At 38.9% G+C, this 66,254-nt stretch overlaps 4 protein-coding genes across 4 annotated transcripts; 3 read left to right on the top strand and 1 right to left on the bottom strand.

The window, feature by feature from the left end:
* The first annotated feature begins 5,750 nt into the window (after positions 1-5,750).
* LOC306855326 (kelch-like protein 26) lies at positions 5,751-11,852 on the top strand. The gene is made up of 3 exons (XM_079393934.1): positions 5,751-5,872; positions 7,853-8,038; positions 10,147-11,852. The coding sequence occupies exons 1-3, from the start codon at positions 5,823-5,825 to the stop codon at positions 11,726-11,728; spliced, it is 1,818 nt and encodes a 605-aa protein (XP_079250060.1). The 5' UTR covers positions 5,751-5,822; the 3' UTR covers positions 11,729-11,852.
* A 3,293-nt stretch (positions 11,853-15,145) lies between these two features.
* LOC306855327 (CREB-regulated transcription coactivator 1-like) lies at positions 15,146-27,579 on the top strand (the record flags this gene model as incomplete). Its single annotated transcript, XM_079393935.1, has 12 exons — positions 15,146-15,271; positions 16,573-16,689; positions 17,834-18,006; positions 18,065-18,118; positions 18,209-18,312; positions 19,473-19,554; positions 22,546-22,879; positions 24,104-24,316; positions 24,405-24,491; positions 25,437-25,523; positions 26,049-26,223; positions 27,258-27,579. The coding sequence occupies 12 exons, from the start codon at positions 15,146-15,148 to the stop codon at positions 27,455-27,457; spliced, it is 1,752 nt and encodes a 583-aa protein (XP_079250061.1). The 3' UTR covers positions 27,458-27,579.
* A 3,930-nt stretch (positions 27,580-31,509) lies between these two features.
* LOC306855346 (thrombospondin-4-like) lies at positions 31,510-40,379 on the bottom strand (the record flags this gene model as incomplete). Its single annotated transcript, XM_079393964.1, has 19 exons — positions 31,510-31,565; positions 33,176-33,315; positions 33,416-33,588; positions 33,677-33,873; positions 34,515-34,563; positions 34,661-34,839; positions 35,158-35,351; positions 35,438-35,490; positions 35,598-35,716; positions 35,799-35,958; positions 36,896-37,003; positions 37,106-37,210; positions 37,281-37,433; positions 37,736-37,810; positions 37,900-38,037; positions 38,244-38,395; positions 38,483-38,534; positions 38,728-38,801; positions 40,304-40,379. The coding sequence occupies 19 exons, from the start codon at positions 40,377-40,379 to the stop codon at positions 31,510-31,512; spliced, it is 2,253 nt and encodes a 750-aa protein (XP_079250090.1).
* A 2,524-nt stretch (positions 40,380-42,903) lies between these two features.
* On the top strand, positions 42,904-45,879 carry LOC306855329 (uncharacterized protein). Its single transcript, XM_079393937.1, has 9 exons — positions 42,904-43,238; positions 43,368-43,645; positions 43,798-43,955; positions 44,080-44,139; positions 44,247-44,450; positions 44,553-44,688; positions 44,796-45,001; positions 45,112-45,205; positions 45,303-45,879. The coding sequence occupies exons 1-9, from the start codon at positions 43,115-43,117 to the stop codon at positions 45,414-45,416; spliced, it is 1,374 nt and encodes a 457-aa protein (XP_079250063.1). The 5' UTR covers positions 42,904-43,114; the 3' UTR covers positions 45,417-45,879.
* Positions 45,880-66,254: the final 20,375 nt, after the last annotated feature.

The following is a 66,254-nucleotide window of genomic DNA, read 5'->3' as shown; positions in this document are numbered from 1 at the left end:
GGCCACATACACACAGAAAGCTGCACACAGAAAGCTGCTTTTTACTAATTTATCCATGTTTCTTTATCGCTTTGACGTATCAATAGCTCCTACTAAAAGCTCCACAGGTATATTTGCATACCACAATGATATATAAATGATGAGAGAATGCATTTTGTCCCCCTCCCCCCGGACTGTGCATACCTCTCAATCTATAGATGTGCACTCGTACACCTTTACACTTACAGGTGTACCTTAATTATGACACCAGTTTTCTTCTGCTGGTGTCCCTCACTCACGTCTGAGTGAGTCCATCGCTCTCCCCGTCCTGCACTCCCTCCCCTTACAGACAGTCCTTAACCAGAAAAAAAAAAGAACTCAAGAGGTCCTACTTTAAACTGATTAACCAACACACTTGTCTTTCTTTGCCCACATTCTCTTTACCATCACATCCTTCTGTTTAAACTTTTAAAATGATATAAACATTTATTTAAAATTAATTTAAAACACTTAAGAATAGAAAATGATTATACATAAAATACAGTGCAGTCAGTACGGACGTAGCACAGTGCTCATTCAATAAATGCACAGCTAAAAAGATGAGTTTTGAGTCTGGATTTAAATGTGGCTAATGTTTTAGCACATCTGATCTCTTCTGGAAGCTGGTTCCAACTGCGGGCAGCATAATAGCTAAAAGCAGACTCCCCTTGTTTTGTGTGAACTCTTGGTATTTCTAACTGACTCGATCCTAATGATCTGAGTGGTCTGTTCGGTTTATATTCAGTGAGCATATCAGCAATATATTTAGGTCCTGGGCCATTGAGTGATTTATAAACGAGTAAAAGCACTTTAAAATCAATCCTAAATGTAACTGGATGCCAGTGTAGGGACCTGAGGACTGGTGTGATATGCTCAGATTTTCTGGTTCCAGTCAGAATCCTGGCAGCAGCGTTCTGGATGAGCTGCAGCTGTCTAATGGTCTTCTTGGGAAGGCTGGTGAGGAGACCATTACAGTAATCCACGCTAATTCTTGCAATGTTTCTGAGATGATAATATACTGATTTAGTTACTGCTTTTACATGACTACTAAAACTAAGGTCTGTCTCCAGAATCACCCCAAGATTTTTGACTTGATTTTTAGTTGTTTGACCCCTAGAGTCAAGGTATGCATTCCCTTTGAGAACTTCATCTTTGTTTCCAAATGCAATGACTTCAGTTTTCTCCTTGTTTAACTGAAGAAAGTTCTTGCACATCCAACTGTTAATTTCATCAATGCATTGGCAAAGGGAGTCAATGGGGCTGTAGTCATTTGGAGGCTAGGTAAATCTGGGTATCATCAGCATAGCTGTGAGGCAATTTGGTTCTTCCTCATTATCTGACTTAGTGGGAGCATATACAGGTTAAACAAGAGCGGTGCAAGAATTGAGCCTTGTGGGACTCCACATGTCATGGACGTCCACTTAGACTTATGCTCTCCTATACTCACATAATAACCTCTCCCTTCTAAGTATGACCTGAATCATTTGAGTACCATCCCAGAAAGCCCGACCCTGTTTTCTAGTCTCTCTAGTAGTATGTTATGATCGACTGTGTCAAACGCAGCACTAAGATCTAGTAGTACCAGCACTGATATTTTGCCAGAATCAGAATTAAAGTGAATATCATTTATTATCTTAATGAGTGCTGTCTCTGTGCATTGATGCACTCGGAAACCAGATTGAAAATTATCAAGATATCCATTTGAGTTTAAGTAGTTGTTCAGCTGATTAAAAATTACATTATCAATAATCTTACTTATGAAAGGAAGATTTGATATTGGTCTATAGTTGCTCAATATGGTGTTATCAAGATCTGGTGGGAATCTGACTTGGGGGGTTTGTTAGTCTCTCAACAGTGGCAAAAACAGTGCGAGTGTAGTTTAACTGGCTCTTTATAAGGTTTGAGAAGAAGGTCTGTCTAGCTGTGGCTAGTTCCACATTGAAAACATGAAGGCTGTTTTTATAGATGCTATAGTGAATTTCGAGTTTCGTCTTCTGCCACATCCGCTCAGCTTTTCTGCATTGTCTTTTCATACTCTGAACTGCTGTTGATTTTCTCCAAGGTAATTTTTTCTGCCAGTCTTCTTACTGACTTTCACGGGAGCAATATCATCAATAACATTCTTAACTTTTGAGTTAAAGGAATCAAGGAGAAGATCAACAGAGTCTGCAGAAATGCTTGGTGTTGAAGATATAGCCTCCATAAATAGCACACTAGTGTTTTCGTTAATGCATCTCTTTCTGACAGAGACAGATCTATATTCAGTGGTAACCGACATCAATATATCAAAGAAAATACAGAAGTGATCAGATAGTGCTACATCCTTAATAACAATGGATGAAATGTTTAGACCTCTATTGATGAGTAAATCTAGAGTGTCCTCGATTGTGTGTGGGTCCATGCACATGCTGACTCAGGTCAAAAGTGTTTAAAGCAGTTATAATTTCTTTAGTAGTTTTGATTTCTGCATTATCTATGTGAATATTAAAATCCCCTGCAATAGCAAAACAGTCAAACTCTGAGGAAATCATTGATAACAGTTCTGTGAACTCTTCAACAAAGGCTGGAGAGTATTTTGGAGGCCTGTAAATAATGATAAACAGAATATGCGGAGCACCTTTCAGCACAATACCTAGATATTCAAAAGACAAGTACTAACCAAATGACACTTGCTTGCATTGATAGACATCTTTAAATAGAGCAGCTACACCTGATAACAGTCCTGCAGACACTTATAAAAAAGTTAGGAGGGGCTGTTTCATTGAGGACTGTTGCACTGCAGCTGTCTTCTAGCCATGTTTCGTTTAGAAACATAGGTTGTTTGTGGTCATTAAGTCATTGATCAGAAATGATTTATTTTTTAGTGAGCGAATGTTTAAAAATGCTAACTTGATGGCATTATTTTGTGTCTCAGCAATCTTAGTTTGATGCATAATAGGCCGCAGATTAGATGGATCAGCCGTACGGCTTGAGAAGGCCTTAGATTTTCTATCACGTGATAGAACAGAGATAGAGAAAGCTACAGGCACACTGGGCTACCGCTTGTTCTGTAAACATTTGTGAATGTTGCTGCTGTCCCAGTGGGGACCCGACACATATCACTGAGAGCTGTTATCAGTTGTTTTTGGTTCACCTACACCAGATGGAGGAGGGTTTGGGCCCTGGTTTTGTGGCAGTGGTCGAAGTGCTCTCACAGGAGGAGGAGGGCGAGCTGGGCCCACAGGCTTTGGTGGTTGTGGGGCCCGCCGTTTTTTAGTTAATATCTGGGGGCTTGCAGCGAAAGAGTGGGAGAGTTTAGTCACAGCATACACCAGTTCCTCCATTTTCTGTGAGAAGCTTAGAAGTGGAGATGCTGGATAGTGTGTCTGGTGAGCGGGGCTCTGGCTCTGGTGTTTCCGGTGGCTGGAATATGTTGTCCTGGCTTCCCTGGCTGTTTTCCAGTAAGTCGTCCTTGGGTGCTGAGTCTTGGAGCTGTTGTAGTACGTCACAGTCTGTCTGTGATGAGCTCTGTGGGCAGGGATCAGCTGGGATAGTTTCTATGAGCCGAGTTTGTTGTGGCTGCATGGCGTTATAAGTGTCCTTGTGGGATTCTTCAACAACATGATGACTCGAAAGCTGATATGAAGTTCTGTGGTCACTCATTCTGTCCAGGTGTGTGTGTGCCATTTAGGTTGAGGGGATTGGCACAAATCACTGAAGGATGACGGAGGGAGAAACAGATATGGTCCTTTAGCACTCTTGCAAGTTTGTCATCCAGTGTAAACAGTTGTCTATGGCCCCAGAAAAGATTGAAGTAGATGAAGTTGATTCCTTTTATACCGCAGGTTCTTTGTAACCATATATTCAGCCCAAGCAACCGTGAAAACATGTTAGTTCCCCTTGCTGGGAGTGGTCCACTGATGAGTCTTTGAAGTGTTTCAAAGAGTTCACTGAAATCCTTCTTAAGGAGTTCTGACTGCTCTTTCCGAATATCATTCTTCCCCACATGGATGATGATTTGATTTGCAGTCTTGTGCTTCATCAGAATGTTCCGAAGTTCCTTGTTCACATCAGAGACAGTTTCTGATAATAGAGTCGCCCACTATCAGTGACAGTTATAGTAGTGTAGATTTGGAGTGCAATGAGGATCTATGAAGTTAAGGAATGGGGACCAGACAAGATTAAAAATTTCAAGCTTAGATTTTATAAATGCTTTACATTTTTCCATATTGCAATGTGTTATTAGAAGATTAAACCAGAGGTTTGTCGATAGCTTTGTTCTATCTTTCCAATTAACTAAGATTGTCTTTTTGGCTGTAGTTACTGCACTGAGTAAAAAATGATCTTTATGTTTGGGTATAGTTAGTGAGGAAACATCTCCAAGTAATGCTATTAAGAATTCCTGATAGCCTGTGCATGACATCCGACCAAAAGCGCTGAACATACCTACAGTCCCAGTAGGCATGGAAATGATTATCAATGTAGGTTGGACAATGTGTACATTTATTGGTATCTGTTCATCCCAGATGTAGTTTATGGGTTGTCATGTGTGTTCTATGAAGCAGTTCATATTGAATCAGTTGAATTTTACTGTTACATGACATAGAGCCTATTGTTGCATACTGTTTACCAGTTAACATTCTCTGAACCAATGTCTATAGAAACTATAGACATGTCTATTGTCTATGTCTATAGTATAATGGGAATTGCTATTGATTTGTCAGATGTTATTAAGAATTTATATATTTGTGACAGCAGTTTCTTCGGTTTTACAAGTGAAAGGGCTTGGAAAAGAGGAGAGTGACCTTGTTTCTTGAACCAGCTTCTTTTTTTTTTTACTTCTTTTAGCTGTATGTATTGAAAGCCAGCTTGGTTTGGGATATTATATTTCAATTTAATTTGGTTTAATTTGGAGACATTCAAATGTTAACAATGTCATGTTTAAGATAACTTGTGTATTTTTGGAGTGTAGGAAATACGAACTAGAAAGAAGAAATAAGGATAAATGGAATTCAGAAATTAAACATTTAATTAAAGGTTTTAATAAAATTATCAAGTGAAACAAATAGTAAAGTCTTTGAGTTTATTGGACAGATGGGACTGATAAATCTAATAGTGCTGTCAAATGATTAATCGTGATTAATCTCATTCAAAATAAAAGTTTTTGTTTACATAATATAAGTGTGTGTACTGTGTATATTTGTTATGTATATATAAATGCACACACGTGCATGTATAGAATTAAATAAAATATGTTATGTTTATATATGAAATATATTTTTTATATAATATAGGCTATGAATATAAATATATGCATGTAAATATATACTGTATGTGTGTGTATTTATATATACATAATACAGTACACAGACTTATATTAGGAAACTTTTTGATTGTTTTTGACAGCACTACACAGAATGTAAAACTCTGCTCCACACTCAGAAGATGGCGGTAATGCACCAGTTCACGTTGGTTAGTGCCTCTGTTAAAAACCAAGAAGCAGATGTGCTCGTGAGCGCGCAGCAGCAAGCAGAGGGTGAGAGGCGCGCGCAGGTAAGCTCGAGCTGAACTCTGTCATCAGTACCTAGACTGTCCTTGACTACAGGCCGTGCAGTATTAATGAGCTACAAATCATTACTTTCCTTTCTATAGCTCTCACTGTCTCGTACCAGTCTATGCTCTCGAAACTGTAAGTGTGATGTGGGTTGTTTGTTTATTTGTCACTGCCATGTCTTGTATTTCGTATTTGATTAAGATTGAGCATGGTTAGCGGTAATTTGGGCTTCTACACATGATGACCTTCCTCATCCTCATCCTCGCTGAGCATGGCGGAGTCAGATGGTGTGGAGTTCTGTGCGAATCGAGCTCAAAGCAGGTAGGAATGCGTGTAGCATCAGATGCGTTTGATGCATGCATGCTTAGGGTTGTCCCAAAATGCAACAGGGTTAAGAAAGAAAACAAATATTTGTTTTATTCTGCAGACTTGCTGTCTATAATATTATTAAAGGTGCACACAGTAGTTTGTTAAAGTTTACCCCAATATTAGATGAAGTTTTTCATCTAATTTTTCTAGAAAATCTTGATTTGTTCTGCATTTAGAGGGTTTTCCTATCATGGCCAGCTGTGTAACAATGCCCTTTTATCTCTACCATATTATTATTATTTTTGCATTTATTGATAATGGTTGGATATATATTGTGCATACTACTTTGCCCTATATTTACGTTTAGATCTCCCTCTAACACTCATTTAAAATGAATCTTTGAAAAACTAATAATTTATTAACACTGTTTAATGTAGTATCTATTATTCATGCTGTAGTGTACAGCATAATATTGTAAGGTTGAAAATTCAGATGCAGCATTTATGTTTATTGATTTCTATTACAGGTTCTTACACAGACGAAACAGGTTTTGTATGAGGTAAAAATAAATAAATGCTAAAACAAGCAATCCCTGATGGAGCAATGCAACAAACCGTTCTACAGGTCGAGGATAAATCTAGCACAGAGCAAGAACATACAACAGTCACAGCTGCCACACTGTGAAATGCCATTGTTAGTATAAGAGTCAGATAAATGTACACAGAAACCTACTGAGTGCAATGTTTATAATAAGACTTTTTTTTGCCCTCACATTCTTTCTGGTGTCTGGTAGAATTCAGGGCCCAAAAAAAGCATACTTAACATGAGGGCTTGATGCTTGCTTTTTTCCCCAAGTAGCACATGTTCTCCTAGATTGTAAAATTAAGGGGTGCATAAACAAAACTTTAGAGGTGCAATGAGAATTAATTAAATAATGTGACATTACACTGTTTGTAAAATGTGTATGCTTTACTATTACCAGCTGCTCATTCAGAAGGATAAGGGCGATAAAATAAGCACTCTTATAACCATCTACAAACTATTACAATATAAACATAAAGTAAGCATTGCTTAGGATCTACCGATTTAATTTATGATAATCTGTTTGCATAAATGCTCTGAAACTGTGAGCCCATTGAATGCACAACAGCACTGCATTTGGACATTGCTCACATTTATTTATTTTAAGTTATATTATAAGTTTTTCCATCCCAAATTTAAGAGCTCTTTAAGAGTTTATTTAAGGGTTTTTATGACCCTAAATTTAATAAAACTGATGCTGTCATGAGAACATACAAATTTTCAATTTGACATCGTTTAAATGTTTTTAAATAAAAACGGTTCCAAATATGAAACGTGAATACACGCAGTAATTTGTGACATGCTAGAATTTTTATTATACTGTATTTATTTACAAATGTACAGTTTTTCTATGGCCAGATTGATCCAAAACAAAAAAAAATACTATAAAGGATTAGTCACATTTCTGAAAAGTACATGCCTACTTTTTATTACAAGGATGGAATATTTTTCAACTAAATTAAGGCAGATCATTTATTTGGCTATAAAATACCATTATTGGTGTATATGTAGCATTGGACCATCTAGGAACCCAAACATTCTGTCTTAACGGAACATGAGGGTTAGGATCAATGACAAATAAACTTTCTTTTGTTTAACTTGTCTTGCACTGTCATCACAAAAACCTATTTGTTGTTGGTAATTGTTTGGGTCACTTGTTGCTTGATATCTGTGAGGCTTAGGTGTTCTGTATCCAAATAGGCTCTTTATCCAATCTGTTGAATAATTTAAAAGTCGGTGCCATTACAGGGATCATGTTGATGCACCAGTATAGAAACCTAGACCTGTCGGTGAAGCGTCAGGATACAGCAGATTCATCAAGCTACTTATGAAGTTCTGTTGATTCTGTAGCCAGAGACAATGATACAGAGAGATACAGTTCCTTGTAAAGTGATTTTCTCTTTCTTCCAGCATGGCTAACAACAAGAATAGCTCGCTCCGTTGTACTTTCTCGGCCTCCAGCCACAGCAACACTCTCCTGAGGGGACTGTCTGCGTTGCGCGATCAAGGTCAGTTGCTGGATGTGGTTCTGGCCATTGACAATGAGCGGTTTGAGGTTCACAAAGCGGTTTTGGCCTCCTGCAGTGACTACTTCAGGTGAGACATTGCACTGTTTGTCTCACTGTTTGTCATTGAGCTGCATATGCAAGATAGTTACAAGGTTAATCCTTGTTCTTGTTGAAGTCCACATGACTAGTTTCCTTGGCCCTTGACTAATGCGTGTATACATAGTTCATCCAAAAATTTTAATTTTGACATTTACTCATCCTCAAGTTGTTCCAAACCTGTATGAATTTTTCTGTTGAGCATAAAAGATATTGTAAAGAATTTGGGTTCTTCACAATATCACAATTCAAAACTTTTTTTTTTTTTAGGTTCAGACTGAATCCATCCAGTTGGAGGTCACATGTTTATTTATTTTAGAACACATTGTTTTCATTTGTCGTGTCTCCTTGCAACGAGGCACAAGTTTCTTCATGAGTTTGTGTTCAGAATGACGAGTCTGGTAGTGTGTGTATGATTTAAGCAAGAGCTGCTGATACAACGGCAACAGCGTTCAGCAGAGAATAAAAAACCTTCACTGCTACTCCATAACGTTGTACTGTAAACATCTACTATGTGAGAATTTGCTTAACAGATTATCTAATGGTAGGAGGTTTGATTACAGTAAGTTATAATTTAATGCTAAACAATGCCCTTTCTAGTAGGGATGCAAAAAAATGAAAATTATGGGCCGAAACAGAAAATACCGGATGCACTTGGCCGAAAACGAAGCTGAAAATGCTTTTTATTATTATTTATTATTTTATTAAATAATATGAAAGAATTTTGTAATACTTAACTCAATTTTAATGGTACTGATTTAAAAAAAAGGCAGCGGCTATTTGCATTAAGTGCAAATAGCATATTTTCTTAGCGATAGATACTATTTACACAAAGTGAAAATAGCAGTATTTTTTTAATGATATGCTATTTACACTAAGTGCAAAAAGCTATAGATTCTGTTTACACTGTTAAATAGCAATATTTTCTGCTATTTATACTACTTATTGCAAATAGTGGCAATTATCTGCACCTCAGCATTGTAGTACATTATAAAACAGTACACAATAACATATTGAGGGTAAATTATATTTTTAATTCAAATTATTTAATGGATGCCACCTTATTGGGACAATAAAGCCCTCCCTACCCTAACTGATACTTTTATTTTCAACTTTTTGATTATTTCTTTCATTTTTATTGAAAATAAATGCTTTTCCCATGCGATATGAGATTTGATAAGGGAGAAAAAAAGTTTGGCAAATGGCAGGCTCGAACTGATGCTGCTCTAGTCTTTTTTTTTTTAGTGTTGATTAACCCAATCACACGTTGGTGTGTGGAGTTAGTGTAAATAGCCTTTGCCAACAAGGCGGGCTATTTGCACTTAGTGTAAATAGACACTCTGTTAAGAAAATACAAGCCAATAAAATAACCACACATTGAAATTAAAACGATAAAATTAGACAGAAAATATTTTAATATTAAATATAGATTATATATTATCTTTATTCAGTTCTATGCAACAATCAGATTTAACAGATTTTTTTAAATTATCCAAATAATGTATAGTCCTACAACGCTATTATTAACAGTAACAAGTATATTACATAGAAATGTCCTGTCAGTGCGCTATTTGAGTGGATTTTGCTTTTCCGGTGAAAACGGAAGGGGTGTTCGCATGGGCCATGTGAGCAACTCAACAGAACACACATTCATAGAGGGCAATATTGAGTGTCGGCAAGAAGGAAAGTGAAATCCTATTTTTCGGCATGTTTCGGCACCCTTTTCTCTGATAATTTCGGTGCATCCCTACTTTATAATGTTTTATTTATTTACTTCTGTTCCATCAGCAGCTCTTGCTTAAAGTCCCTATTTCTTAATATCTCAAGTGCATCACCAGAACAGCCAGAGATTGTACATACAAATGGATGAACGCATCTTCTGTGAACATCATCTTAGTCAAGTTTGTAATGTTGTTTTGGTTCAACACTCTTTATTAAATATTTTTTTTTTTTTAAATCCCTGTGTGAAAAATATTTCCAGAACCAAGGGTGTTAAAACAGAGCGGACACTGTTGCACATAGCTTAAAAGTATGGAGATCCCCTCTTTTTGCCACACATTTGAACAAAGGTGTGAAATCTTTTCTTCTTGATCCATACAGAGCCATGTTTACTGGAGGAATGAAGGAGTCAAACCAGAACACCATTGAGCTAAAAGGTCTTTCAGCCAGAGGACTGAAGCACATTATTGATTTTGCCTACAGTTCTGAGGTCACTCTGGACTTGGACTGCATTCAGGACGTTCTTGGTGCAGCCGTCTTCTTGCAGATGGTGCCTGTGGTGGAGCTTTGTGAGGAGTTCCTGAAATCGGCCATGAGCGTTGAGACTTGCCTAAACATTGGCCAGATGGCCACCACTTTTAGCCTCTCGTCCCTTAAGCAGTCGGTCGACACGTTCACGTTCCGTCACTTCCTGCAGATAGCTCAGGAGGACGACTTCCTTCACATTCCAAAGGAACGACTGGTTTTCTTCCTTCAAAGCAACAAGCTGAAGAACTGTAGCGAGATCGACTTATTCCATGCGGCAATCCGCTGGCTGCAGCACGACGCGTCCAGACGAGCGGCGGCCAGCGAAGTGCTCTGCCACGTGCGCTTCCCGCTAATGCGTTCGTCTGAACTTGTGGACAGCGTCCAAACTGTCGACATCATGGTGGAAGATGTGCAGTGTCGACACTTTCTCCTAGAGGCCTTCAATTATCAGATCCTTCCATTCCGACAGCACGAAATGCAATCACCGCGAACTTCCATTCGCTCAGACGTAACTTCGCTGATTACGTTCGGTGGAACGCCCTACACTGACAACGATCGGACGGTCAGTGGCAAAGTCTACTATCTGCCCGACGTCACTGTGCGACAGTTCAAAGAGTTGACCGAAATGGAGATGGGATGCAGCCATGCGTGTGTGTCGGTTCTCAACAATTTTGTGTATGTTGTGGGTGGCCAGCATTTGCAGTATCGCAGTGGAGAGGGCGCAGTCGACATCTGCTTCCGCTACGATCCCCATCTGAACCAGTGGCTTCGAATCCAGTCCATGCAGGAGAGCCGCATTCAGTTTCAGCTCAACGTATTGCATGGACAACTTTACGCTACCGGAGGACGCAACCGGTCTGGCAGCTTGTCCTCTGTAGAGTGCTATTGTTCGAGGAAAAACGAGTGGACTTATGTGGATTCCCTCAAGAGACGGATCTGGGGTCACGCCGGAGCGACGTGCGGCGAGAAACTCTACGTCTCAGGAGGTTACGGGGTGTCTGTGGAGGATAAGAAGACTCTCCATTGCTATGATCCGACCTCTGATCAGTGGGACTTCAAGTGTCCCATGAACGAGCCAAGAGTCTTGCATGCTATGATCAGTGTCAACAGCCGTATTTATGCTCTCGGTGGCAGAATGGACCATGTTGACCGCTGCTTTGATGTGCTAGCTGTAGAGTATTATGTTCCAGAGACCGATCAATGGACAACAGTCAGTCCGATGCGAGCTGGTCAGTCAGAGGCCGGCTGCTGTCTGCTGGATAAAAAGATCTATATAGTCGGAGGATACAACTGGCACCTCAATAACGTCACTAGTATTGTGCAAGTTTATAATACAGAGACCGATGAGTGGGAAAGAGATCTTCATTTTCCAGAATCTTTTGCGGGAATAACTTGTACACCTATTGTACTTCCTCAAACAACCACCCAGCGCTAAGCACATATTGCGTTTACTGTTTATTTAGGCTTAAGGTTTATCGTCCACCCGGACTGAAGTGAAAGTAATGGTATAATTGGCTTTGCCTCATTGAAAAGCCTCAATGTTATGTCTTTATTTTTGAAGCATGCACGATTGAACGATTTGAAAGCACACTTTTTGAGAATGTGAAGCATCTTTCTACACACTTCTCAAGCAGTATTGTCGTCTATGGCTCTTCTTGTAGATTGCCATGTTTCATACTAATGAGGGTTTTGTACAAGTCCCTATGGGATTTGCACTGACGGTAGACTTGAATGGACCCACAACATTGGTGCAATGTCATTAAATCTTCATCTTTGTGTATATCCTACATGAATTCACAACACATCCTAAACTTTCAGAGGTATAGTGCAAGTTTATATTGCAGAGACAGATGAGTGCAAAAGAGATCTTCATTTTCAAGAGTCTTTTGCGGGAATAGCTTATACACCTATTGTACTTCCCCAAACAACCACCCAGCGCTAAGCACATATTATCTTTATATTTGATTTTTGAGAATGTGAAGCATCTTTCTGCACACTTCTCATGCAGTAATGTTGTAGATTGCCCCGTTCCATACAAATGAGGGTTTCGTACAAGTGCCTGTGGAATTTTCATTGATGACAGGCTTGAATGGGCCAGCAACACTGGGGAAAGGTCATCATGACTTCATGAAGGATTTATGGCCTATTCTCATGGTGTGACCAAATGACACGAAAGCAAACAAAATAAAAACATTTGGATAGCTGAATGAATTGGTTGACATCTAAACAATTAAAAACAATCTTTGCCTCTGGGAAAGAGTTGGCAGAACTTTGCAGTATATTTTGAATTTTTGTCGGCCAGCTACAATTTGGACAAAATTGTCTGCTTTGCCAGCACTTAATGAAGAGGTTTAAAATATTGGACCTTAGCATGCTCTTCTCAAGATGTAAAGCTGGTTCTGGTTCTTGTAGATTACCCCCAGTGTGTGAATCTCTTGGGTGCAGATCCGATCTCTATCACAGCTTTGGCTGCAGATGGTCCCAAGCACAGCATAGGCCTGTATTCTTCTAAATTAGACATGATCTTGAGAGTTAATGCAAAACAGTAGACCTGATCTATATGTTGCACTTTTCAGGCAAATTCATGTTTGTTTTGTGATCATTTGAAAAAACACCACTATAGTGGCAGGTGTGTTAATATATTTTGTGATGCTTTATTAAGCTATTTTATTTATAGTTCCTAATATTAGTTCTCTATCATTTATATTAAATGTTGCCACCAAGAAGCCGAGCAGCAGTGGAGGTAAAATTCCCATGACTCGGTTTTCTTTTTTTTTCTTTTCTTTTTTTTTAAATCCAAACAATTTAGGGGACATTTAAAATATTTATACCTCATTGTAATAATTTTTTTGTTTTTCCCACAATCTCTTTTTTTTTTTTTTTTTTTTTTTTTTTTTTTTTTTTTTTACTGGATAAAAAATTACCTACAGTTGTTTTGTTTTGTTTTTTTTCTCACAAACTAAATGAGCACATTTCATTATGCACTTTAATATTCAACGTGGACAATCAGTGATTTGATTGCTGAACAATTGAAAAGGTGCATTGTTTTCTCTGAACATGTAATTTACACCGTATTATACAGTAGGGACTGGATTACGTACATGGAACTATGGCACAAACTTCTTGTAATGATATTGTGTTGGCATGTTTTCGGAGTATGAATATGTAAAAAAAAAAAACACTACGTACTAGAAAATACCTAGTTGTTTTTGTGTGTGTATGTGCATTTAATAGTATGATTTGTTAATGTTTTGTTTTTTTAAGATTCTTTAAGGTGTTAGAAACACTTTTTCTTTCCAGCAAACACTTACGTTTTGTGTATGTACAAGGATAGGTAATTTACCATGATTACAGCAGTAAATGACTGTCACCCTTACCTCAGGACTCATTTACATGCTGATGTAAAATGGAAACATAAATATGGACAATATCTGGTAAGACTTGAGTAAGTTAGCTGGGTCTTATGAACAAATGGCCTTTAATCTTGTACTTGTATCACAGATCAGCCTTAATCAACCTGGTAAAAGCACTTAAAGTGCTGTTTGGTTCTATGTAAACAACCATTTCCTTAAGTCTGGAATTTCAACAAGCTTTTACAATTTATTTTTTTAATTGTCAGTTTTCGATTTCAAGAAAATTATTTGTGTAAGTGCATTTATGAACATCTGAAATTTATAGCATGTGGTTACATCCCCCCCCAAATTTTTTATATATATATAATACAAATCCCGTTCTAATTTTGATGTACGAAGTTACGTGTTAAACTCTCAAGTGTGTGGTATAATTAATAACACAATGTATTTGTATTGGAAGCATTTTTTTGCATTTATCCTTTTACACATTTGTCTTCCATGTGTGAAATTACATTTGTGTTCTTGTTTTATCCGTCTGCTATGTGTCTGTTACAGCGTGTTCTAAATAAAAGACACAGTCATTCTCATGTTTTTTCATTGATGTACTATTACGAAAATTATGTTTTTCCTTGCAGCAACAGTGTCTTACTAATTATAATGGACTGTTTTTGCTGTGTGCAAACCAGAACTTTATAGATTCAAACTGTATTTTTTTACTGCAAGAAATGGTGGGATTTAAAAAAAATTGAGAGACATATCATTTACAATAGCCATGAATCTCTTGTATATAAATCTATAAACTGTCTCATATCCCATTGGCAGATTGTTCTTTTTTTTTTAATCAAAAACTAACTTCGCTTTGATCAATTTTGCAGAAAACAAGACTTCATATTCTCAAATAAATGTATTTTGACACATTTGCAATGAAATACAAGACAAAAATACTGACGAAGAGCATTGCTTTTTTGCAGTGTTATCAGAAGGTACAGCAAAAGCTGGTTTCTAGTGATTTGGAGCAGAGCTATTTAAACCTTTAGCTGTTTTCTGAATTAAAAAGCAATGGCGATTGGTTAGAAGTCGTGTTTTTAAAGCTTGAAATGTTGCTAATACATTTTCTTTTGTCTTAAAAAGGGTTCTAATAAACACTGTTCCTTAATTTGGCTTTAAAAGTCTGAAGTTTACCTTATGAAACCCTGATTAGGCAGTAGACTGTTTAGCTTTAGTTGTCCAATGGTTGTGAAATAGCCTACGATAATAAAGAAAAAACAAAGGTTTAATAAGTACATAGGCCTATTTATTTTTAATAAAGAATATTAATGTTTCCTTCACTTTCCTTGCTCCAGATATTTCATTCAGCTTGTGTGTTTGTGTGTGTGTGTGTGTGTGTTTATCAATCAGGTGGACTCCAATGCCCACAACTCTTCCCGTGATCACGCCTCCGCCGCGGCAGCGCACAACGCGTCTCACGCAACGCTCTGTGTTTTGGAGAAGAACGGAAGATGGCGACCTCTAACAATCCGCGAAAATTCAGCGAGAAAATCGCCCTGCACAACCAGAAGCAGGCGGAGGAGACGGCGGCGTTTGAGGAGGTCATGAAAGACCTGAGCATCACGCGAGCAGCGCGGGTACGTGTGTCGGAAACGTAGCGCAGCTGCTATGTAGGATGTAGCCTGTGTTTGATTTAAGAGTTCTTTTGTCGCCTGCGAGCCGTGACAAATCGGTGAAGGACGGTAATGATGCCCCGGTGGTTGAGCGTAACGCGAGATGCTGAGGATGCTGCTGGACAGATGTCATGCACATCTGCACAGAGGCCTTGAATGCATTGTGGCTGCTTCTCGCTCTTTTATTTCTCGTTCTAGTTGCGTGTATCAGAAGCTACTGTTTTAATAGCGAAATGTCATTGACCGGGGCAAGTTGTCACACGATGTGTATCCTAGTAACTATTTTAAATTTAAAACCTAAAGGTTTTGTATTTTGATAAAGTCTATCTAACTAGGATTTTCATGTTTTTGTGAAAAAACAAATGCATGCAAAAACTAAAGCCATTGAAAGCATGTAAAATATAGCCTGTATTTATATATAAAACTAGTTGCCAACACTGAAAAAATTGAGTAGAAATAGTTGTCATTAAGAAAATGCTTGTAAATTTCATAAACAATTACAAAAAACAGTAACACTGAATTATACATGGGATTTTGACATTTAAGAAAAAAACTTCGTTTTAGCATTTATTGTTTTTGCTTAATGTTTTTGCTTAGTGCTAATGTAACTAAACTTATATAAGCTAAAAATAAACATGAATTAAAAATGAAAAACTATAAAAATGACAATTATTTTAATTAAAATGAAAGTGAACAGAAAATCTAAAAATAAAGTCTAATTCAGTATATTAACACAATCTATAATTGTAGTTTTTTTTTCTACTTTTACATTATTATTTGGTTTGTTATTTATTAACTTACACGTTTTGTTGAATGTGCTATTTTACTTTCAAGAGTATTTCATACAGAAAAAAATTATTCTCAAATCAGTGTCAATAAACATATTGGTCAACATATGTTACATGAGCTGTATCTTTTCTTGTATATTCTTCCTGGGCAAAAATCAATCAATCAATAATAAAATATAGAATGATCAAGAAAAAAATATGAATTAACCCTTAAAAATATTAATTTGAGGACAATGCTTGAGCAATTTGCTCCAGTTTTCCTCTGTTTTCAACTTTTTACAACAAGGCCCCTTGGTGTTGAACGTATTATATATGTTAGTGTGTGTCACATAAGTCGATACCCATGTTTTGCTACTTTTTATTAACTCTCACAGGTCTGCTTTTCTCATTCTTCACATGATAAATCGGGTTTGCGTTTCATTCATGCATTCATTACGTCATTCACTGCTGCTTTTCACACACTGTTATTTTGCACAGCTGCAGTTACAGAAGACCCAGTATTTGCAACTAGGCCAGAATCGAGCTCAGTGCTATGGAGGGTCACTGCCCAATGTCAATCAGATTGGAAATAGCAACACTGACCTCCCTTTTCAGGTGAGACCTTAGAAACTTCATAAGTTTGAAAACTCTGTCGTACACACTATGCTGTCACTTTATGAATGAATTTCCCTTCAGATGATCTAATCTCAGTTTCATAAACATCCTAACTGGATAACGCTCATAGTGCATTCGATGGGTCATTCCTCATAATATTCCATTCATTTCAATAGGCGAAATAGTTCTCCGTGCAGATTTTGCTCATGTTCAGGTTGGTCATGCAGGCAAAAAATGGTCTATTTTCAATGTGACCACACTTTCATACAACACCTTTTCAACTGTGTAACTTAAAATTGAAAGACACTTTAACTCTAAATTTGAACTAGTTATTATAACTATATACACAATTGGCAAGAAAATGACCCATATTGTGCCTAACAGAGTGGACGTAAAAGATAAAGTTAATCATCACTTAGTGAGATATCGAGAGTTAGCTTATGAGAGGGTGTGCTTTATGTTTTTATTCGTTATATTGTCAAACGACTTCTGTAATTGGAAACAAACAGCTTTTGAAACCATTTCAATTAGAGAAAGAAAAACTATGAACAGACATCTGTAATGTTTCTTAAGAAATTGCCAGTTTATCAAGTTAAAGGGACACTAATATTAGTCCAATATTAGGACCCAAAATGTATTTGACACCTCCGCACTTAAAAATGTCTCAATGCCATTGCATTAAATATCAAATAAGTCATTCTGGATCTTTTCTTAGTTCTAAAAACATATTTTTGTGAAATGTTTTAAGAAATGTTCTTCTTGATGCTATTCAATCCAAAACCATCCACATCTTTAAGTGTGGGTTAAAGGTCCAAATTGTTTTTGCACTGTGTAGTAGGGATGGCCTGGATCAGCTTTTAAAGCAAAGTATTAACCAAAGATTCTCTTTTTTATGAATTAGTTAAATGTTACAAAGTTGATGGAAACATGCGTCATTTCCTTCTTTATCATTGCTCTTCATTTATGACACATTAGCATAAGGATGTATGGGATGGTTCTCATCGCTCTGAGCTTTCATACTGCTAGTCCATCTTCTGCGTGGAGCCTGTTTTGTGCTTTTATTTGCCCAACACTGCAGCAAAAGTCCCGATGCCTTGTGAAAACACATTTGAAGATCACATAAACAAATCAGATTCTTTTACAGACGACGGTTTTAGACACCAGCCGGACGTCCCGACATCACGGCCTGGTGGACCGCGTGTATCGTGACAGGAATCGCATCGCTTCTCCACACCGTAGACCTCTCTCTGTGGACAAGCATGGACGTCAGATATCCTTCCGCTTTATTAGACACAGCCAAGTTTTACTCAACCTACAGTATATGTATTTTCATGTGTGTTTGAGACATTGTCCTTAACCCTAATTACATCGACAGCTGTCCCTATGGCTCGGTATATCTGTCACCACCTCCCGACACCAGCTGGAGAAGGTAAAGCAGCTTTTCTCATAACCTAATCAACAAAACATGCTCAAAGCTCATAAATCATAGTGTTTTTACATGTTCCCACCTCTGCTGCAGAACCAACTCTGACTCAGCTCTACACCAGAGCGCTGTGAATCCATCTCCACAGGACACTTTTGTTGGTGGATCCCAGGAACTGCAGTCGAAAGGAGTAAAAACATGTACGAATTTGGGAGTTTTTTTTTCCATTTTTGTTAGCTGTTCATTTGAAATACATCTTCAGGCCTTTAAGGTGTAGGTGACTTTGTTTCTTCATTAAAAAGTTTTTGAGAAATTTAGCATTACACCACTTGCTCACCAATGGATCCTTTGCAGTGAATGGGTGCCGTCAGAATGAGAGTCCAAACAGCTGATAAAAACATCACAATAATCCTCAAGTAATCCACTTCACTCCAGTTCATCAAGTAAAGTCTTGTGAAGCAAAAAGCTGCATGTTTGTAAGAAACAAATCTATCAATACGTTTTTAACCAAATCGTTTCCGACTAAAATACAAGTCCTCTATCCACAATATCGCTTTCTCCTGTGAATAAGTAGTCTCACCTGAATCAGGAGAGAAATATGCCACATCATGCACAGTTTACAAGTAAAAAGTAAACGGTTATAAACAAATATGTCAGTGGATTTTGATGTTAGAGAACAACAGGGGATGGATGTTTTTCACTGGAGGAAGCATTATGGATTTTGGCCAGAAGCGACGGCTTAAAAGTTAAAAATGCCTTAATGATGAAGTTGTTTCTTATAAACACACAGCTTTTGGCTTCACAAGTCATTAATTGATGGACTGGAGTGGTGTGAATTACTTGTGATGTTTTTATCAGCTGTTTGGACTCTCATTCCGAAGGCACCCATTCACTGCAGAGGATCCACTGGTGAACAAGTGATGCAATGCTACATTTTCCAAAGCTGTTACCATGAAGAAACAAACTGGCCTGAGAATGAGAACATTCATTTTTGGTGTGAATGGTTCCTTTAACAAAAGTATGTATTTCCAAAAGTCATGATGTGATGCAACTAACACGCAGAAACATGCAAAAAAAAAAAAAAAAAAGGACCCCTGTAGATCCTCATCAAGGTCAATAAGTCTCTTAAAATATCTTATTGACAATATCTTATATAAAATATAAGAAAATAAAGTTATTTTTTACTTAGTGGTTACATTATATGACAAAAACAACATGTGTTTTAATTAAATTTTTTAAATATTATTTTTATTGTGGACACTTTATTTGTCTTTGACCTATATGCATTTGTGATATGATGTTTTTCCTCATGTACAATGACCTGGTAGGAGTTCATCTATATCTCCCTCTCTTTCTGCAGTGCTGTTGCTCACTCCTCCAGATACAGAGGACACTGAATTAGAGATGGAGAAAGACGAATCCTGTGACGTTCCTGGGATTAAGTGAGTTTATCATGACTAAAACTTTTTTCCCATGTGCTGGAAATCATGCAAAACTTAAATAGCCTTTGAATTAGCATGAGTAGAGAAAATGAAGTGTGGCTGCAACTTTAGATCCTAAATTGACACTCACCATGTGCAAAACCGGGGCAAAAATGGTCTGAATGAAAATTAAATTATAAAATATAGTTTGGGTAAATAATTGGCCAATGGAACTGCAACAGCACATGGACTTTATTTGAACTGTATGAATGAAACTCTGACTTGCTGATAGAAGTGGTATTAGAGATTCAGACATGCTGTACGGTACAAATCTCCTAAAGAAAACATCCATCACAACTTGTGTTAAAATGTTTTGTTTTAATATTGTTCAAATATGATCATATTATTGTATTTCAATTTAGTGATATTTCGGTGGGACATTATTGTGGTTTATTGTTACATATCTTAATTTCAATATAATATTAAACTTTAACCTTAACCTCTGAATGATAAATGTAAAATATATATCATTTTCTTTTTAGCTATATATATTATTGCATCCAAAATAAAGGTTTTTGTTTACATAGTATGTGTGTGTGTACATTTATTATGTATATATAAATACACACTCATGCATGTATATATTTAAGAAAAATGTTACATTTATTTTTATATAATATAAATTATATGAATATAAACATATACATGTGAATACATGTAAATATTTTCAAAATATATACTGTGTGTGTATTTATATTAGGGCTGTCAGTTTAACATGTTAACTTAATTAATTAGTTACTGGCCCCACCCCCAAACCTGTACATCATCTTACATTTCATAGAGTGGACTGTTGACAAATATGATACAGGATAACAACTCCATAAACGCAGTTATGCCCTAAAAACCAAGATATTGGGGCAAAAAATACCCCTGTATGTGTTCTGGTAAGCGATGTCACACTAGGGAGAGCAGTATCACGCGAGTGCTGTTTTTGTCACTAAGAACAAGTGCAAATGTGACTGTATATAACAGCTCAGTAAATAAGAAGTTAATGTTGCGTTATATTCTAATTACAATATTGTGTGTTTTTGTTCAATTTTACCAAGGAAAATATTACCTAAAGCCACAGCAGAACTGTTGTGAGTCTATGAGCAACACAGCGGTGTTTCAGTTCTGAATGAATCTGTGTTTTGAACGAATTGTGTGAATCAATGATTCAAAGACCCATTCATAGAGAGAGCCGTTTACTTCATTCCTGAGTGAATCAGCCGTTTGAACGAATCGACTCATAAAGACATTCACCGCCACCTTCCTTAGTTTCTTCTTTAGAGTATCATTTCATTTATTTAAAAAAACATAAATTAATAAAAATGTATGTTCACCAAAAATAAATAAATAAATACTGTCATCATTTACTCACCCTCATGTTGTTTCAAACCTGAATGACTTTCTTTTGTACAACATAAAATAAGTTATTTTGAAGAATGTTGGTAAATAAGCTGTTTTGGTGACTAGTTACTTTCATTGTATGAACAAAAAATGATCTTCTTTTATGTTCCATACTTTATGTTAGGCTGTTGTGGTCTGAACATTTAACACTATAATAGCTTTAAATTATCTCTTGGGGGTATTTTCACAGCCAAATTTAGTTTGCGATTAATTAGATTAATTAATCGCAGCACCCTCTAACTAATTAGATTTAAAAATTTAATCGACTGACAGCCTTAATTTATTTATACATAAGTATACACAGTACACACAGATATATTATGTAAATAAAAACTTATATATATATATACACTCACCGGCCACTTTATTAGGTACACCTGTTCAATTGCTTGGTAACACAAATTGCTAATCAGCCAATCACATGGCAGCAACTCAATGCATTTAGGCATCTAGATGTGGTGAAGACGACTTGCTGAAGTTCAAACCGAGCATCAGAATGGGGAAGAAAGGGGATTTAAGTGACTTTGAACGTGGAATGGTTGTTGGTGCCAGACGGGCTGGTCTGAGTATTTCAAAAACTGCTGATCTACTGGGATTTTCACGCACAACCATCTCTAGGGTTTACAGAGAACGATCCGAAAAAGAGAATATATCCAGTGAGCAGCAGTTGTGTGGACAAAAATGCCTTGTTGATGTTAGAAGTCAGAGGAGAATGGGCAGACTGGTTAGAGATGATAGAAAGGCAACAGTAACTCAAATAATCACTCGTTACCACCAAGGTATGCAGAATACCATCTCTGAACGCACAACACGTCGAACCCTGAAGCAGATGGGCTACAGCAGCAGAAGACCACACCGGGTGCCCCTCCTGTCAGCTAAGAACAGGAAACGGAGGCTACAATTCACACAGGCTCACCAAAATTGGAAAATAGAAGATTGGAAAAACGTTTCCTGGTCTGATGAGTCTCCATTTCTGCTGCGACATTCAGATGGTAGGGTCAGAATTTGGCGTAAAGAACATGAAACCTTGTCTCAACGGTTCAGGCTGTTGGTGGTGGTGTAATGGTGTGGGGGATATTTTCTTGGCACACTTTGGGCTACAGTGTACCCGTCTTCTGATGGCTACTTCCAGCAGGATAATGCACCATGTCACAAATCTCAAATCATCTTAGACTGGTTTCTTGAACATGACAATGAGTTCACTTAACTCAAATGGCCTCCACAGTCACCAGATCTCAATCCAATAGAGCATGTTTGGGATGTGGTGGAACGGGAGATTCGCATCATGGATGTGCAGCTGACAAATCTGCAGAAACTGCGTGATGCTATCATGTCAATATGGACCAAAATCTCTGAGGAATGTGTCTAACACCTTGTTGAATCAATGCAAGAATTAAGGCAGTTCTGAAGGCAAATGGGGGTCCAACCCGGTACTAGCAAGGTGTACCTAATAAAGTGGCCAGTGATTGGATATATTACTGATATTTGCTCATTTACATGTGTCTCTCTTAGAAGTGTTGCATCATATAGCATCTCACTGCATATTCTGTTTGATATTTCCAGCATATTTCCATCTCCTGATCAAGAAATGAGTATCTCTTTGATGCCAGCTGCTCACAGCACCGGCGGCTCCTTACCTGATCTGACAAACATCCAGTTCCCTCCTCCTCTCCCAACCCCGCTGGATCCAGATGACCCCATTACATTCCCTACATCCAGCTCCAGCAGTCCCAGCAACCTTACCACCAACCTGACACACCTGGGCATCAGTGCTGCCAGCCACATCCCTCCCTCCCCTCCCGCCCAGCACACTGGCACCCTCTCATCCAATATCAGCCCACAGCCGCCCACTCCCACACTGCCACCTGCCGTCTCCCCCCAGATACCCATTGCGCAGGTAAGTCTCCCCAAACAGCACAGCTTGTGTTTGAATTCAGAATATATGTGATTTAAGGGTCATCATTTAATTTCTAGCAATCTATGAAGTCCCTAGAAAGTCTGATTCTAATATTTAAATTAGGGATGTACCAATGTATTGGCCAATAATCAGTATGGCTTATAAAAGCAATTATCTGCACTATCAGCCATTGTTTAAAAACAGAAGATGATCAGGGGAAATTCTATTCTGTCCAGAACGCTGTAGCACCTCAGTTCAAGCGGCAGCGCGGAGCACAAGTCTTATAAGGTATAGCGCAAAATAAATATGAATGAACATCAGTTCACAGTTGGTTAGTTAGCAATAAAAAAACACTAAAGAGGAGCCTAATTACTGATAATTATATATGTATGTTTGAATAAATCTGTCATGAAGACAAGTAAAGAAAACCTGTACTAATACCTAATTGAATTGTACAAACATTTCAGTTTTCATTCGAGTGTGATTTATTATATCTTAAAATAAATATCAGTAGCAGTTTGGGCTCTGTTGTTCATTTTAACCTCTATGTACCAGATGAGAGGTTTCCCTGTATAGTTTACACTTTACAGCATTAGTTGGAAGAGATTGTTTTCCTTTAGAAAACCAAACTATTGGTATCTGCAGATTTCAATTCTGAATAATTAGCGGAGAAATTTAGTATGGGTGCATCCTGTTTTTGTTTTTGTTTTTAAATTACAATCAAGCAGTTGAGATTACAAAATCTAAAATGAAAATTTGAAAGCAGTTTTTTTTAATTGCCTATTATGAAGTGCTTTATAATTGTATTTTCATTACTTTTTATGATTTTTCTATTATAATCTTCTATTTTCTATTAATTTGAATTTTTATTATTTTTTTTATTTTTTCATTTGTTTTCATTTGAAAGTTTTTGTCATCTTGTTGCATGTTTTTGTCATTTTTAGTTGTTTATTTTAAGCGGTTTTCAACTTCATTTAAATTTTAGTTTTAGTTATTTTAGTATTTCAAGTTAAACTAAATGAAATTGAGAAATATTGCCTTGGCAATAAAATCTTTTAATTCCTTATTTCAGTTAATGCTTATTTTATTTCAATTAACGAAGGTTAAGGATGTGTGTTTTTTTTATGGTTTTATTTTTAGTTTTAGTGAACTATAATAACTCTGGATCATGACACTGAATGAGTATGAATATTCTGATTTGTTGACGGTCTGTTGTTGTCATAGCCGATCACGATGGACAGCCTGTCTCTGGAGCAGCAGTTGTCTCAGTACTCACTGCTGAGTTTACTGAACGACCTGCAGAAACAGCCACACAGCCTCCCTCAGAACATTCGTCTCATACGCCTCCCGCCTCTCACCGTAAGCTCCACCCCCAACACCACCCAGTCCTCTCTTTCCAGCCAATCACAGACAGCCACAAGCGGAACTGCCAGTTCGGTATGTTTTTCTTCCGCTGTACACAGTTTGCTTTAGGTTGATAAGGTCATTTCAGCAAGAATTCAAATATGTCTCTTTCTCCCAACAGTACCGCAGTCAGACCGGCTCTTCAGCCAATCAGTCACCCACATCTCCTGTGTCCAATCAGGGCTTCTCACCCGGCGGCTCACCACAAGTAAACATAACACTTCTATGGTTTCATTCTTCATTTGATGATTTTTTTGTCATTTATTGGCATCTCAGTGTGGACTTCTCTCTGCATTGCCACCTATTTCAGTACACTCACTTTGTAGTCTTTCACACAACAAGACAAATGTTTGGAAAAAAAAGATTTTCTCTTCTGCTCAGCAAGGTTTAATTTAATTGATTAAAAAAAAAACTGATTTCTACTTAAAAAAATGTTAAAATATAATGTATTTTTGTGATGCAAAGCATCATTACTCCAATCTTCAGTGTCACATGATCTTCAGATATTATTCTAATATGCTGATTTGCTGCTCAAGAAACGGATCTTATTATTTTCCTTGTTGAAATATATTTCAAAACATTTTGTGGAAATCATGATAAAGGATTGTGAATACAAAGTTAAAAAGAACAGCATTAATTTGAAATAAAAAATATTTTAACAATATAAATGTCTTTTACTTTTGAATTTAATGTCTCCTTGCTGAATAAAAGTATGAATTTTTCAAAAATCTTTAGAAAAAATCTTAAAATCTTAGACTAAACTTTTGAATAGTGTATCATGGTTTATACAAAATATTAAGCAGTGCAGCTGTTTTTAACATTGAAAATAAATGAGAAATGAGTAGCAAATCAGCATATTAGAATGATTTCTGAAGAATCATGTGACACTGAAGACTGGAGTAATGATGCTGAAAATTCAGCTTTGCGTCACATCAATTAATTACATTTTAAAATACATTCAAATATAATTTTTTTTTATTAAATTGTAATAATATTTCACTATTACTGTTTTACTGTATTTTTTATTAAATAAATTGAACCTCGGTGAGCACAAGAGACTTCTTTCAAAAACTATTCCAAACTTTTGACCAGTAGTAATCAGCATGTGGCTAATTTTCTTCAGATGTGTTGCTCATAATGTGTGTCTTCACAGCATATTCAGGTGGTTGGAAGCATCTTTGGAGATTCATTTTATGATCAGCAACTTCCTTCCAGACAGACCAATGCCCTATCCAACCAGGTACATGTGCTCCATTTCAAATCACTCTAAATGTTGTTGTTTATTTTTAAGATAAAAATACAGTTTTATTAAAAAATAATAGATCTGTTGCAGAAATTGTTACTATATGAAAATCAAGGCTGACTATACAAATGATCATGTTCAACAATACACATAACACAGCTAGACACATAATGCTGATTTAGATAATAAATGATATTATGCGGTTCATCTCATATGAGTCATTTAAAAACGTACTAATTAATCAATTAGTTAATAATTTATTATTATTGTAATGCATACTTATTCTACATAATATGTATATACAGTTATAATAATAATAAATAAAAAAAATCACTAAAAATTGCAATTAGATGTGTTTTACCAAGTTGTACTGCTGTTTTTTAATGAAATAATGTGCATACAGTTTCATGGCCTGTATGTATGAATGAATGAATAAATAAATATCTATGCATAACATGTTACAATTTTTTTGTTCATTTATTGTTCAAATGACTTTAAAACTCTCTCATGCTGATGGTGAAGCTGGAGCAGTTCAACATGAGCATGATGGAGAATCCGGGCGGCTCTAGTCACTGTTCAACGCTGAACTACACGCAGGCAGCCATGATGGGTCTAACCGGGAGCCACGGCGGGCAGCAGGACGCACAGCAGCTCGGTTACAGTAGCCATGGCAACATCCCCAACATCATTCTCACAGGTATTGTGTGTCTTTCGCACAACATCAACATCAACTTCTCTATGCAATTGTCTTTCCAAGAGATGTCAGAGAGGTACATTTATAATTGCACTGAAGGTTTTCATCTATACCTGTGCCTCTCAACCTTTTTTGGGTCTATCCATTATCCAGGTCCTTTAACACCCCCACACAATAAGCATTCTTGTTAATTATTCCAACAGGATTTCACTTAAATTTCTATTTTTAGTGAAATCAGCTTTTGCAAAGTAATGTTTTAGGGCAACCAATAGTTCCAAACACTGAATATTTCCAGCACTAAAGCCCATTTATTTCAGTGTTTCCCAAGCACTTAGTAATGTATTGAAATGACTGCTTTGTTTTTAACATTTTATCGCTTTAGCTGAGCTCTTATGCATCTATATAATAATGGTATTTTTATGTAGCCAGCTTTATTAATGTTTTTCAGTAACTGCTAGTTATATTCTAATGGCACTTAGATAGCACGAGAAACACTTCACTAGTTAGTAGCTATTAGTTAGTATTACTAGTTAGAATTATTTCACCCCAAAATTAAAATTCTGTCATCACCCTCATGTCGTTCCAAACCCGTAAGGCCTTCGTTTGTCTTTTTGATGCAATCCGAGAGCTCTCCATAGACAGCAAAGGTTACTACCACGATCAAGGTCCAGAAACTTAGCAAGGAGGACATCGGTAAAACAGTCCATGTGACATTAGCGGTTCAACCATAAGTTTATGAAGCTATGAGAATACTTTTTGTGCACAAAGAAAACAATAATAACAACTTTATTCAACAACTTTTCTCCTCCTCATCCCATCTGCAGCAGTGCGCCACCATTGTGGAGAGAGTATCATAACCCATTACATTACTTTTTTCCAGTTACATTAATAAAGTAATCGAAATACTTCCAATTCTTATTACGTTTTAAATAAGGTAACTTGTAATCTGTAGCATATTACATTTGCAAAGTAACCTTCCCAACACTGGTTCCCAGGAATAAGCATTTCAGCTGACAGTTTGGTTTGTCTCATATTAGTGACGGGAGAATCTCCGCCGAGTCTCTCCAAAGACCTCGCCAGCGTTGGTGACGTCAGCTTTGACGCGGACTCTCAGTTCCCGTTGGACGAGTTGAAGATCGACCCCTTGACACTGGATGGACTGCACATGCTCAACGACCCGGACATGGTTCTCGCCGACCCGGCCACCGAGGACACGTTCCGCATGGATCGACTGTGAAGCTGTGAATGCACTTCGAAGCCAGACACTCCGCTGCATGGCCTCTCTGTTCACTATCTGGTCAGTGGCCGTCCACGTCCCCCCAACTGCCCACGTAACAGCATGCTGCCAAACCGCTCGTGGCCAGGGGCCGGTGGAGGCGGTGGCCAGGGTTTGGGGGGGGGATGGTGGAGGTGGAAGTGCTGTATCCACACTGGATAGTTTCCAATGCGCAATACCATCCACCATCCACTCTCTTCACGTATTCATGTTTTGGTTAGTCGCCAATGCGTGGCTTCTATTTATTCCTTTTTAATTGTTTATCCTTTTGATTTCATGGATAATCCTGTGTTTCTTAGTATATTCGTATTTACGTAATAAGCGAATTGCCAAATTTCATCTATTTTTTTAACGTTTACATAACTATGCCATGTCTTTGAAGAAATATCCATCTGTGTGATGATGTGTGTGAAATCGACATTTATTTAGATTGTATTTATTATAATTATTTTTTTAATTATAGATATAAATATATATATATTATTTAATCATATTTATGTAAGGAGCACTACTCCCCCAGATTGTGTATCAAGGGTTTAAGGGAGCGTTGCTCATTGTACGCCGGAAGGCATAAAGTTTGCTTTTACAAAATGGCTTCCATGACAATTCGTTTAGCTAGCATTTTTTTGTATCATCCAAACATCTCGAGATGTCACGATCGGTGTTTCGGTTTCGTTCTTTCGGTATCAACTTTCTTGCAGGAGGACAGCAGTCTCTAAATAGAAATATGACCCATCTGTTGGTGTTTTTGTGGACTGTCACGTGACGTTCTGTATGCATACGTTATTTATTCGAATTGAAGGTCTGTTATGGCTAAAATGTACGCTTCAACGGTGGTCGGTAAATATGTGACCCTCGAGCTGCTGCAGAAACCTGCTGAACACTTCACTGTGAGAGGACCTGATTTTGCCTTACATGAACAAAATGCTGTTTTTAACTGTTAATGTGTTTTTCTAATCGTCTCCGAAGTGTTGTCCTCTCGATATTCTTGTTTTAACAATGCCATTTTGTTTAGTATTGAATGCTGTATAGTTTGTACTTGTACTGCCAAACTTAACTCAAAGTTCTGTTGTGAAGCTGTCAGTCATCTGGTTTGGGGAGAGTAATGCTCCTTATTCTGTGCTGTTTACGGGAGTTTGTGTTTGTCATTCCCATGCGTATGTTCAAGTCCTGTCGCACCTTGATCAAGTGATGTGTTTTTCCCCTCCAGTGCTACAGGAAGGAATCACTCATTTACAATTCAGTGACACAGTTATGATCGCTATATGCAGTGGGGTCCAAATAACACAGCTTTTTGGTTAAAACTTGGAGTGAAAAGTATTAAAAACAAAGAAAATGATGATGTAACGTTGATTGTGTTCATACTGTCATTGAAGCAAGGAGGACGAAAAGAAAGATATATTAGGATTCAAATGTGAATTTTGAGATTTATTTAATTTTTCGTCAAACTGGTGCATTGATAATTGTTTTCGCCATGGAATAAAAATTAAAAAGTGTTCATTTTGACAATTTTTTCATGCAATTATGAGTTTATCGCTCATAATTATTTTTTATTTAGCAATTTAGCAAAAAAAAAAAAACAGTTGGAAGATGTAAACATGATCTTGTGAGGAAAAGCCAAAATGGTGAGATAAAAAGTCGCAATTAAATTTTTTTTTATTTTGTGGAAGAAAAACGTAATTGCAAGACAAACTCAGAATTTAGAGAATAAAAGTCAGAGTTGTGAGATAAAAAGTCACAATTACCTTTTTTAATCCCATGGTGAAAACAAGCTTCCATAGAATATATATAATTTTTTATTTTTTTTTGGACCCCACTGTATCTAACTGTAGTCTAAAAACAATGTTTATAATACAGGGGATGAAGAGCAAGGTGAAGTTTTTGGCAATTGAACGAGCTGTTTCCTGCTAAAGTTTTAGTCATTTTGGTCATCTGGGTCCTTGAAGGAAATAATAACTCTATTCCTAATTCCTATGCAATCTAAAAGCATTAATCAACCAACAATCTGGAATATTTCTGGTTGAATATGAATAGTATATTTAGGGCTGAGAAATAAGGATCGGCTCAGATGGTGGATACACCGTAGTTTATTTAGACGTAACAAAAACTGCAATACTTGCTTCAGTTTTTCTTCAAACTGTGCCATTCAGAATAGTGTTTTCATATGTTTACCATGAGCGCGTTTCTCTCCTGAAAATAGTGTACATAAAGCTTATCACTGGAATATGACGACTGCATGTCAAAATGAGAAAAAACCTTTAGAACGAGGTCTTCGTTAGCTTTTTGGTATGAAGTCTTCATTAGCTTGGCTGATTCCAGTAAAAATATTCACTGCACATAAACCAATATAGACCCCCGAGACACAGTGCATGTATTAGTTAATGCTAGTGGTGTCATTTTACCACGTCTATGATCATGTTTAGAAACAGAATGTATTTATGATCGTGCATTACACCAAATGACTTGCTTGACAATGCTTGACCAAAGCACTCTTGTTTTTTCTCCTGATCTGTTACGTTGCTGTTTTTTCTGTTCGTTTTCGGTCACGGTAGCATTTTTCCACTCATCACGTTTGTAGCATGTTTGATATCTTCAGTTATCATTCTGAAGATTCCCCCGCCCTGTAGATTTGCTCGGCCCTTGCATCTTGGGTTTCCATCTGAAATCCTGTCAGAAATCTCAAAGATACGGCAGCTTTCGGTGCATTTCTTCTAAATCTTCTGGCTGCTGCTTCTGGAAACTTCAGCCGCAGCTTTGCTCATGAAACTTGGACTGTTTTACCTTCTGAGAATGCCGACTGTTTGAGCCTGTACATGTGTTTTCCCCACCCCGGTTTATCGTGAAGGTGTTCTTTGAGAACCGTTTTCTGTATTGCACTGATAAATCAGAGGGAAAACTATTCTGGAAGCGTATATATATATATATATGTGACTTCCCAATGCAAACCGAAAAAAGGGCTCAGTCTGTTTGTTCCTTTAACCTGTGAAACATTAGGAGATGTGGGCAGACTGCATGTGTTTATTGGACAAATAACCTGTTGTTGATGCAGCCAAACTGGAGCAGTTTTAGCTAACAGCACTTACGTTCATTTGTGTCCTGATTATTCATGTAAGAGCAAACCCCCTTTAGCGTAAATTCCCCTTTAAGCCTTAATAGAACTGCTGAGCAGTTAGTGACCATGATTACCATATCCGTACCATTAAGACTAATAAGGACGTAGCTGACTAGATGGGATGTATTTCTTGATAAACGTACCAATAGTGACCCATAGGATAGAGCTGAGCAGTATAACAACCCTTCCCCTTAAATCATAGCATTAGCTTAAACTAAGTGCCATCTACATGGATTTCTTTCTGTAAAGATGATATATTTTTTCTTTCATCAGCTGTCATCTCACTTAAGGCAGGTTTAATAAGTATTAAAAGACGCTCGTGAGGGTGTTAGGTTACAGAATGTGCATTGAACCTTTGTGATCTCTCATTTCGTGAGCATAAACAGTTCTCGCTCTTTATTGGCGTTAACGGTATCTTAGGACATCTAATTTGTGGTTGTCTAGAGCTTTTATTGGGTTGGATCTATCCAGATGCCCAGTTCTATAGTCGCTGTGCTGGTGTGGTCATCTTTGTCTTCTATTTGTGGTAACTGATTGTAGAAGGAACTGATTTTGTCTGTCGTTTTGCTGGTCCTTTTCCTTTCTCAGAAAAAAAAAAACAAAAAAGCTAAATATGGATGTGCATGATGTCTCAGCTACATATATCAGAGCCTTCTTGTTATATCATTTATATTTTGTAACCTGTATTTCTGTACGTGTTTTTAAAATACATATATATATATATTTAAATTTTCAGTGCTAATGCAGTGTCATCAATTTATGTCTGTCATTAGGGGGTTATAAGGAAAGCTCTACTACTGTTCACAAAGTATAAAAAATGGAGTATACAATATGGCACACATGACAGAAATATACAACTCACATTCATTAATCTTGTAAAAAAGAACTGTTGAGTTCGGGTTCAAAAAAGCTGGATTTGCTGGCTTCTGAATGTCTCAAAGTCCTCAGGGATTGTATCTGCATAAAAAAACAAACAAATACAGTACAGCTGATTTATTCATTCTCTCCTCAGATGTGACTGTGAATTTTGTATGCTCGTAATATATTTAATTTAGATAAAAGACAAAAATGAGCTGGCGCAGATGCGCAGACTTCAAGAGAAAATCTGCAGGATTCTTTATCATCTATATAAAGTTCAAAGAAAATCAACTGGAAATTGGATCGTGAAAAGCAAGACCACTGGAAGAAGATGGATTGTGAAATTATTACTTTCTGTCATGCCAAAAGACCTGGAATGTGTATCAAAAAAGCAGAATATAAATGCGATTTCCAGTAGTAGTAGACCATCTGGGAATCATACTCATTTCAACATACTACGATTTGGGCCTAATTCTAATTTCGAATACTATTAAGGACAGATAGTATGTGTATTGAGACGCAGCAATAGACTTCAATATGGAGTTGCAATGGTAACAGCATCCACTCCTCTGGGAAGGCTTTCCATAAGTTTCTGTGGGAATTTTTGCGCATTCATCCAGTAGCATGTTGGACGAGAAGGCCTGTGTTGTTCCAGTTCATCCCAAAGGTGTTCAGTGGAGTTGAATGAATGATGCATTTATATAGCGCTTTATTGTGTATTGCTGTACACCCAAAGCACTTTACAATCATGAGGGGGGGGGGGGGGTGATTGTAAAGTGCTTTGGGTGTACAGCAATACACAATAAAGTGCTATATAAACCACCACCAGTGTGCAGCATCCACTTGGATGATGCAACAGCAGCCACGGTACAACGGCACCAGTGCACTCACCACACACCAGCTACAGGTGGAGAGGAGAGAGAGTCATAGAGCCAATCAAGTGAATGGGGATTATTAGGAGGCCATGATTGATAAGGGTCAGTTGGGTCTGTGTGGGCCAGTCAAGGTCTTCCACACCAAACTCATCCAACCACATCTTTGTAGTCCTTGCTTTGTGTACAGGGGCATAGCATTGTCCGAAATGTCTTAGTATGCTACAGAATCAAGATTTCCCTTCAATCGACGTAAGAAGCCTAGTCCAAGCCCTAAAAAACAGCCACCAAACTTTACAGACAGCACAATATAGTCAGGGAGGTGACATTCACCTGGCATCGGGCAAACCCAGACTCACCCATCTGACTGCTAAACAGAGAAGTGTGATGCTTCTACTTTCCAATAATACCACTTACAGTTGACTGTGGAATATCTAGCAGGGGTGAAATTTCATAAACTGGCTTATAACAAAGGTGGCATACCAAGCTTGAATTTACAGAGCTCTTTAGAATGACCCATTTTTTTCCACAAATGTTTGTAAATACACACTGCATAGCTAGCTGATTCATTTTATACATCTGTGGAAATGGGTCTGATTGAAACACCCGAATTCAATAATTACGCGGTGTCTTCCGATACTTTTTGTCCATATGGTGTATTTTCAAATGAGCCAAAATAAATGAACACACAAGCAGCCGAGGATGTGTAGAACTTTGTGAATGTTGTGAGTTGATATCACATGAAAATTTGTAGGCCTGACACTAAGCTCTTTGAGTGAGTGTACACTTGTTTCCATTTTTAATGTATGCAAAAGGTATTTCATTAAAAGAACTGACCGTTGCATCTGTAGCGCAGGTTGGCCCAGATGATGTTCTCCTGGGAGAAGCAGAAGACTCCCAATCTGCCTCCTCTCATGGTTGTGTCGATGATAATTCCTGTGTCTGCTACCATCTTCTGACCTTCATAGAACCGAACCCTGTATGCAAGATATGCAGAGTTTTTGCCTAAACATGCATAGGACAATATTACAATGACAGGATGATTTGCAGATAAAACATCGTCCAATCTGATTCTACCTGATGTAGCCTTCTTGGGGTCTGTGCTGCAGGAACCAGCGGTAGGAGGTCTTGTCTTTCCAGCCAACATTTCTGGAATCTTTCCACAAGAGTTTCACTTGGTTTGTCGAGTCACCTGTGTGCCAGAGTGAATTCCGCAGGTTTTCTCCAGGTCCCGTGTCAGATTTCACTGCCTACCAACAAAATACAGAAACAAGTACCATATTACACAGAATAAATTAAATAAGTTGTTACTCTGTAATTAAAGAAACCAGATCACACCTTCAGCTGGATGCCAGGCTCAGCTACAGCTCGGAATGGATTGGCTTGCCAATATATCTGCTCCACTTGCTTCCACATCACCACATAGAAGCTCGAGCTGTCCTGATAGCCAAAGATGAAGCCTGCGTAGTCATCATCTGTCTCGGTATTCACATGAAACGTACCTTCAAAGTCCACACCATTGAATGCCGTGTAGCCTGTTAGAGAAACCAGAAGGAAACATTTAGTTTTTCTTGTCATAAGCTGTTTCTTTCACCCTGTTTTAATGCACATTTTGAAGTGTCACATCAAAACCTAGTGATGTAAATGCCAAATTAAAAAACAAATCCTTTAATTCGCAAAACAAAAAGTGGTTTTTGGCTTGTGCGATAAAAGGTTAATGCAAATAATGCGAGATGGAAGTGCATTTGCCGAATAAATTCCTCCATGCGCATCAAAAAAGTCATGTAACTTTGTGCTATGGGACTAGTGGACCGATTTTGTTGCACAGTCATATGAAATATTGTTATGGTCATTCTTAAATGCCTGAGCAAAGTCTGTCGTCAAAATACTTCTGTATAATTGCCTCCCAGAACTGTCTTACAGGACTGCATTCCCAAAAAGCAGGCATCCACCTCCGACAGAAATGACCACATTTTATTGTTTTGCCTGCTCACTCTAATTTATTATATATGAAAATTATTATATTCAATGTTATTATATTCTACTTTTCAGGAAGTGACGATTTTGTTCTCTTGGATGGAAACAATGCTTTATTCGCAACTGTTTTATGCAATATTTCAATTTTGCACACGTTAAATTCACAACTTTGGATGGAAACTCAGCTATAGTCTTTTACCTACAGCCAGTCCAGGATCACTGTTCATGGTCTGAACAATCTCTCTTCCCTGTTGAAAAAGATGAGCATTCCTTGGTAAAGTTTATACTTTGAGAACTTATACTCTGAGTACAAAATCTCCATGAGGCAGAAAGAAGCGAACAGACCTGATTGAGCACCACCCAGTTTGGATCGATCTGCGCATCTCCTTCTGGATCCAGAACCACAGTCTGATAGGTTCTGAAGTCGGTGAGAGTCACCTCAGCATTCTCAGGACAAACATCAATGATGTCACTAAATGTGTCATTGTCAAAGTCATTCTCACAAACGTTGCCAATCCCATCACCTGTAAACCAAAAGTCAAGAAAATGAAGCGGATTACTGATTTGACAAGTCAACAAGATCAGAAAATGACTAAAGATCCGTTTCCAAGCTGAAAAGAACAAATTAGATCTGAATGAATTTCCATGCATGTTAAGAGTTGGTCAAGCTGGTCAATCAAGTCTTCTTGGTTAAACTAGTTAAAAAGGCTGGTGGGGACACCAGAATTCCATATTCCAAATCACTGCATAAGATGTAATTTTGAACAGGATATTATTTTATTAAGACTAATGGGATTGATATAAGCACTTTGATGTTAAGTTTCCAAACATTAAAGCCTGACCATCAAAGTCCTCCTGCAGTGGGTTTGGAACCAGACGGCAGTTGTCCGGACCAGGTGGAAGGAGATCGGGAATGCCATCGTTGTCGTCATCATCATCACATTCATCTCCAATGCCATCCTTGTCCGTGTCCAGCTGGGAGCTGTTGATAACTGCAGGACAGTTGTCTCGAGAGTCCTGATGCCCATCTCCATCACTGATGATAGAAACCAATGCATTGGATTGAACGTATTCATTATGGGGTATGACCAATGAGAATCACCAATTGGAGTGATGTAATACCTATCTTTGTTGGTGTCACAAGGATCGCCAATCAAGTCATTATCCACATCCATCTGTGGCAGAAGGAAGGAGAATTATGGGTTGTGTAATGCCTCAATTTCTTAGTTTGATTCCACCTCCATCACCCTCAGAGTTATAAAGCGTCGTGTGTTAATCAGACCTGATCAGGGTTGCGGATGTAGGGACAGCTGTCACAAGCATCACCAACATTATCACCGTCTCTATCTATCTGGTCACGGTTTGGCACCTTTTTGCAATTATCTTTATCATTTTTGATTCCTGGAAAGAAAACACAAACATCTCAGTTTGACCAATGCAAATGTTCATATAACCCTAATGAAGGAAACATCTAAAGTCTTACCATCCCCATCAATGTCGTCATCACATTCATCACCCTGACCATCACTATCGGTGTCCTTCTGGTCATTGTTTTTTACCAGACGGCAATTATCACAAGCATCTCCATAATCATCCTGATCAATGTTCTTCTGATTGATGTTGGGGATGAGCACACAGTTGTCCTATCAGAGAAGTAATTGGTAAGAATATCATGAGTCAGAATACCGATAGAAATTTGTAAACCGGTAGAGATTTGGACAATCACCTCTATTGCGGTTACACGCTCATGTGACGTTGCTGTGCTACATGGTCACAAAAATGTATTGTTTGCACGCATTTTAAGCATTGCGGTTTAAAAACAATGCTCAGCATGTTGGAATGCTGAGCACTGTCAGAGAGCAGTTCATTTTGCCACTCTCAAGGCCTTGAATACACACAGTTGTATGTGTCAGAATGCCTGTCTTTGCAAGCATCCTTGTAAACACAGTAATTTAGGTCTTACGTGAAAGCAAACAGCTGAGAAAAAATGTGTAACAGTATATTGGATCCAGGCAGCTCTTAAAGTGACAGCAGTCTAATATTTCTGCTGTCTGTCATTAATGTTAACCAGATAACAAAAGACAGAAAATCTCGGACTGCTTTTGTAACTTTAATAAGAATAAACACATTTAATTTACACAGTGAAGAATATGTGTTTTTATTCATTTGATTACTTTACACAATGTATGAAGCATTTCTTAGTTATTTGTTCTACTGTAGTTTTTTTGTCCTATTGTTTGTAATTAGTTTCTTACTCTTATGTATTCACTGACTGTTTACTTGTCTTCAGTGAGTTTTTTTGTTTATAGTTTTTTTGTTATATCGCCCACCCCTAGTTCTTTATATCTTAGTGAGCTGCCTACCTAGACAGCATTGGTCATAATCCCAACATAAAGTCTATTCCAAAAGGTAGGCAGCAACCTTCAAAGATTTCCTTATAAGACCATTTTTTTTTTTATCACATATATAAAGAAGACAAGAAAAAGGAGTTGAGTCTCCTGTGCACTTTACATTCATGATTTTGATAATTTATATATAGTGATATTATAACACTGCCTTTAATTAAGGTGGTGTTGTGACCTCTGTGTTTAGTATCCCATCTCCATCTGCATCATCATCACATGCATCACCGATGTTATCCTTGTCTGCATCCTCTTGGCCAGAGTTTGGAACAGTGAGGCAGTTGTCCTAGAAAAAAAGTGTTATTGCGATCTCACCATTGAGAGAATGTTTTAGTACTTTAAGTTAATGCTTAGTGCAATACATTTTATACTTGTTTTTATGTTTTACCTTTGCACAGTTTCTTTCCACACATTCCAGTTTTTCATCAGGGAAGCCATCAATATCAGTGTCCGTTCCACATAAGTATCCATTCCCAGCCCATCCAACTCCACACTAAAAGCAGATTATATCAGTTAGACCATGTAGACCATGAGTTTCATGTGTGAAATACATACTGACTTACTGCACATTCAATCTGTCCATCACGGTGAACAATGCATTCTGCACTGGCATGGCAAGGATTGGGCTGACCATTACCACAGGCTCGCTCAGGTTTGCAGCCTTTCACCTGATCCCCAGCAAAACCAGTCTTGCAGTGGCCACAGCGAAAAGAGCCCTGCCATGGACACACAATGACTCACATAAACAAGGAGAATGGAAAGAATGATGATCCAACTGACTAATATGAATCCATTTCTCAAACGTTGTAGACCATTTTATGGTGTGTTGATCCAATATATCAATTCTGTAACCAGTATTTCATGCAGTATTGGTCCTTTTTTGTTATCTAACACAGTTATGTACACAGTTTTAAGGATAAGGGCAGAGTGTGTCAGAACAGAACCCTTTTTTTGGTTTGTGAATCAGAACAGATGGTGCTCCGGTTCTGCGACTGACAGAGCATAATGCATCACTCACTGGTGTGTTGATGCAGTTGGAGTTCTCCACGCAGCCTCCATTTGAGTTCTCACACTCATTAATGTCTTTGCACACCTGCATATAAGAATTTACATTCAATTTCAAACATTTTATCCATTGATTGCTTGTATTTGAATGAAAAGATTCCCATTTAAAAATTATACCTGTTTATTAGCAGATGCATAGGCAAGTCCCACCCCCTGCACCTGGGGGCCCATGTACCCAGCAGGACAGGGGCCACAGCGAAAACCTGGTGACGTGTTAATGCATCTCACCCCCATGTGACATGGCATTACAGCACACTGTACACAGATATATATATATCTGGATTACACTTTTTCCATAATCCACTTCTACAATAAGTACCTTTGCAACTACATGTCAATTAACTCTCATTAGACTAATAGTTACATATAGTTGCATATAGTTAGTAGAATGTTTACAGTGGATTATCAAACTAAAGTTTGAGTATGTGCTATGGGTGTCCCGTGTTCGTTACAGAACTTACCTCATCGACATCTGTACAATGAGTTCCATTTCCTTTCATGCCCTCTGGACACGGACCACACTTCACTCCAGTGGGGGTCATTATGCATTCCACACCAGGATGGCAGGGGTTGGGAACACATGACGGCTCTATTGGATCTGCTGGTCTCATGCCTACAGCAGGACATGAGAGGAAAATTATGCAACTTTTAGCAGATACATTCTCAATTATAATGCAATCATAAGCTTAGAATTCCTCACCACAGGCTTCACACTCCATAACTGTGTTCTTCAGGAAAACTATTTCCTGTATCTATAAAGCAAAGTGTTCAGTATTATGTTAAAATAGATAAGAACTCGAATGTGCTTTAGGTCATTAACAGGCTGGGATATTCTGAAAATATATTTACGTGTGAGTGGACAGCAGAGGTTTTATACAAAGTCATTTTACCCGAGAACATGCAATGACATCCTCTTTCATATCTTTCATTTTTTAGATGATTTACCTGTTGCTTCAGTAGTTCTTTGATTTCAGCAAGCTCCTGGTTTGTGCCTTTAATCTGTTTGATAATCTCTCCATCTGTAGCAACAATGTAGAATCACAAAGATGATTTATAGCAACATGCCGAGTTCCCCTCACCGTTTACTTCAAGTCAAGAATTTCAGCAATAATGCATTCAGATTCATTCTGTTTACAGCCATCTAATGGCTTAGAATACAGCATGAAGCACTTTTATGACACTTTCACAGTTATTATTATTTTTGGAAAACCTCTTTCTTTTGCAGAATAGAGATTTGGAATGACATGAGGGTGAAAAACATTATTTTTTTTCTTTTTTGGGTGAACTTTCCCTTTAAGACTGTATAAACTGCAAACTACATACAACAGGACGGTTTCATGATTAATGCATATAAACTAAGCTCAAAATATAATGACTTTTCCTGCAGGCCCTGTGGATGATTTTTCAGCGTCTAACATTATATCAGTCAGGAAATGTATTCGAGTAATTTGCCAAGAACTCTCTCACTTTGATTGTTTATGCTGGGTGTTTGTGAATAGCAAAGCCCAGTCCAAGTCTGTTGCCTTTTCTGTGTTTAGGCATGACCATAACATGTCATCTAAATATCATGCTTCATTTTGATTAATCTCATGGGTGAACATGTTGTTATGACAGCAGATAAACTGTAGCAGTTGTGATTTATGAAGCTGGATTTATGAGCCACAGGAGTAGCAACACTAGAATTATCAAATCAACCTGAGCACATTTCTTTTTTAGCTGCGGTTAGGGTCCCAGTAAGGCTCAGGTTTAGCTTTTCCCCACTAATTATTGTGGTCAAATTAAAAAAAAAAAAAAGTCTAAATGTAATAGGAGGGGCTTCTGTCAGAGGTTCCCCTCCCCAGAGGGCAATCCAGAAAAACAGAAGGGAAGTGTGCTATTTCCATTAGCGGCATCAGTGTTTTCCACATGCATTTCCAGGCTTCCATAAACTCAGTTTATCAGTTATTTATCTTGCCTGGTGGGCCACTTAAAATGTTGGTCTTTATACTGCAACTGCACAGAACGTAAATGTTCTCTTCAGAAGTGTTTTAAATCATACCAAAATCTGCCCACATGACAGGTTCTAATCTTGCTCGTCAAACAGTATCTGTTAAAAGATTCTTAGCTTAAATCTTTCTAAGAGCTTTGTAAAAATTATTCAAATAAAAATAAAATTGTGGCAAACAGGACGGTATATACAATCCAGAAAAATATAAATATGAATATTCTCTCTGGAACTATCTTGCAGTGAACTTTAGAAATTAGTTTTAGTTTTAATTGTGAGTTAGACCAATAATAATCTGTTTGAGTGTATATTGTATCCTTTCTGTAAAGCACTTTCTAGTGCAGATGCATAAACTTAATAAACAAAAGTCCTTCATTATTAAAACATTTTCTGGATATATTCAAGATATAACAAAAGCATGCATTTTATGGTGACCTCAAGAGAAGTAATAGAAGTTAATTGTGCAAAAAGTGCGCAAACCATAAATGCGTTACTCTTTCACTGACAGTGAATGCAAACGTGCAGAAGTCCACTCACCTCTGGATACTCCTTGAGCAGAAACCAGAGCGCCGTGCAGATAAAAGCTGCAGCTGAACAGGAGAGTCCACAGCATGCTGAGTGAGGGGAGGAGGACGACAGATCTGAGCTTCTGAGCGTGTCTGTGTCTCTTCTGCTTTTAAACCACGTCACTGACGTCATCTTCAGTCTGGCTCTTCACAGATCAATGTCAGTAAATAGAGCCAAACATTAAACACTGTTTCATAAGTATAACCAGAAGGGGTTCGTTAACATGATCTAAGAGTGAAAATCACTTAAACATTTCTGCATTTTGACAACGTAACATAAAATGACCATTAAAAAGACAAGAACAACATTACAATTCCAATAATACACCTTTGAAAACGGGAAGAAATTTGATTTTATAAAATGTTATAAAAGTGCCTAAAAAATAGTTTTACTATTTTAAACATTTTAGAATAATAGTGGAGTCATAAAAACAACATAATTATGTATTGAAATTTTTATTATATTTTGGCTTCTTCAAAGTAGCAACGTTTTGCGTAGATTGCAGCACAGTCCAGTCATTGTCTCAACCGGCTTCATGAGGTGCATCCTGGGATGCTTTTTAAACAACGCTGGAGTTTCCACGCATGCTGAACACTTTTTGGCTGCTTGTCCTATTCTGCCCATTTGTTTAAAGAAAAAAAGTTTCAAAAGAAATTCCTATGTGAGCACAATGTATATTTGTCTGCAAAACAGATTTAAAGCATAATCCTACAGGACACATTTTTAAGGCCACAAGAAACATAAATTCAGTCCACACTTTTGGCAGCTAGTGTATTAGTTTGATTACTGTATCCAGTTGGCCGAATACAATATTATGTTTTTTTTATTATATCAAAGTTATAGTGTTGCCAGAAAAGATTTTGCTTTGTATATTCCCCTATTAAAAATAAATCACATTTATTTAGGATAATATTACAGCACTATATAATGTTTGATCTTGCATGGCCAATTATAAAAAAATAAAATAAAATAAAAAGCTTCTTTATTCTGTTCTATTTGTATTCAGTCCAGAACTATTACATCATAGATGCACTTTTGGGTTGGTGCGTTCAATGTCTTGTTTGCCGATAATTGCATCCACAGATGTGGGTTAAATTCCAGCGTGCAGACCCCAGAGCTACATGTGGCGCACCTTGAGGTCTTGTGCTGTTCTGCTGAACTCGCCTCTCTCACCATGAGTTCTTCTGGAAAAACAAACACAGAAGTCTCAGTCTGGTGGTTTCCAGTATTTTTGGGAATGACACAGGGAAGAAAACTAAACAGCTAAACATTTTCCTCAGAAGGTCTTTTGTTTTTACATTTTTACATTTACAGGAAAATGCACGTTGATGTTCTCAGAATTAAATGGATTCTCTGGGTTTTATGGAAATTTATTTTTCATGCAAGGGTGTCCATTTAAAATGCACCTTTTATCTAAAAACCTCATGCACATGAATGAAGTGGTCATTGTTCCTGGGTCATGAGCTCTTCTATTCTAGGGTCGAGGTGAAAGGTCAGAAATGGCTCAAAGGCAAGCAAACACATGTGTGCTTACAAATCATCGGTCTTCAGTTAAAGAGGTCACTAATTACTTTAAAAGATGTTTCACATGAAATCTAATTGGCTTAAAAATTTGCATTACCAGATCTTCTTTTGATACTTGAAGAACATATCCAAATTAAAATTCCAGTGTCTTATTTTGTTTTTTTAATAGCTGCTTGGTTAAAAAAAAAAAAAAAAACAGCCTTTGTGAACAGATTCAACCCACATGGCCTTACATTTAACACATGACATTGAGGCAAGTGTCAATTGTATAGTGAAGGCAGATAACAACTGAAAAGTTTCTGATGGAAAATTTAAGACTTTTTAAAGACCAAGTAAAGTTTTTTAAGCCTAAATGTAGCTAGTCTACTGGCAGAATCCCATTGTAAAAACACACTCTTTATTGTGATAAAATGCCCCAATAGCTTTTTTAATGGATACTGCATAAAATGAACACTTTTGTTAGGTAAAGTAAAGTAGGTTTTACTTTCTGAATTTACTGCATAATGCACAATTGACTTCTTTTCGATATTATAATAATTATTTAGCATACCTCAGATGTTGCAAACACACTAGAAGAAGAAAATGTAATGTAGAAGAACATTTTCATAGTTTTAACAAATACGTAGTTCATTTTTATTCTTGTATTCTTTAGAATTATATCCTTCAAGTGTTATATTTTCCTTTTCATATAAAAACCATACTTAACTGAAGCAACATACGTGATGCTACATCAGATAGTGTGTTAACATCAAATAGCCACCAGAGGGCGCCCGGTTTGTGCTGCAGCAGTTTATAAATTGATTTGGCACTGAGAAATATCATGATGAAGGGAGATTTAACATAAATACATTATAAACTATCGTAAACCAGCGTATTTTTTGGTTGTTTCTCTTTATAAGTTCACTCTACCTGTTTAAATGACTCCTGGACCGCCTGTGGCAATCATATATACACAAGCTGTTTACATTTTTAAAACAAAACAGAAAGAATTCGGCGCTGCTGCGTGAACTCATTCTAATTGTGACATCACTGCTCTGGTGGCTTTTAGAACTTCTGGCCTGATCACAGAAACCTCATTTTGACTCGTTGCTTTAGTGTTGGTATACGATTTTTGCTTCAGTCGGCTTTTGATCAGATCTGTTCAATCAGATCTCCACAAGTAGGCTACAAAACAGTAGTAGAGTTTTCTGATCTGTGTAATATTTCAGATCATACCGTTTTACTTTTCAGATTGTTGCAGCCTTTTTAGATCTGAAAATGTACTGTAATGACTTTCGCAAGCTCAAGCCCCAAACATGTGTCAGCGCTCACCAGAACATCATCTCCAGCCAAATGCAGGCTATCAAGCTTCCCACCATCCATGGTCCTTCCCTTGCCAGAGGTGAGCTGCTCAAACAATCTGAAACCACATTGCTACAGTTGAATTCAAAACATATTGCATGAGTATGAAGTAAACACAAGTTCCTTCATGAGAGCTATACTAACATGAAATAAATGTGATGTTATGCAGGATTGCGTCCACACCCACCGCCTCAGAAGAAGGTGAACGGATCCAGCCTCAATGCTGAAGAACAATTTCTGATCTTTGGGCTCCGATGCAGGGAGGACAAAACAGGGGAAGAAGTCAGGTTGTTCATTGGAGAGGGACAACAGGGACGCCCTGCCTCAGGAACGCGTCCAACAGGGGCCCGAAGCGAAACCTGTCTCCCGCCGCTCAGTGTGCGGAGGACAGTTTTTCAACCCGTCTCAGCATACAAAGCTGAGGTTTTACAAAGTGGTCGCTGTAAAGTAAGCCAATTTTGATTATTCCTATCATCAAATGAATATTTAATTATGTATGTAATATGAAATAGCCACTGCTCTTGGAAATTGTGTGGATGGGGTTTTTCATCTGTGTGGCGTCTGTACTCTTCTAATTTCTTTCTCTGTTCCATTCTCAGCTTGATACAATACATAAACTGGAGATCCTGCATACTTGGGCCCTACGCGCTTCTATGGAGGAAAGAGAAATGTCCCAAATAGAGCTCGGAGCAAAACAACACTGGGCCAATTATGAAGCCTCTTTCCGTGACTCGAATCCCTTGAAGAACGAGCAAAAGTAATTATTTCTACATCACTGTTAAATCTTGAAGCCATGCTTTTGTTGTCATTGTAAATAATGCAGTTTCAATTTATATACTTCTGATTGCCAGGTGTTTATTATCATGTTGTCATGTTTTCAGGGCTCAGGATTCATTTTCGAAGAGGCTAAAATTAGAAGACAAGGAAAAAGCTCTTTTAAGGTAAGCACTGTCATGTCAGTATGCACAATTATAGCATTTCCATTCCTGCTAATCCCAACAGTGAAGATGCTGCTTCGGATCCTATTATTCATTACCTTCTGTTACAGAAAAATCTATCGTATTCAAGACGCAATTGAAATTGAAGAGATGCATTTAAAGGAAGACCGTGAGCGTGAAGAGCGTGAGGAAGAGGGTAGCAAACAAAGCCCAGAGGACCTTGAAAAGTTAACGTGGGAGTATGTGAATTTCATGTCCCTAAATGAGGAAAAAGACAAGGTACTCAACTACTACGAGGATGAAAAGGAAAAGCTGTAAGTTTATTGTACCCAACCATGGGATTGATTTCTTAATAGTCTCTGAGGAAACCGAAGACACAGTTTGACCCTGAGTTTTTCTTGCGTGCTTTTGTCCAGTAAAAAGAATGCAGACCGCATGGAGGAGGAGATACAGAGCATGGCTCTCTGCATTGAAGAAGAGCAGGAGAAAAAAAATAAAGTGAAAGCAGAAGTGGAGATGATAAATAATGTGAAGGACTCAAGGAGAATGAAAGTAAGTGCACAACGTGCCACACCCTCGCACGCATCTGAATGTAATAAGAGATTGTGCAGTTGATTTCTTTCACGTTTGAGCTCATCATTTTGTTTCTGTCTCACCAGATATCGACAAAGACCGTAAAGTTGTGTGAGGAGCTCGCAAAGGTCCAACAGAGCTATGGGGAGCAGGCCTACAGCCCTGCATATCCATTGATGATACTGCTCCAATTGGAGGACTGGATTTCTGACTCTCTGGATTTGATCGAAAACATGCCAGCTGAGAGGCTCTACAAAATACAAAAGCGGATTTGCAAACATTATGAAATCAGGTGAGGTATAGAAATACCTAACATGATGATCATCAGCGGTTATAGTTTTCTTAAAACTGCAGTGCTGTCAGTACAGGATTGCCTAAACTCTTGCTTTCTCTCTTTCACAGGGAGCAGGAACAGAAACGCATTAGGCGTGACACTTTATTAGAAGAACGGAGGCAGAGAAGACAGGAGAGAGCGCTTTCTCATTTAGTGAAACTGGTAAGTTGCGCACAGAACCAGCAATACATATCCAATACTTTTGTCTTGCTTATCAAATATTGTAGTGTGATGCTAAGTTATCACGTCTTTATTGCAGACTGGAAAAAAGCTGATGCCACGTAGCCAGCCCCCAAAGAAGATAAGAAAGAGAGAGGAACCAGTGGAAACTAACAAGACGAAGGAGGATTTATACGCTCACTTTGTGGAATAATTCACCCCCGAGCTCCTCCACGGCCTTCTCCAGTCCTAAAAAAAAATCTCCGTCCTCCTCCATTGAAGAAAGAAAACCCCTCGCCTCAAAGCTCCACGGCTTTCTCCAGTCCTCTGCAAACAAAAAATGGACAATCCTTAGACAACTTAGATATTAGTATGTATTATCAGATAATTGATAGTAGTAGACATCTTAGATATTATTAAGATAAGATAATAGATAGTAGTAGTAGATCTTAGATATAAGTAATGTATTAATAGATATTAGGAGATAACTGATAGTGGTAGACATCTTAGATATTAGTAGATATTAGTGCAAACAAAAAACAGACAATACTTAGATATTGGTAAGATATTAGTAGACAATTGATAGTAGTAGTATATCTGGAATAAAAATTAAATCTACAAAAATGTTAGAAATTGTTAATTATATTTATTTATTTTAAGGATGCTATAATTCAAGTAATAAATAAATGAATAAAAACATTTGTGTAGTAATTTCTTTCAATGTGTATTAAAAACCACACACATCTAAGACATTCACATGGCACGTAATGTATAACTTATAACATTTTCTTACCCCTTGAATACATGTCAGTGTATCATTATTAATAATGTTTCTGAATTTATTCGTCAAGGTTAAAAATAATTCATTTTTAAGAATCATAACATATCAATCAGTGTGATATTTGCTGTCTAGTGGATATTGCTTAATGTGATAATGATATAATGATCAGGTTCAAGTCAAAACACCTTTATTATTATAGTGCTTTTCAAATCAATGATGCAAACTTCAAAAATTAGGCAAATCCAAAAGCTGCTGTATGGAGATTAAAAGGTTGATTTGAATTGAGATTAACATTTTAACGTCCTGGGCCCATTTAGTTATGTCAATGACAGAATCATGCCGATGGATGGATGCTGATGGAGACGTCAGTGTCGTCTGAGGGCCCGAAGACCACGTGCATCCAACAAAGGTCTTCGGCCTTGTCCCTTATGCATAGCGATTTCTCCAGTTTCTCTTAATCTTTTGATGATGTTATGCACTGTAGATGATGAGATTTGTAAAGCCTTTGCAATTTAACTTTGAGGAACGTTGTTTTTAAAGTATTCCACAATCATTTTACGCACTCTTTCACAGATTGGGGAGCCTCTGGCCATCTTCTGAGAGACTCTGCCTCTCTAAGGCCTCGTTTGCACTGCAGGTCATGATGCTCAATTCCAATTTGATGCCTGTATATATCAAATTTTTTTGGCTGTCCATTTACACGTTCTTTCAATTGTGACCCATATCCGGTTCATGTGTTTACACTTGCCATACCATCCGAAACATCCCGTCATTTAGCGCCTCCACTCGTGCTTCCTGCCGAGAATAATGTGACCTGTGCTGACAAAACGAGTCGAGCAAATTTGCAAAATGAGTTTTTATTTTTATTTTCACATTCTCCATTAAAAGACCTTCAAAATTATGCATCGGACAAAAAAATGATGACTACACCCGTTTAAAGTCGATATAGAGTCAGCAAGGTTGATTATGAGAAATATTAAAGTTTTCCTCCAGTTCTTTTCTTATTAATAATTAGGCTACTATATTAATAATCACAATATAGCTGTTTTTTATCAATTATAAATTAGATTATAAATATTATAAATAAGAACAGATGCAAAAAAAACAGTAGCCTAGAAAGAAACAAATAATGCATTACCTTTATCGTTTTAAATCTAAACAAAAGTATTCATATAGCCTACGAAAAACAAATGTAAAAATCACTTCAGTGTGTTCATTACAAATAAATTGATTATTAAAACTACAAAAGCAGTTCAATGAAGTGCAGCGACTGATCCCTCTTTTCTTTTATTGATAGATAACATTGAGACAGACGGCCTACTGTAATGCACGAATCATATAAATTTACACATCAGATGTTTTCCCCCATCAGTTCAACAAGCGTTCACTTAAGACAGAACAGATTATGTTTACGGGAACACTGAAATAGCCTACACTGTAAAAACAAAATTCAGTAGTTTTTGCAAAATAGTTCTGGCAGCTGTGGTTGCCAGAATCATTTTGTAAAAAATACAGAAAAACTGTAAACACATGTACAGAACAAAACTGTAAAATTTACAGTATAAAACTGTAATTTACAAACAGAGAAATTTGAATGTAAACCACTAAATTCAACAACACACACTGCTATTAAAATCTGTTTTGTACCTTTAACATACTGACAACCACCATAATAATAATGGTGGTAAAAGAGAAAGGCACATGAAGAATCAAAGCTCATCACAGGTACCTTCACCGCAAGCAGAAGTACTAATATATAGAAGGTGCACAGAGTCATTCATGCAAACACAAAACACCATCATGGTAACACACATGATACTTAAATAATGCAATAAACTTTCATTAAACAACAGAAGATGTAACATAAAGCCCAAATGTACATAACTGATAACAAAAACTATTAAAAAACATGATTATTTAAACAAAATACTTTCAAATGTGGAGTGTCACGCAGGGAATTACCGTTTTTGACTGTAAATTATACATTGATTTGTTATTTTTACTTCTAAAAACTGTGCAATTAACAGCATTTTACTGTAAAATGACATGAAATGTCTGGTTAGATCTTTTACAATTTTTCCCTGTATATAGTACAGGAACTCAGTGTATTGTTCTGCGTATAATACTCTCCTAGTGTTAGCTGCCTTACCAAGCCATTCTGTGTTTTCTAAGTTTAAGTTTAGTTTGTTTTGTTTATATTCTGGTTTCCTGTTTCCCGCCCTTGTATCGTGGATTTAACCTTGTCTCACTGTTTCGGACTCGTCTGGATTATTGCTCAGGTTATCGGACTACCCCTCTTCTCAAGCCCTCTGGATATTGGTTGCCGATCGAGGACCCACGCATGCCCTTGGATTACTCTTGTGTCTTGTCCGTGCCATACTCGTTTGCTGGTGATTTGACCCTGCCTGTTATTTGACTATGCTTATTAATAAAAGCTTGCAAATGGATCCGCACGTCTCCGTTACACAGGCTATTCTACAAAAGCCACAGTTATTTACCTAAGCCTTTGTGTATGAAATATCTCGGGGGCCATTTATGTGATGAAACCCCACAAAATAATTTCTGAGAAAAGGTCTATATTTTGTATTCTTTTGTACATTTGAAACATGAATTGAAGAGCCTCGTCCATAATCTGTTTTATCTTCTTCATTCACATGTGTCATCCAGCTCAATACATACAAAATCAAATACACATATACATAAAAACAACATGCATTCAAATATTTAGATACATTTGCAAAAGAAAAGAAAAGAAGCAGAAGCAGCAAGATACATCTTAATATTTTCAAACACTTATTGTTATATTTGAAATGATCTTATTAAGACCATCATGCATCGTTAAAAAGTCTAATGTCCTCACGTTGTTATTCCATTAGGCCTATTTATTAAATAGAGAAACATATGTTTATTGAAACCAAAGTGTATGTTGATCTGAAGCGAAGTGTTGAAAATGTTGAACATTTGTTAGAGATTAACCATGCATAATAAATGTTCTAATCTATTCTTATTATTATTATTAGGCTAATAATAATAATAATAATAATGCACAATTATTAAAGCTGGTTGACACAAACTTTGCCTCTTTTTACAAAACTTTACACACAAATACAAGAATTGCACACACACAAAAAAACTATCTCTTGCAAAATTAAGCACTGCTTTAAAAATATCACAAACACATCTCAAAAGCAAACATTTGCATAATAATATGTGTGTGGTTCTGGTGTTAAGTATGTCAGGTTTCAGAAATTGTGTGACAAGTAAAGAAACTCAGGCAGTACAAATTGGATACTGCTAAGGAGCTGCAAGTAAAACAACATTCTGAAACAAATTCATGCATAATGAGTAAATTGACTTGAATATCATTGGGAAGCTCTTTTTTGTCTTTCTCTCCCTTAAGGAGAATGAGGCCAGACGGTTACGTGCTATACAAAAAAGAAAGGAAGAGGTAGCTCAAATCAAAGAGAAAGAAGAGAACATTAATAAACTAATGACACAGTATGAAGCCCTGCTGGCACAAAAAGAGCAACTGGAGCTGCGTAAACTAGGTTGTATTTAACCCAGCATTTTTTAGAGTGTTGGAGCTGAACTTTAATATGGAATGCACTCAATAAATCTCAGAGTCAGCCACTCAATAATTGTCTTACAGCGAATGGTAATTTAAAAAGAAAAATGTTATACAACCCAAATTCTGTTTTTTTAAATTTGAATAAAATGAAAACTAGAAGAATTTCACATCACATGAGCCAATGTTTTATTCACAATAGAGCATAGAGAGCATAACAAATGTTTACATTTTACAATTTTATGCACAAAATGAGCTCATTTCAAATTTGATGCCTGCTACAGGTCTCAAAATACACTCTTAAAAATAAAGGTGTGTCAAAAGGTTCTTCAAGTGATGCCATAGAAGAACCATTTTTGGTTCCACAAAGAACCATTCAGTCAAAGTTTATTTAAAGACCCATCTCTTCCTTACCTTTTTATAATCTGAAGAACCTTCTTTTACTACAAAGAACCTTTTGTGAAACAGAAAGGTAATTCAGATGTTAAAGGTTCTTTATGGAACCATTTAGACAAAGAGGTTCTTCTATGGCATCGTGAAGCACCTTTATTTTTAAGAGTGTAGTTGGGACAGGGGCATGTTTACCATGGTGTAGCATCTCCTCTTCTTTTCAAAACAGTTTGAAGACGTCTGGGCATCGAGGTTATGAGTTTCTGGAGTTTTGGTGTTGGAATTAGGTCCCATTCTTGCCTGACATAGGTTTCCAGCAGCTGAAGAGTTTGTGGTGGTCTTTAACGTATTTTTCGTTTAATGATGCACCAAATGTTCTCTATAGGTGTGCAGGCAGGCCAATTCAGCACCCGGACTCTTCTACTATGAAGCCATGCTGTTGTAATAGCTGCAGTATTTGGTTTTGCATTGTCCTGCTGAAATACACAAGGCCTATTATTATTGCACATATTGCAAATATGCCAAACTACACGAGCCGAGCTCGCCATATTATATCGTTCAACAACTGGTTCTTTTCATTCATGAACGGTTGTTACTGAACCAACACGCCCATCACTGACCGAGTGTCTGTTTTGAGTCTGAACGAGATTTTTTAACATATTATAAATAGAATATCTATTTGCACTTAGTGTAAGCATATCCCCAAAAATAGCCTACTGCTATTTTCACCTAGTGTAAAGAAACCATTGCAAACCTTAGTGCAAATAGCCGCTGCCTTTTATTCGATATCTTTAGTTCTTTTTTAAAAGTGTGTCTTAATACATTTCCAAAGTTCTCATCTCCAAACAGATCTGGACATAGCTTTAAAAATTTAAAGTGCTGTTTTTTAATTCACTTTAATACATCTGACCATTATCGAATCTAATGTAACTTAATGATGTATCACATGTACACACGTTAAGCTAATTAATTTTACTGTGGGGAACTTTATATTCCTAGAGGAGATAATAGAATTAGGGGCTCAGGTGGACAGTAATGAAGTACATTTACTTGAGTATTGTACTTCTACACTTTTTGAGTATCTGTACTATACTTGAGTATTATTTTTTCTGGAAACTTATGACTTTAACTTTACTACATTTGAAAGACAAATATCGTACTTTTCCATATCAAGTTCCTCGAAGTAGTACATCTTTCACAACATATTTTGCCTATATCACCATGCATCTGTAATTTTTTTTTACAAAATTGTGTGTGTTTGCTTGTTAGTTATTTTAAAAGGGCTTTGATGTCCAAACATAAGTAACACTGTAAGAGCATTACTAAATAAGTAAACCTATAATGTACATTGTTATTAAATTGTATATTCTGTAAATTATTATTTTTGTTTTCTGCATTTCACCTCTGCTATAGTTTAAATAAACCTGGCATTGTATAATAAATATTGTTGGCTCTGTGACAGATTGTTTCTGTTCCTAGATTCTTCCACGCTGATGGCTGTGCTCTAGAGTTGGAGCGTATCTCCTGTCGAAGAACATCTCTAGACATTATGAACCATATGATTAGTAAGTAATACCTCAAACATACACTGCCTAAAGTTTAAGGGTCAGATTTGTCATGTATTTGAAAGAAGTCTTTTATGCTCACCACTGCTGCATTTATTTGATTAAAATACAGTAAAACAGTAATATTGTGAAATTAAAATTTTTTTATAACTATTTTCTATTTCAGTATGTTTTAAAAAGTGATCAAAGCTGTATTTTCAGCATCATTATGCCTGTCTTCAGTGTCACATGATCCTTCAGAAATCACGCTTTGCGAAAACAAGAATAAATTACATTTTACAATATATTCACATAGAAACATTATTTTAAATGATCATAATATTTCACAACATTGCTGTTTTTATTTATGATCAAATAAATGCAGTTTTCTTGGTGAACATAAAGAGACTTATTTCAAAAACATAAATAACTGACCACAATCTTTAATAACACAAGGGATTCGAATATTCATTCATTTATTCTAATAAAATGCCAGAAGCTCTTAAAAATATTCACGTAAATAGTCATCTTTTCCTCTGGTGATTTGTATTGTATACCCAGAATGCAATGCACAATGACGTAGATTCCCATTCTCTATACCCAAGCTAGACACTCTCAAACCGTGTCTACACTGGACGCGACAAAGGGGCCGTTGAAAATCATTTGAACTTTGTGTCAGTACGTCATAAATAGAACGAGGCATCAGTTTACGGTCAGGGATTTGTTGTGTTGCACTGCGCCGCATCCAGTGTAGACATCATCATATAATTATAGGTTCTATTGTATTTTGTTGCGCCATCCGGTGTAGACATGGTGTTAGATCTCCTATTAAATATCGTTACATATGATGTATGATGCCATCCATAATTGATAGAATGTTTCTATTTCAGAGACTGAAAATCATCAATAAACCAAAAGGTTATTATAATTTATTTGAAGAATAATAATAAGAATAACAAGAATAAATAAAAATGCATCTGTGACTTAATATTGCTTCTTATTTTTCAGTGGGTTGAAAGTTCTCATTAAACACATTGCTTTCTTCTTATCTTTGCGCATTTTCAGATGTTGTGCATATTTATGAATCATAATTTTTAACTTTATTTTGTCTTTCTCTTTTTTTTAGTTTGATTTAGCTCCAACCCCAATTAAGCAGATCTGAGCAGTTGATCAAGTATCACCAGAAACTCTGCAGAATGTTGGTCCTCCATGCCCAGGACTGGACACCAGTGTTGTAAGTCATCAATCTAGAAGTCATCCTGCTTCTCTGAATTGTCATGTTAGGAGATCTCAATATTGTCTCTCAAGGTCCACTTACATGCAGAGTTTTGCTCCAACCTAGTGCAGTGCACATGAACAAACTAATCAAGTTCTTCAGGTTTACTAACTATAAAGTCACAAACAGGTGAGCGTGATCAGGTGTGGACCTAAACTCTGGGTGTGAATCACTCAGGTCCCTTGCTCAGTAGTCAGTGTTTAAGGGCTGTCTCAATCACAAAATTTAGTTTGCTCCCTAAAACAGCTGTGAAAACCAGGAAACATCGATGCTCACTATGTTCCCTTATAGGAAGTTATGAAGCTCAAAACTTAAGAGATAATTCGCTACAAAATGACACATGATAGATTTAAAAAAAAAAAAACAATATTATATTTCAGCATAAACATACATCACTAGACAGGTAATGTCTAATCTAGCAAATATTTATTTATGACTGAAATCTTGCACATACATGTTACTAAGTATTTATCATAATGTGCTGAAAATAGCATTAAAAAAAATATATCAGTTTTACTGTTGTGCATAAATGTCAGTAGTGATGTTGTACAATGAGGACGAAAATAGTCACCAGTGTGTAGTGAGTCAATTTTGTCAATTTTTTTTTTCTTACTTCATACACAAAAAAAGAGCAAACGTTTACAAAATTAGTTTTCTTGATGATTTAAAATTTTATAATAGTGATTTTATAATTTCAAAATGTAAAGTAAAAAGTAGAAATGAATGACTAATAAGCCTATAAGTGTTCCTCTGCTGCCATCTACTGGTTATAGTGGTAATTTGATGCCCCTTTTTTTTTATTTTACAAATGTGTTTGTTTACCACAAAGTATATTTTGGTCATCCCTTTAAAAATAACATTTTAATTGTATGCTTTTTAGAGTTTTAAAGTGCTGTAAATAGCTGTGTGAAATACTTAAATGTGCTTGAATTTCTCTCAAAAGTTTGTACAAACCCTGAAATGCATAATGTAATGAAACACCATGGTTATAGTTAGCGTTACTTCTGGTTATATGTCAGCACTGTTTATAACAGATTTCTGTGCAGAATTTGAATGCTTCTCACTAGAGCTCACAGCGACCTTATTCATTCTGCAGCAAATTCAAGTGCTTCTCACTGGATCTCTGAGCACTGTACAGTAACACGAAATCAACACTGCTTCCTGAGTAAACCTGTTCTGAGCTCGGAGAAGTTTGTTTGCTCTGCGCTGATCCGAGCTGATAAACGGTCCTCGCTGCACAGCTCAAACGAGTAGCGCGGTTTCACTAGCTTTTGTTTCGCTTGCTGTTTGATGTTTCTCATATGTAACAGAAATAGCAGCGCTTATGAGCTGGGGCAATGTGGTGGTCGTGCTAGTGCTCACAAAATTTACTCGCACCGGCAGAAAAATCGGTCACAAAACAGTCTGGAGCCCTGTATAGGAAGTGACAAAAAACTGCTGAAAATTCTAGAAAATTGCTCTTATCCTGTAAGTCCCCACTCTTTTGTGCCCTGAGGTAGAAATGCCCTAACAGTAGGGAAAACTCAGGTGTATGCTTTTACATTTTAGACAACCATTGTTTGTTTTTTTTATTATTATTTTTACATTTACATTTGAGTTATTGTTTTCTTTCTCACTTTAGATGCTGGTGAAAAAACCTCCAGGCTAAAGCATTCAAAGTGGAAACTTCTGTCGTGGCTCAATCCAGGATTGGGATGGTGGAAGGAGCAGAAGAACCAGAAGAACAGAGATCTGGCAGAAATCTACTGGTGCGCCTGAGGGAACCGATTTACCTAATGTCTTAGTATGTTGTTCCAAACCTTTAAGACTTTTGTTCATCTTTGAAACATAAATGTAGATCTTTTTAATAAAATCTGAGAAATTTTCAGGTAAGTTTCAGTTTAGTTTGCACCAACTCTGGGTTTTAGGTACCATGAAAGTGGTTTGGCTTTTAGCAGTGTTCATTGCCATAGTAACTTACGCTCCACAGCTAACCAGCTCCGGGGCAGGTTATGTTCTGGTTTAGAGATCTCAGACCGAAATTTGACCAATCAGCTTCAAGCAAAGTGACACATCTCTGACGCAATAAAGCCACTCCTCCAGTTTCTCTTACTCCAAATTAAAGGACGCTACATAATAAAACATTTTTAAAGATAAAATCATCAGATTTTTAGAGATCATTATTTTTTATTATTTATATAATTATTACACAAGCCATCTTAATTTAATATTAATTATTAAGCTTTTATTTTAAATGAAGATAAACATATAGATAATATGCAATATAAATACGTTTTAGAATCAATAGCTGTAAACATGACTACATATGAGTTTCAATTTTTAAGTGTTGTTATATCTATAAATATTATAAACTTTACCAATTTTACTTGCACTTATATGGTAAGATAAGTTTTCCTCTTTCATGGATCAATTGTTTCATCTTGCTGTGTAAATATGTTTAAATTCTTCATATTGTTCAATCTTTTAATCTTTGGTAGTGAATCGCACTGACTCTCACGAGAAGTGAATCACAGTTTCAAGGCATGTGATTGGCTGCTCATTACTGATGTCACACATTCATGTGCATGCGCTCCATTAACTCAGGATCAAGCCTGAGTTGACAGAGAAAGTTGTTGATCAGCTTCATGGTACCAACAAAGCCGGATTGAACTGGTTTGGTTTTGTCAACTCTAAACTAATCCTGTAACCCTGAGGTTGTTTAGCCAGCATCATGGTACAGGCCCCAGTTGTTTAACCTCAATTTATGAAGTGATGTGAATGTTTTGTGTGCACAAAAAACATTGCATTTTTATTTACAAAATAACATGTTCACGAGAGCACCATGATGCATCAGTGTTGTGTTGGCGTGAGAACTGGTCATCTCATGCTGCTTTTGTGAAAATCCGTTGGATATACATAATTTGTGAGTAAAAACATAATATTTTTGTTGTTGCATCTGTTAAAAATATCTTCATTTGGGTAAGTAATTAATGACAGAATTTACATTTTTGTGTGAAATATGTTCACATGTGGTTATAATTGGTCATTGTTCTGTTTTACAAACATTTTCAATGTTTTAAAGATTTATAATTTCGAAAAATTATGTTGATACAGTCTACTTTAAGTACTTTTGTTAATATTTATACATCTGTGATTATGGTATCTTTCCTTAATTATCCGAATTGTCTGCTAGCAAATATTATGCTATAGCATATCTGTTTACAATGATGCTGAGCACGGGACGTCCTGGATGCTTTCATTCATATTTCACTGTATATCCTATGTTTTTATTAATAATTTGGGTGTATTTTACTGTTCATATGTGTGTGTTTTTCAAAATAAATGAATTAAATTCATTTCGAGTCTGTATTCATCATTCACAGCTGTTAAAACAGCCTTTACATTAGTTTGGGCATACGAGGACATAAATTAGGTTAAACTACTGCATGTCCGCCCATAGAAAATAAATAATTATAAAAAATTACCAACTGATTACCAGCACACAACTATTGATCCGCAACGTTTCCACGATGTCACAGTTACGAACTAGCAACGTCACAAAGTTACGTCGTGGCGACGTATACGCACCTTTCAGTATTTGTGTTAGCACATTTACACACTAAAGATTTCTTTAAAATAATATTAATAATAATAACAACAAAAACAGCAACAGATATTTTATTATTATTATTATTATTTAGGTATGCACGATATTGGATTTTTGCCTATATTTTTCAACTAATTTTGGCCGATACCAATACATTTCCTTTTGTTTGGAAATAAGTCTCTCCTGTGCAGAAATGATGATAAGCACAACATTTTTAATTTTGGTAAGTTTTTAACGAGAACTTATTTGCATACAAACATAAATATCACATATCTTCCAGAGAGAGGCGATATAGTAACAATAATTTGACATGACATACAGTTACATTAACAAAGTGCAACGCCACAAATGCCATTACTGAAAATATTTATATATATATATATATATATATTATATATATATATATATATATATATATTTTATTATTTTTTTTTTTTATTAAAAAGGTTACTAACTTGAAAGTGAGACAATGTCATTATCTGGAGTTGACAAGAGTGAAACGATTGTATTATTATTGCATTTTTAATCATATTATTCATCTCTAAATCCATCTTTGGAGATACAAACGCAAAAGTCTGGGTCTCGCTGTATTACTCAGGCTGCACTGCAGTGTCTATTCTCAGGTGCGACCCCACTACTGATCGGCACGGGGGATTTGACCTGCTCCGTCTCCGACCTGGGCCGGTTCACCCCTCCTTAGACGACCTGGTGGTCCCGAGCTCCCCCAGGAGCACCATATCGATACAGTACTTAGTGCGGACACCCGATCGACATAGTCCACTGCAGCCCAGAAGCCCTGAGCTCAAGCGATCCGCCAGCCTCAGCCTCCCAGTAGCTTGGATTACAGGCGCCGCCACTGAACCCGGCGAGAGCCGAGAGAATCAGCGCTGCTGCTCAACCTGCTGCTCACTGCGACCTCTAGTGCAGATAAACACAACACTACACTCACATTAACTGCGGAGCAGTCAACCTCATAGTTCCCTTCCAGGAACTTCGAGCTACGTCCGAAGACGCTATGGGAACGCCATCAGCGTAACCGGCGCTCTGAATATTTTATACAACAGTCTAATGGATGGGCGAGGCGTCACGGGCGGGGTGACGTCACGACCAGGAAGTTATATAAGCACGTGCGGCGGAGCCGGCATCAGCTTTCTGTCATTCAGCAAGCGCTCTGTGTATTGTCAGTCTGATTTGTGTCTTGTGAGTCTTATTTGGTGTTGTCTGTCTTAGAAACCCAAGAGATTATGCCTAAAGCCAAGGCAAAGACTAGGGGCGATCCCAGATCGCGTTTCAGGTTGTGTGTTAGTCCCTGCCCTCGTTACATCACGAGTGGGGACACACACAACCTGTGCGTGGTCTGTTTGGGTGCGGAGCATGCGGCGTTGGCTCTCGAGGGGGCCGATTGCCCGCACTGTGAGCGGCTCCCGCTGCGCACACTCCGCACCCGGAAGGCTCTCTTTGAGAAGGGAGCCTTCGCGAGCCTCCCACGCGGTGCTGGCCCCGCTGCTGCCGAGGCAGAGCGGCTGCTACACTCGTGGGGCTCGCAGGCTGATCTGGCTGGCGGGAGTGAGACGGGCATGTCTCTATCTCCTCCCGTGTCCGCCAGATCTGGTGTCCCGTCTCTCGGGGAAGCGGTTACTTCCCCCAGAGATGAGGACTCAGCGCTTCGTCTATCTTCCTCCGAGGAGGTTGATGTGACGAGCGTTGAAGGGGTTGCGCCGCCTCTCTCGCCCCAATACGAGGAGCTTTTAGAGGTGGTAACTCGGGCAGCGGCCAAGCTTGACATCAGTTGGCCCCCCGAGAAAACAGCTGTGCCGCAGTCCAGCCTCCTGGACGAGCGTTTCCTGCGCTCGCGGCCGCCACCTCTACGCAGGAGCCTTCCTTTTTTCCCCGATCTCCACACCGAGGTGTCGAGATCCTGGGCGAAACCGTATACATCCCGCCCTTTCGTTCCCGCGTCGGATTACTACGGTAATGTGCGGGAATTGGATGGGCGTGGATACAGGGCGATGCCCCGGATTGAGCAGACGCTTGCGGGCTATCTGTCTCCTTCCACGGCGTCGTCCTTGAAGGCTCCTACCCTGCCCACTAGGCCTCTGCGCACCACATCATCCCTAGTGGGCAAGGGGTATGCGGCAGCAGGGCAGGCTGGTGCGTGTCTGCACACGATGGCTGTGTTGCAGGTGTACCAGGCCGAACTGCTGAAGGAGTTAGATGAGTTCGGGGATATCAGAGCCGACGATATCGCAGAGCTCAGGAGAACCGCCGATTTGTCTCTCCGCGCCACCAAGGAGTCGGCCCGTGCGATCGGCCGCTCCATGGCAGCTATGGTGGCAGCGGAGAGGCATCTGTGGCTGACCCTGTCCGACATCAAGGAGAAGGACAGGGTCTGCCTCCTGGACGCCCCGCTTCAGCCTTCTGGCCTGTTCGGCGACGCTGTGAGCACCGTCGTCGACAGGTTTTAGGAGGCCCGCAGGCAAGCGGAGGCGTTTCGGCGGTTCCTTCCCCGCCGCTCTCTAACTCTGGAGGCTGCTGGGCGGGAGCAGCCTCCTCCGCATACCAGCTCCTCGCACAGGGCTGCGCAGAAAGAGAGCGTCGCCTCTCGTGCTCCCCCGAGACGGAGCCGAGGGCAGCGGCGCTCCGCGCCGGGGACTTCAAAGCCCAAGACAGACCTGAGGGATGTCTTGGCGGCCAAGAGGTCCGCGGCAAGGAAGTCCTGATGGGCGAGCCCCGGGACTTCGGAGGACGACCCCTACTGGGGTGGAGCGGCTCACACCGCGGCTCACGGTGACCGTCTCCCCTCGGTGCCCTCCGGGGATTTGTCTGCCAACCCTGCAGTTCCAGGGCACAGCAGGTCCCAGCGAGCGTTATTCTCAGGTTCTACCGCCTGTGACTTCAGCGGGCCTGAGAGACTCGCCTCAGCCGCCAGATTACGCGTCTCCTGTCGGTGCGCCGCAGCAAGACAGCGGTCTGGCCGCTTCTCTAACACCAGAGGTCAGTCTCGAGAGACTGATTCCCTTAGTAGATCGTTTGGCAGCCTGGCAACGGCTGCCGAACGTGTCTCTCTGGGTCCTGCGGACGGTACAGGCTGGCTATTCCATCCAGTTCGATGGGCCACCCCCACGGTTCAACGGGGTTTGTGTGACTTCGGTCCGCCCCGAGCAGGCTCTGGTCCTGGAACAGGAAGTCAACACTTTGCTGAAAAAGGAAGCCATAGAGTTGGTTCCACCTCACGAAGTGTACACCGGCTTCTACAGCCGATACTTCATTGTTCCGAAGAGGGACGGAGGGCTGAGGCCCATACTGGACTTGCGTCTCTTGAACCTCTCAGTCAGATCGCTGAAGTTCAAGATGCTGACGGTCAAGCAGATTGTATCTCAAATCAGGTCCGAGGACTGGTTTGTCACGATAGACCTCAAAGACGCCTATTTCCATGTGTCCATCCTTCCCTCTCACAGGAAGTTCCTGAGGTTCGCTTTCGGGGGCAAAGCGTACCAATATCGGGTTCTTCCCTTCGGCCTAGCACTCTCACCCCGCACTTTCACCAAGTGTGTAGATGCGGTCCTGGTCCCGTTGCGACTGCAAGGCATCCGCATACTAAACTATATCGACGATTGGTTGATCCTTGCTCAATCAGAGCAGTTGGCAGCTCGGCATCGAGATGTAGTTCTTGCCCACATGAAGGATTTGGGGTTAAGACTAAACGCCAAAAAGAGTGTGCTTTCTCCAGCTCAGAGAACCACTTATCTAGGCGTGGTGTGGAATTCGACCACGATGCAGGCTCGTTTGACCCCTGCTCGGATCGAGTCGATCCTCACGGCAGTCAGGAGAGTGCGAGAAGGCCAGCCATTCACTGTCAAGCAGTTTCAGAGGCTGCTTGGGCTCATGGCAGCTGCGTCCAGCGTGATTCCTTCTGGCCTGCTGTACATGAGGCCCCTACAGTGGTGGCTCAAGACCAGGGGGGTCTCCCTGAGGGGAAACTCGCTCCGCGCTGTCAAGGTATCACGGCGCTGCATCCGTGCCTTAGACATGTGGAGGAAACCCTGGTTCTTGTCCCAGGGCCCGGTGCTGGGAGCTCCTTGTCGCCGCGTCTCGCTAGCGACGGACGCTTCCCTCACCGGTTGGGGTGCGGTCATGAGTGGCCACCCTGCCCGCGGTCTGTGGAGTGGTCGCCACCTGACGTGGCATATCAACTGGCTAGAGATCCTAGCTGTGTTCCGTGCTCTCAAGCACTTCCTCCCAGACCTGAGAGATCGCCACGTGCTGGTCCGCACCGACAGCACGGCAGTGGTCTCTTACATCAACCACCAAGGAGGTCTGCGATCGCGCCCCTTGTACAAGCTGGCACACCAGATCCTTGTGTGGTCCCAGGGCAAGCTCCTATCATTGAGAGCTGTGCACATTCCTGGGTATCTCAACATCGGAGCAGACGTCCTGTCGAGACAGGGGCCGAGGCCCGGGGAATGGATGCTTCACCCCCAGGTGGTGAAGCAGATTTGGAAGGTCTTTGGCCAAGCACAGGTGGACCTCTTTGCGACTCGAGAGTCGGCGCAATGTCCCCTTTGGTTCTCTCTAGCTCCTCCAGCGCCTCTGGGACTGGACGCTATGGTACAGACCTGGCCGAGGCTTCGTCTGTACGCCTTCCCCCCGATCGCTCTGCTCCCGGGAGTTTTGGCGAGAGTGCGCCGGGACGCGGTAAGCCTACTGTTAGTAGCGCCGTTCTGGCCGGGCCGAGTATGGTTCTCGGATCTGATTTCCCTCCTCGACGGCACCCCGTGGCCGGTACCGATCAGGAGCGATCTCCTCTCACAGGCCGGGGGCACCCTTGTGCACCCCCGCCCGGAGTGCTGGAGGCTGTGGGTGTGGCCCCTGAGGGGGCACAACTCATAGCTTCCGGTCTGTCAACCGAGGTTGTCGAGACCATCCTCCAATCCAGAGCTCCCTCTACGAGGAAACTGTACGCCTTGAAGTGGAAACTCTTCACTTCATGGTGCGGAGACCGCCAGCTCGACCCAGTCAACTGCCCGATCCGCGCAGTTCTGGAGTTCCTGCAGGCCCGCTTCTCCGCAGGGTTAACCCACTCCACTATTAAGGTCTACGTGGCAGCTATCTCGTCGTACCACGCCCTTATCAGTGGCCAGTCAGTGGGCAGACACCCCCTGGTTACACGTTTCCTCCGCGGTGCGCTGAGGCTGAGGCCGCCTGTACGACCCCGTGTCCCCACGTGGGACCTGGCCGTGGTACTAGAGGCTCTGGGCAGAGCACCCTTCGAGCCTCTCGGGGAGATAACTGATAGACTCCTCACGATTAAGACCGTCTTTCTGCTGGCTATCACCTCTCTGAGGAGGGTGAGTGACCTCCAGGCCCTATCTGTGGCCCCTTCGCATATCGACTTTGCGCCCGGTTCGGCGAAAGTCTTCCTCTACCCCCGTACGGGGTACATTCCGAAGGTTCTGACGGTCGTACCACAGCCGGTCGTACTCCAGGCCTTTTGTCCTCCTCCCTTCAGGGAGCCCGACCAGGAAAGGCACAACTGTGTGTGTCCAGTGCGAGCACTGGACGCATACATCCACAGAGCTGCCCTGTGGAGAAAAACGGACCAATTGCTCGTGTGCTTTGGTCCACCTAAGAGGGGTCTTCCAGCTTCGAAGCCCACTCTTAGCAGGTGGATAGTGGATGCCATCAATCTGGCGTACGAGACCTCTGACCTTCCCCCGCCGTTGGGAGTCAGAGCACACTCGACCCGAGGTGTGGCGGCCTCCAAGGCCTTCTGGGCAGGTGTCTCCATGCAAGACATCTGCAACGCTGCTGGGTGGTCCACGCCCCTGACATTCGCCAGGTTTTACAACCTCGACATCAGAGCCACTCCAGGCTCCTCCGTCCTTTCAGCCTGACACTAGGCAGGGACTTGTCAGTCTGGCGGCGTTGGTATTGCGTTCCCATAGCGTCTTCGGACGTAGCTCGAAGTTCCTGGAAGGGAACGTACCAGGTTACGTATGTAACCCAGGTTCCCTGAAGGGAACGAGAGCTACGTCCCGAGCCACACTTCCGGCATCCCTGCCAGCGCTTGCTTCATGACTTGAAGCTGATGCCGGCTCCGCCGCACGTGCTTATATAACTTCCTGGTCGTGACGTCACCCCGCCCGTGACGCCTCGCCCATCCATTAGACTGTTGTATAAAATATTCAGAGCGCCGGTTACGCTGATGGCGTTCCCATAGCGTCTTCGGACGTAGCTCTCGTTCCCTTCAGGGAACCTGGGTTACATACGTAACCTGGTACGTTTTTATTAAATATCTTTGGTATATTTTCTAAAGTGTGTGCTAATACATTTCCAAAGTTCTAATCTCCAAACAGATAATCAAAAATCATTTTTTTAAAACATTTGTTCATAATTTCGATTTAAACATTTCAGTTGCTGTTGTTTTGACTTTAATACATTTGACCATTATCTAATCTAATGTAACTTAATGATGTGACTTTATGTAATGATAATGATAATGACATTCAATTATGATGTGAATGTATATTTATCACATGAACACTTTTAGCTCATTAATTTTATTGTGGCAAACTTTATATACCTTTAAGATATAAAGGAATAAAGGGACAGTAGTCTCTTACAGGAACGTCTGGAGGGGCTGTGACTCGAACCAATGCATGTTGAAGGAGAGGATGGAGTGGAAGCCGATCTGACCATATCCTTCCTTCTGATATTAATTGTTTTATTAATATTTCTTGTGTGATTATTAATCAAGTTATTGATCAGTATTTAACCTACCAGATTATCAGATATTAATATAGGTGTAGGAAGGGATCTATTGTCCAAGCATAAGGTGGCAATATTTAGCAATTTTATATGATAATTTACAATCAATATGTTATAAATGCATACTGTTTTATAAATGTACTACAATATTGATATAAAAATATCTGCCATTTTTGCTCTGCATCCTATTTACACTTATTGCAGCTGCTGATATTTTTACAGGCTAAATAGAATCTCGTTATTGCACTATAGTGTAAATAGCATATGGCTAAAAAATACTGATATTTTCACTTAGTGTAATTAGAATCCATTTCTGTTTGCACAAAGCATCTAATTGCTATTTACATTTAGTGTTGGCCTAAATCAGGGGCAAGGCCAGAAATCTTTAAGACAGACGCTACAAGGGTTTGGGAGCCTCGCAGGATGCTTAGCTGAGAGTCAGTGACAGGAACCTCTGGGCAGCTGTGGCAGGAACAGATTTTACACAAACCTCTGCACCATGAGAGGATCTTCTGAGATCATGATGGCCATCACCTCTTCCACAAGTCGGCTGTGACAGGGCATTTGGGACTGTCCCTAAACAAGTAATCCTGCCCAATACTAATATTACAGCTTTAAGCCAAGGCTCTAGATGCCACCAAGGCTTACCAGCTACATAAGAAGCTGCAGCATGGAGGGAACCCCCTAAACTGTGGTAGTAAATTTTCATTTCATTTGGTTATAACCTTAGTCTTTGTACTGTTAGACTGAAGATTCTAAACTCTAAGGTCAAAAATTCTATAAAACGTCCTGCATATTTTATGAAGCCACTTGGCACAGGTGTTACTTTTTTTGTTCTGTTTTGTGTGAATTAGAATTAGTTTTTTGTTGAGATGAAGGCCATCTTACCGTTTGACAAGCCAGGCTCAAACCAAAGGCCCATATCAATCGCCAGCAGTTCGATGGGTTCTGGAAAGAATCCACACACCATTGCGAATCAAAGCATTCCCTCGGTAGCTTGTTTCTCATGGTACCTGCCCTCCATTTTGAACACAAGTGGGCAGTATTCTTCTGTGCCTAAAGTAAAGACATTTTTCAAGCTTGAAATACTAGCACGTTTATACTTTATCCAGTACCATTACAAAAATTACTTGGTGTTGTTTGATTTAAAACAGTTGGATATGGTTTCTAGGATAGGCTTTAACTCGTCACTAGAATTTAAGGCCTAATATAGGTTTGAGTCATAATATGTCCCGCAGAACTGATTATAGGCAGTTCTGTTGTATATATTTCTAATATTTGACCTCGAGTGTTTCTGGGTTAATCTCCTTCTTAATGTCACAGTGAAGAACTCCCTGACGACAGCACATGAAAGTGGCACATGTGGCCTGCAGCATGATAATCTGTGCCATGTCCTCACTCAAAGTGTCTCCATGATGATCCAAAGAATCCAGCAGATCTTTGCAGAGTGAGGGCTGCTCCAAGACCCAGATGTAGCGGTCAAGCTGGTCCTGCCACTTAGATATTTTAAGTATATAATTGTGAGAAAACAAAGAAAGCATAGTCTGCTTATGTTGATGTACTGCATGTTCCTTGGATTTCTGGCAATTTTCACTGCCACCTCAAGGCCATCTTCTAAGTGCTTCCCTTCATATATCATGCCAAATCCACCTTGAAGGCTGCTGGAAAAAGTCTGGTCCTTCACTTTCTGACCCTGACCAGGGCTGAAGACATTAGGAGAGGGCAGCTCCTCAAAACTGTCCTTGCTTCTCTTATCCTCTCCAGCCCCTCATAAATACTGTCAATCCTTCTCCTCTTTCTCTCCAGCGTCTCATTTCCCTCACCAACACTAACGGGCTGATGCTCCGCTGCATTGGTTCTGGATGTTGAGGGTGTACTTTGATGGGTCATACACCTGAGCGCTGCGAGAACTCAGTTTTCTCTTTCGTACCATGATAATAGCTGTCCACTTTGATAACTGCAGAATTAGCAATGAGAAACAATGCATTACCGAGTTTTCTTCTATCTGAGTATTACTTCTTAGTAACTATAGGAATTATTTAGTGAGCCTCTGTTTTATGCCGTAACACATATTTGTAATATAATTTGATATGTGGCCTGAAAACAGTGTCCAGATAAGGCAAGTCTTTGGCAGGATTGTTTTTAACACTGGTGTTAAATTTAATTATATTAGTTTGATCATTCTTTCCCTTTTCTATGATGAGTTAATCATTTTAAGGGTCAGTGAAACCTATATTAAGCTACATACGACTGAATTATAATTAATGATGATTCGGTGTGCAGACACTGGGCCTGTCCAGTCAAGAGATGCCTATTTAAAATGTTTTCAGTCCATGGTTAAATATTTATGATTTAAAGTATGAAACAGCGCCTCCGTCTGGTCAAGGAATGCAGACGCTGCATACAAACATAAATATGACATATCTTCCAGAGAGAGGCGATATAGTAACAATCATTTGACATGACATACAGTTACATTAACAAAGTGCAACGCCGCAAATGCCATTACTTTTTTTTAATTAAAAAGGTTACTAACTTGAAAGTGACACAATGCCATTATCTGGAGTTGACAAGAGTGAAACGATTTTATTATTATTGAATTTTTATACTATTATTAATCTCTAAATCCATCTTTGGAGATACAAACGCAAAAGTCTGGGTCTCGCTGTATTACTCAGGCTGCACTGCAGTGTCTATTCTCAGGTGCGACCCCACTACTGATCGGCACGGGGGCTTTGACCTGCTCCGTCTCCGACCTGGGCCGGTTCACCCCTCCTTAGACGACCTGGTGGTCCCGAGCTCCCCCAGGAGCACCATATCGATACCGAACTTAGTGCGGACACCTGATCGACATAGTCCACTGCAGCCCAGAAGCCCTGAGCTCAAGCGATCCGCCAGCCTCAGCCTCCCAGTAGCTTGGATTACAGGCGCCGCCACTGAACCCGGCGAGAGCCGAGAGAATCAGCGCTGCTGCTCAACCTGCTGCTCACTGCGACCTCTAGTGCAGATAAACTCTGTCTCTCAGATTCAGAAGTAGAATAAAGAAGCTTTAATATAAAGGACACTAAGAAAATAGATGTTTTACTCCTCAAAATAATTTAAAATAAACCATTTAATTTAGATATTTAATGCACGCCTTATG

This window comes from Barbus barbus (assembly GCF_936440315.1).
Source record: "Barbus barbus genome assembly, chromosome: 35".
NCBI classification, from domain to species: Eukaryota; Metazoa; Chordata; class Actinopteri; order Cypriniformes; family Cyprinidae; genus Barbus; species Barbus barbus.
The sequence above is the reverse complement of the archived record's forward strand: the minus strand, read 5'-3'. Positions and strand labels throughout refer to the sequence as shown.

Bases quoted from the DNA above. Each gene is read 5' to 3' on its own strand.
- LOC306855326 (XM_079393934.1), top strand. From the start codon at position 5,823: ATGGCGGAGTCAGATGGTGTGGAGTTCTGTGCGAATCGAGCTCAAAGC. The intron at 5,873-7,852 runs GTAGGAATGCGT...TCTTTCTTCCAG, and splicing joins GCGAATCGAGCTCAAAGCAG to CATGGCTAACAACAAGAATA. The intron at 8,039-10,146 runs GTGAGACATTGC...TGATCCATACAG, and splicing joins TCCTGCAGTGACTACTTCAG to AGCCATGTTTACTGGAGGAA.
- LOC306855329 (XM_079393937.1), top strand. From the start codon at position 43,115: ATGTACTGTAATGACTTTCGCAAGCTCAAGCCCCAAACATGTGTCAGC. The intron at 43,239-43,367 runs GTGAGCTGCTCA...GATGTTATGCAG, and splicing joins TGGTCCTTCCCTTGCCAGAG to GATTGCGTCCACACCCACCG. The intron at 43,646-43,797 runs GTAAGCCAATTT...TTCCATTCTCAG, and splicing joins TACAAAGTGGTCGCTGTAAA to CTTGATACAATACATAAACT.